Genomic DNA, 72,089 nt, shown 5'->3' on the forward strand with positions numbered 1-72,089 from the left:
GCATTCATCTCTCCAAGAAGATGCGCCCTAGCACACCTGAGGAGATTGAATGCATGAGCAAGATCCCTTATGCTTCGGCAATAGGGAGCCTCATGTATGCCATGCTATGTATACGACCTGATATAGCCCATGCTGTGAGTGTCACAAGCAGATATCAGTCGAATCCAGGCGAAGAGCACTGGACTTCTGTGAAATGTATCCGTAAGTACTTGAGAAGGACTAAGGATATGTTTCTAGTCTTTGGGAATGGAGAACTCCAGATTCGGGGATATACAGACTCAGACTTTATGTTTGATATAGATGATCGAAAGTCGACATCTGGGCATCTATTCATTTGCAATGGTGGTGCAGTCAGCTAGAAGAGTTCCAAGCAGATGGTGATTGCTGATTCCACCATGGAGGCAGAGTACATTGCCGCATCGAAAGTTGAGAAGGAGGTATTTTGGTACAAAAAATTTGCCGTAGAGCTTGGAGTGATGTCATCAGATGCCATACCTCTTTACTGTGACAATAATGATGCCATAGCCCTAGCTAAGGAGCCAAGGTCTCACCAAAAATCTTAGCACATCGAGCGGCGATTCCATCTGATCCATGATTACCTCGAAAAGGGTTATGTCGAGGTCAAGAGAGTCGACTCCACAGATAATATGGCAGACCCGCTGACTAAGCCATTGGGCCAATAGAAGATCGAAGCCCACCTTGAAAAGATGGGACTTAGATATGTAGCCAATTGGTATTAGGTCAAGTGGGAGTTTGTTAGATGTGTGCCCTAGATGCTAGATCGGCTGACACATTCCTGTATAGATCTAAGGATAAAATTATAATTTTAACTATAAATGAATAAAAGGGTTATTCTTCTATCACATTGTGTACATTGTGTCTGTGATACATCCTTTGAGTTAGTAGGAATGTAAATTCATATTTTCAAGAGTTGAAAATTTAATGCATGAATTTACATAACTAACTCATAAACAGCTCCTGACCATAGGATCATCGCGAGGATGGTGATCGATCTGGAAGGTTGGTGTACGATCGCTTCCTTAGGGTAGATGTGTCTTGAGTCTATGGTGTGGAGACACCAGAGCGAAAGTACAGATATTCGTTGAGAACGAGAGTACTGAGCGTGACCACCTCGAGCAGTCATAAGGAAGTCTACCTTCTCGTCAATGACTAGCTCGATACTGCAGTTGTGTGTCTAGTTCTTTGACCTTAGGTGCATCGACAGTTTACCTTGAGTGTGTTATAGTTTGACTACACCATAACTTGGTCACCTAGCCATTCGGAACCCTGAGGTGTATGTTGGCTGTAGCATATTCATTGTAGGAACTAGATCGCACCAAGATGGGATCTATCAACCTCGGTAGATGAGAGGAGTAGTCCTATGATGATCGAAAGATCGAGTCCTTAAACCTATAGCTATGGCAGAGTGAAATAATGAAAAAGGATTTTTTCATTAAGGTTTCACATCGGACTCGAATCGATCGATTAATTCATATGACTGATGTTGGGTTTGACGAGTTCACCTTAATCCTAATTCAGTCAGGACTCATGATAGAGGAACTCAATCACACAGGTAGCTGCACCAAGAGGTTCATCTTCAGTTCTAATGGGTTGCCACCACATACTGCTAGGTGTCACTGGTGGATTTTGGGAGCAATTAGAATGATATTGATGATCGATCATTCTAATTGTCTGAATCAGAAGAGTTCTGGTCCATCGAAAGAAGTTTCGATGATGTCGATGATGAGATCACGACATGTCTCATTACCATATAGAATTGAACCTAACTGGGTCACACAAACAAGGGTTAGGGTCTGGATGTCATCAATTAGGTTAACCCAATTGATTTGGATTAGATCCAATTAGGTTCAAGAAAATCATGCTAGCACTCGATTGAGCCTAACTTTCTCCTGGTGTAATCTTTTCTGTCTCTACTGAGCCAAATATGATTTGACTCATTTAGAGAACCTTAAGAAGATTTTTCTCAATCTAAATGAAGCTTGTCCAGCTCAGAAAAGGCTTGTCTTAATTCATGAGATGAATTTAAGACAATACCTGCTAATTCCTAGCACTTGCCAATTTCATTTTAGGACATTTATCAAAAGTTGACATATGGGTCTTAAACTGAAGAGGGCTTATTGGAGGATTTTTGTGGAGTGTCCACATACCAAAAACACAATTGAATTGGATGCCATAATCAGATTATGGCATGAGCCCAATTGGATTTAAGTGGGCGCCCCAAATAGATAAGAACCAAAGAGTCCTGGTAAACATGGACTCTTTGGTGCCACCTTGTTTGAGCTTATCCATTGTTGGTGCCAACTTAAGAGAGAGGGTGGAGGTTCTTATTTGATGTGATCAGATAACATCACTCCACCAATCAAAATTTTTCCAAAATTTATTGGAATTTTTTGATTGGTTGAATGATATGGCACTGCGCAGCATACAGGGTCTATTTAAACCCTGCTGCACCTAGGATTTCATGGATGAAATTGTTTTATGTACAAAACCCAATAGCTGCTGCCCCCTACTCTCTTCTTCATATCCTCCCTTCTCTCCTTTTTCCCCTCTTCATGTCCAAAATGTTGGACGTCCATCTGGCAGAGATCTAAGGCGTGGTGACGTCTGGAACAGAAGGCTGCAGGACATCTTCGACAGGCTACTGCTCCAACTTCAGAAGGAGTTCTGAAGTACTTCCTAATCAGATTTAGATCTGATTTTTGGAGCGTACATTCATGAGGAGAAGATGTTCTAGATCCTACCTGAGTGGATACCAGTAGAGGCCAGGTGCTTGCATGGCTACATCAGAACCTCGAGCTGTGCAAAGATCATCTACAGGGTAATCAGATTATCCTTGAGGTATTTTTTCTTTTATCATAGTTTTAGATTTAATTTTAGATTTTAAATATCAAATAATAAAATTAGATCTAGAGAATTAGATCTAAAATATGTAAGATAATTTTTTTTTAAATTATTCCACCCCAAATTTGATGAAATCTGGAAGATCCTACGTGGAGAAAAAGTTTCTCCTCCTTCAACTGTACCACCATTTAAAATGAACAGACTTGCAGATGTCGACTTTTGATCATCAATATCAGACATAAAATCTGAGTCTGTATATCTCTGAATCTGGAGTTCTCCATTTCCAAAGACTAGAAACATATCCTTAGTCTTTCTCAAGTACTTAAGGATATATTTCACAGAAGTCCAGTGCTCTTCGCATGGATTTGACTGATATCTGCTTGTGACACTCACAGCATGGGCTATATCAGGTTGTGTACATAGCATGGTATACATGAGGCTCCTTATTACCGAAGCATAAGGGATTTTTCTCATGCATTCAATCTCCTCAGATGTGCTAGGGCACATCTTCTTGGAGAGATGAATGCCATGTCTAAAAGGTACTAAACCTCTTTTGGAGTTTTTCATGCTAAACCTTTTTAGCACCTCCTCTATGTACATCTTCTGTGAAAGTCCCAGCATCCTATTTGGTCTATCTCTATAGACCTTAATACCCAGTATAAAGGATACCTCTCCTAGATCTTTCATAGAAAACTCCTTAGACAACCATTCTTTGACTGAGGTCAACATGGGAATGTCATTCCCAATTAGGAGGATGTCATCTACATACAATACAAGGAAGACAACCGCGCTCTCACTGACCTTTTTGAACACACATGGTTCCTCCTTGTTCTTGATGAAACCAAACATTTTGATCACATCATTGAAACGAGTATTCCAACTCCGAGATGCTTGCTTAAGTCCATAAATGGACCTTTGCAGCTTGCAGATCCTGTGATCATCATCACTGGATGTAAAACCAAGTGGCTGTTCCATATAGATATCTTCCTCAAGATGTCTATTTAAGAACACCGTTTTCACATCCATCTGCTATATTTCATAATCAAAATAGGCTGCAATAACAAGCAATGTGCGGATGGATTTTAGCATGGCTACGGGCGACAAGGTATCCTGATAGTCAATGCCTTCGCGCTGACTATAACCTTTCGCTACGAGCCTAGCCTTGAATGTCTCCATATTCCCATCTGTACCTATCTTTCTCTTGAAGATCTATTTACACCCAATAGGTACAATACCTTCAGGTGGATCTACCAAGGCCCAGACTTGGTTTGAGTGCATCGAGTCAATTTCTGATCTCATTGTCTCTAACCATTTCTCGGAGTCGATATCTGATATGGCCTCATCATAGATCTTGGGATCATCACCATGAACCCCATTTCTTGTGAGGAACATTTTCTCTACATCCTCTTGTATGGTACCTTAGTACCTTTCAGGAGGACAAAAAATCCTAGTCGATCTACGACGTGGAAGAGGTTGTGTTAAGACTGGTTCTGATTGATTAGGTTCCTCAGGTTCTTTAACTCGTTGCTCTTGGGAGACATTCTTCTTGAGCTTAATTATTCTTCCGATGCCACCATCTTGAATAAACTATTTTTCAAGAAAAATAATATTTTGACTCATAATCACATTATGGTCTTCTGGAATATAAAAATAGTATCCTAATGACTCTTTAGGATATCCTATGAATCAAGCTCTAAAAGACCTGAACTCTAACTTGTCTGTCTGCTGTCTCTTGACATGAGCCGGACAACCCCAAATTCTGAGATGATTCAGACTTGGCTTCTTACCATGCCATATCTCATACGGTGTGGTAGGAACGGTTTTAGAGGAAACCCTATTCAATATATAAATTGCTGTCATGAGACAATGTCCCCAAAAAAATTCTGGGAGGTCCGTGAAGCTCATCATGGAATGGACCATATCTAATAGGGTTCGATTTCTCCATTCTGAAACCCCGTTGAGTTGAGACGTTCCAGGTAGAGTCCATTGAGAAACTATATCATTGTCCTTAAGATAGTCTAGGAACTCCCGACTAAGGCATTCACCTCTTCGATCTGATCGAAGAACCTTAATGGGCTTTTCTGTTTGTTTTTCTACCTCATGTCTGAATTTTTTGAACTTTTTAAAAGCTTCAGACTTATGTTTCATTAGAAATACATATCCGTACCTAGATATATCATCGATAAAGGTAATGAAGTAGATGTAGTTGCCTCTAGCCGGCACATCAAATGGGCCGCACACATCCGTATGTACTAGGGCAAGTAGGTCTATGACCCTTTTCCCATGTCCCATAAAAGGAAGCTTGGTCATTTTGTCTTGAAGACATGATTCACAAACTGGATATAACTTAAAAGTCAACGGACTCAATAGCCTGAATTTCTCTAATTTGTTAACCCTATCTTCCGCTATATGACCTAGCCTTAAGTGCCACAGATACCTATTATTTAGACTATCTCTAGGCCTTTTAATTCCTGTGGCATTCATATTTTGCTCGATATTAAATACAGATACATCTACATGTAACTGATAGAGACCGTTAATAAGAAAACCATCTGCAACTTTATTATTTTTATAAAAAATATTACAATAGTCCTTATGAAAGCTAATCACATAGCCTTCTTATGCTAAACATGAAACAGAAATCAAATTCCTGCTTGCTGCAGGCACATAATAACAATCTCTAAGAAATAAATGTAATCCTAATGTTAATCGCAGAGGGTAAGTTCTCATAGCCACAGCAGCAACTCTTGCTCCATTCTCGACATGTAGGATCATCTCTCCATCCCTCAGCCTCCTGCTCTCCTTAAGACCCTGCATAGAAGTGCACAAATGAGCACTAGAACCAGAGTCAAGCACCCAACTGGATGCAGAAGAAACCGTAAGATTAGATTCTAAAATGAGCATACCTCCAGAAGGACCATCCTTCTTGTTCTTCAGGGTGGCCAGGTACTGAGGACAGTTTCGCTTCCAATGGCCGTCTGATTGGCAGTGGAAATATTTTTTCTTATCAGCAGCCTTTTTCTTCGGTTCTGTCTTCTTCTTCTTGCCATCCACCTTTTGCTTCTTCGCAGACTTCTTTTTCTTTCCAAAAGACTTTCTCTTGGAAGAAGTCCGCTCCACCGTAAAAACTAAGCCTTTTGAACCCTTCATAGAAAGCTCAGCCGTAACCAGCATGTTCATTAACTCGACCAAGGTACACTGCATCTTATGCATATGGAAGTTCATGATGAACTGACCATATGCATCGGACAAGGACTGAAGGATCACATCAATCTAAAATTCTTTGTCTAAGATGATATCGAGCTTCTCAAGCTTTTCAAGATCCTTGATCATTGTCAAACAATGATCTTGGACTGATTGCCCATCATGCATCTTAGCCTTAAAAAGTCTTTGACAGACTTGATACTTGGCTGCGCGACTCTGTTCACTAAACAACTCTTGTAGGAAGCCAACATTCGGCGGGTAGTCAAAATATTCTCATGTTGGCACTGCAAGTCATCAGACATTGCACCCAACATGTAGTACCTTGCTTTGTTATCATCATCCGTCCACTTTTTCAGAGATGCTCTCTATTCAGCAGTCGGACGTGCTGGCATGGCAGGTGGGTCCTGGTTCAAGACATGAGTCAATTTTTTAGAACCCAGAATAATTCTATAGTTCCTCAACCAGTCTTTGAAATTGGGTCCAGTCAATCTATGGGTGTCTAGTATTTTGGTCAGGGGGTTGGAGGTAGACATGTTTCTTGTAGAGAGTCGAAAGTTTCTAGTTAGATTTTGTAATCAGACTTAACCAATTTATTTAGGAGTTTCATTTTTAAACAAACTAGGCTCCCAGTATTTTCTTAGATCCCTACACTCCCTTGGTAGAGATGTGAAAATCTCTGTGATCAGTGATTTTTAGTGGGTGATGCGGTCTCATCGACTGGCTCACCACCTCACCTAACAGTTATTGGTGATGGGTCAACCGATGAGTGGACAACTCTTGTCCAATGATTCCCTAATCATGGTGCACCTGAAACTTGGTCTCTAATTCATGAAGCTTATCATGCCCGATAGTTTGCTCCAATCCTTAGTTAAGTCAAACCCACCATTTGCATGAATTAGATTCCTGATTGGGTCTCTCACCATATCCGAAATATTGAGCCCAACCCATCCTCTAATTCGTAGCATCCAATGCCTAATGGACATGGTTGCATCTTTTTGGTGCAACTGAGCCACTGTAACCAGTCAAGAACAATCAACCCCGGGAAGGGCCCGCACATCCACAATGGTGGAAGACCTAGACTTAAAATTTTCTTAGAAAGATTTGATTTAGGTCTCATTAAACTTGACTTCACATAGTCATAACAATTATGACTAACCTATTGGTATGGATTAGCTCAAATTGTTAGCCACCTCTAATCAGAACTGAGTCGACACAAATGGCCAGGTAAGTGAGACTGGTGGGAGGGATATGCCATTAACTCGACAAGAATGCATTCGAGTTGAGTAGCTCCCAATTAAAAACCAGTCGGTCGTATCTACCTAACTTACCTTAGACACCAAATTATCGAACCAGAACTGTTGGGTATAAAATACCCCCAGTCGAAGTTTGCAAAAGGCCAACCCTTCCAGGGCTTTACCGGCTTCCGACCTTGTGTGAAGTCTTTCTAAACTCCCTCGACCATCCGAACTTCTCCGACAATGAGCTTCTCCATCCATCTATCGGGCCACTCCAAAGGCTCTCTGGGCTTCACTATCAGCCGATCTTCTATAGTGATCAACTATTCTCTGAATCCCTTCCAAACTTCTTCTGGCCATGGATGACCCTACTCCGAACTTCTTTCAGACTTCGTCAATATCCGAGCTTCTCCGAAAATGAGATTTTTATAGTAACCAGACTCCATCCAAGTTTCTACGACGGTCGACCGCCTTCCAGATTCCACCTGAGCTCCTGCGAGAGCTGAACTTCTATAGCAAGCAGTCTACTCTAAACTCCTACTGCAGGCGGACTACTCTGAATATCTACTCCAGATCTCAGACGAGCTTCTACAACGGGATAGGCTCCACCGGCTAGGTCACTACTCCGAGCTTTCATGACAACTGATCTTTGACTGAGCTTCTACAATAAGCGGCCTCCTTTCAGCCTTCTGCAAGAATCGGACTCTGTCCGAACTTCCATAGCGGATGGATTTCGGACAAGCTTCTACAACAGACGGGCTCCAACAGCTAGATTTCTACAATAGTCGATCGCCTCCGGTGTCTATCGAACCTCTCCAATGCCATACAAAGTCCATCACTGTTCGACCCTCTGCCAGATTCTTCATGAAACCAAACTTCTCCAACAGAAAGTCCCCGTCTGATCTTCTACAGCAGATGGTTCCCGCCTGCAGCATCAATGCTCCAGGCACCCAACAACAGTAGACCTGTCACAACCTTAAAAACATCCGAGCTTCTCCTAGATCGATGAGATAGAGAGCTATTCCGCTCCATCAGACATCTCAATCAAGCTTCAGTCGATAGATCTGAACTCTCTGGCAAGTCACGACAATGGCCACTACCCTACTCTACTCTCTGCAACAGGTTCCACATGGCTCCACCACTCTCTGGCAAGTCGCGACAACGGACACCATTCCACTCTCCATAACAAACTCCACGTGGTCCTGAACGGCCCCTGACGCCACTACTCTCTGTAACAAACTCCGCATGGCTCTGAACGGTTCACTACCAGGTGGTTACAGATATCGCTGTCAATTAGTTACACTCTCCATCTACAAAAAGGGACCCCCAGATACGTTCTTCTCTAAGCTCAAAACTCTATCTCGAAACTCTGCTAAAATTTCCACTCGAGCACTCCATTTTTGTTGAAACAGAGTACTGACTTGAGCATCGGAGGGTCTTGCCGGAGCACCCCCAACTCTGGTTTAGACTTCCCTTGCAGGTCCCAACAGCGACCGTGGTCATCTCAACTCCAGCTTCTCCAGCTTCAATAAAATTCTGCACCAACAGAACCCCTTTCTACCGAACTGGGGGGAGAAGTACCACCAGTCCTTTGCCAAAGGGTGACGCTTGAAGGTATAGAAATTTTTGAACAGAGAAAGGGTCCGCTGGACTTCGGCTAGACGACAGAGGGAAAGAAATCCTATAAGAAATCTAAAGGAGTTTGATACTACAGAAACTAAAGAAATGTTTAGAAAGTGGAAGAGAGCGATGACAAAAGGCAAAAGCGGAAGTCAAAGTCCGACACAGAAAGCCTCTTGGTATAAACAAAAGCAGCCAGGGGGAGGAGCGCTGGCCCGGCCAGTTGGCTCGAGAAGCTCCAGCTCGTACTCTGGAGGAACTCCATACTGAATCTTAATCAGTGAGAGTTCCTCCAGAGTCAGAGAGCAGAGGATGGTGTCTGGTATAAAGATCGGATGAGATTCATCTACAGAACTGAGATTTTCGAAAGCTAGGACGGACGAACTCCTAGAACCACTAGAGGAAGAAGTGCTGGAAGATATTATGGATCGAGCAAAAATCCTAAAAATTCTGAAAAAATTAAGAAAAATAAGAGATGGGGCGCTTGTGAAAAATTGAACAGGCGAAATGTAACAGAAGAAAAATGGAAGAAGAACAGCAAAAGAAAAAGCAAAGAGGGGAGTTCTGGAACTAACCTAGACTGGTCTGAGAAGTGCAGAGATGCAGAGAAGGAAATCGACTCAAAGAATGCCTAAGGTCGAAAGGGATGGAGCTCTCGGAGAAGAAGAAGAAGGGCACCAACAAGAGGCAAAGTGAAATTCCTGAAAGGGGGGAGCGGGTTTAAATAGGCAACAGGGCCCGATGCAGTAATGATTGCGGATATCCTCTGGCCGACCTACACTCGCCGCATGTCCCACTCACCATGACAGACTGCTGAAAATGACTGACAGCTGATAAAATCATTATTGTACCATACCTAGAGCCACGCTCCAGTGGAAATTTTGAAAAAAATTTTTCGGATCACCTTGATTTGAAAAGTCTCCAGCACCAGCACACCAAACACCAAAATATCTGGAAACCATCGAGTGCGAAAATCAAGGGAGGCAACTTCGGCTGTGAGAATTTCTCTGTACTTCATTCGAATCCTAAACTCAAAAGTAGGGGGACTGGTGTTGGGGATAAAATACCCCCAGCCGAAGTTTGCAAAAGGCCGACCCTTCCAGGGCTTTACCGGCTTCCGACCTTGTGTGAAGTCTTTCTGAACTCCCTCGACCATCCGAACTTCTCTGATAATAAACTTCTCCATTCATCTACCGGGTCGCTTCAAAGGCTCTCTGGGCTTCACTATCAGCCGATCTTCTACAGTGAACAACTATTCTCTGAATCCCTTCCAGACTTCTTCTAGCCATGGATGACCCTACTCCGAACTTCTTTCGGACTTCGTCAATATTCGAGCTTCTCCGACAACGAGATTTCTACAGTAACCAGACTCCATCCAAGTTTCTACGACGATCGACTGCCTTTCAGATTCCACCCGAGCTCCTACGAGAGCCGAACTTCTATAGCAAGCAGTCTCCTCCGAACTCCTACTGCAGATGGTCTACTTCGAATATCTACTCCAGATCTCAGACAAGCTTCTACAACAGGACAAGCTCCACCGGCCAGGTCAGTACTCCGAGCTTCCATGATAACTGATCTTCGATCGAGCTTCTACAATAAGCGGCCTCCTTTCAGCCTTCTGCAAGAACCGGACTCCGTCCGAACTTCCATAGCAGATAGATTTTGGACTAGCTTCTACAATAGATGAGCTCCAATAGCTGGATTTCTACAATGATCGATCACCTCCGATGTCTGTCGAACCTCCCCAATGCCATCCGAAGTCCACCGCCGGCCGACCCTCTGCCAGACTCTTCATGAAATCAGACTTTTCCAACAGAAAGTCCCCATCCGAGCTTCTAGAGTAGATGGTTCCTACCTCAGCATCAGTGCTCCATGCACCCAACAATAGTAGACCTATCATAACCTCAAAAATATTCGAGCTTCTCCTAGATCGATGAGATAGAGAGCCATTCTGCTCCATCAGACATCCCAGCCGAGCTTCAGCCGACAGATCCGAACTCTCTGGCAAATCACAACAATGGCCACTATCCTACTCCACTCTCTGCAACAGATTCCATGTGGCTCCACCACTCTCTGGTAAGTCACGACAACGAACACCACTCCACTCTCCGTAACAAACTTCACGTGACCCTGAACGGCCCCTGACGCCACTACTCTCCGTAACAAACTCCGTGTGGCTCTGAACGGCCCACTATCAGGTGGTTACAGATGTCACTGTCAATCAGTTACGCTCTTCATCTATAAAAAGGGACCCCAGATATGTTCTTCTCTAAGTTCAAAACTCTATCTCGAAACTCTGCTAAAATTTCCACTCGAGCACTCCATTTCTGTTGAAGCAGAGTACTAACTTGAGTGTCAGAGGGTCTTGCCGGAGCACCCCCAACTTTGGTTTAGACTTTTCTTGCAGGTCTCGGTGGTGGCCGCGGTCATCTCAACTCCAGCTTCTCCAGCTTCGGCAGAATTCTGCACCAACAAAAACTAATTGGGTTAGCCTACAATCCAGGCTCTAACCACTGAGCCAAATTAGGTCTTAACTTGATCGAGTCACATCTAAATATGATTTGACCTTGACCCAGACTTAATCTTATTAGGCTGGTCAATTATTAGCTTTCATGATCCCACCTAATCAACTCTTGATTCAGTTTGATCAACCGCTAGACCTAATTGAGCTACCCAAGCCTGAACCCAATTTTATGAAAATATCTTAGATCTGAAATTCTCAATTTTAGACCTAACTTAATTTCATAAGCTTAATTTATTAATTAAGTCTTGGGTTCATAAACAAAATATGTAAAATAAATCCTAAGGTTTCAGGATCTAGGGTTTTGCAGAAAAGTAAGTTTTGATTTCTGATTAAGGATGAACACATAGCACCCCTACACGTCATAAGAACACCCCATTGAATGGAAGGAGAGGGCCTTTAAACCCTACTTTGTTCTTATGACCGGACGGCCATAAGGAACACCTTAATCAGAAATATAAATTTTACTACAAAACTAGTTAGATCTAAATTTACATATCTCATATACAATTTAAGATCCAACTAATACATGCTTTGCATACATCTCATGTATCAAAAATTGATCTAATTAATATGCTTTCAGATTTGATACATCACATGTAATATCTAAAAAATAAGATTTAAATTAAACTATTCAAAATTAAATCTATTCTAGACAAGTTACTAGAATAATTCTACAATTAGTCTAGGCATGCAACAGATCAATTTTATGAAAAAATTAAAATTTTATTTTTTATTTTCTAATCTAATTATAACAATTATAATATAAAAAAATAAAAAATAAATTATATTTAATTCATATTTTAATCTCATTAAAATATAAAACTTAAGACTGTTTATGGATTCAACTAATCCTAGTCTAGTTATGCATCTCATGCATGTTAGATCTTCTTAGATTTAATTTGAAATATTTTGATTTTAGATGTTATCATATCTGATATGATATTTAAATTTTTTTAAATATCAAATAAATAAATATAAAAATTAGATCTAAATTAGATCTAAAATAAAGCCAAAAACCTAGCTCTGATACTAGTTGAAGGAAAAACTACCTTTTTTTTGTAGGATCTTTCAGATTTCATCAAATCTGGGGTGGAATAATTTAAAAATTTTATCCTACACTATTTTAGATCTAATATTTATTAGATTTAATTTTATTATCTGATATTTAAAATCTAAAATTAAATCTAAAAGTATGAGAAGTATAGACATACCTCAAGGGTAATCTGATTACCCTGTAGATGATCTTAGCACAGCCCGAGGTTCTGATGTAGCCACGCAAGTGCCTAACCTCTACTGGTATCTACTCAGGCAGGACCTGAAATATCTTCTCCTCATAAATCTACACTCCAAAAATCAGATCTCTATCTGATTTGGAAGTACTTCAGAACTCCTTCTGAAGTTGGAGCAGCAGCCTGTCGAAGATGTCCTGCAGCCTTCCTGTTCTAGGCATCACCATGCCTTTTCTTTGCACCAAATGAATGTCCAACTTCTAGGATCTGAAGAGGAGAGATAGGAGAGTGGGGAGGATGTGGAGATGAAGGGAGGGGGTGGCATCTATGATGGTTTTTCATAAAAGCTTAAAACCCTAGGCGCAGACAGGGTTTATATAGACCCTGCTGCGCTGCGCAGTGCCACATCATTCGACCAATCAAAAAATTTTAATAAATTTTGAAAAAATTTTGATTGGTGGAGTGATGTCATCTGATCATATCAGATAAAAACCCCCACCCTCTCTCCTATGTTGGTGCTAACTTTGGATAAGCACAAGCAAGGTGGCGCCCAAGAGTCCATGTCGATCAAGACACCTTCCATCCTTATCCACTTGGGGCACCCACTTTAATCCAATTGGGCTCACACCATAATCTGATTATGGTGCCCAATTCAATGTAGATTTGGCATGTGGACACTCCACAAAAATCCTCCAATGAGCTCTCTTTAGTTGAAGACCCGTATGTCAACATTTGACAGATGTCCTAAAATGAAATTGGTAGGTGACAGGAATTAGCAGGTGCTTGTCTTAAATTCATCTCATGAATTAAGACAAGCCTTTTCTAAGCTGGACAAGCTTTATTTAGACTGAGAGAAACCTTCTCAAGGTTCTCTGGATGAGTCAAATCATATTTGGCTCAGTAGAGACAGAAAAGATTACACGAGGAGAAAGTTAAGCACAATCGTGTGCTAGCACGATTTCCTTGAACTTAATTGGATTTTATCCAAATCAATTGGGTTAGCCCAATTGATGACATCCAAACCCTAATCTTTGTTTGTGTAACCCAGTTAGATTTAATTTTATATGGTAATGAGACATGTCATGATTTCATCATCGATATCATCGAAACTCCTTTCAATGGACTAGAACTCTTCTAATTCAGACAATTAGAATGATTGATCATCAATATCATTCTACTTGCTCCTAAAATCCATCAGTGACACCTAGCAGTATGTGGTGGCAATCCATCAGAACTGAAGATGAACTTCTCGATGCAGCTACCTGTGTGATTGAGTTCCTCTATCATGAGTCCCGACTAAATTAGGGTTAAGGTGAACTCGTCAAACCCAACATCAGTCATATGAATTAATCGATCGATCCGAGTCCGATGTGAAACTCCAATGGAAATTTTTTTCTATTATTTCACTCTGTCATGGCCATGGGCTTAAGGACTCGATCTTTCGATCATCATAGGACTACTCCTCTCATCTACCGAGGTTGATAGATCCCATCTTGGTGCGACCTAGTTCCTACAATGAATATGCTACAGCCAACATGCACCTCAGGGTTTTGAATGGTTAGGAGATTGAGTTATGGTGTAGTCAAACTATAACACACTCAAGGTGAACTGTCGATGCACCTCAGGTCAAAGAACTAGATACACAACTTCAGCATCGAGCTAGTCGTCGACGAGAAGGTAGACTTTCTTATGACTGCTCGATATGATCAAGCTCAGTACTCTTATTTTCAATGAATATCTATACTCTCACTCTAATATCTCCACATCATAGACTCAAGATACATCTATCCTAAGAAAGCGATCGTACACCAACCTTCTGGATCGATCACCATCCTCGTGATGATCCTTTGGTCAGGAGCTGTTTATGAGTTAGTTATGTAAATTCATGCCTTAAATTTTCAACTCTTGAAAATATGAATTGACATTTCTACTAACTCAAAGGATGTATCACAGGCACAATGTATATAATGTGATAGAAGAATAACCCATTTATAGATTTATAGTCAAAATTATAAATTTGCCCTTAGATTTGTATAGGAATGTGTCAGCTAATCTGGCATCTAGGGCACACATCTAACACGTGAGACTTCTCTTTTGGAGTATTGGGTTGCTGGTTTGGATGCTCTAGAGATCTTAGGGGAGGACTCTTTAAATAGGCACAAGGATTAAATCCTATTCAATCTCATAATATAAGTCCTACTCGCATTGGGTTTTCTATTAACTTAAGTTATCCAACTTACTTTAGGAGACCCTTTAGGTACCAACAATTGGAGCCCTTGCACCCATAATTAGATACCCTAAAATACATCCAAAAGAAACCCCATAGGAGAACTACAAGCCCTCTAGTCAATGGACACATCCAACTTGATCAAATCAAGATGGTGCCCAAGAATAGGTATCAAGCAAATTAATTAGGGACTTGCACCCCTAATTTATGTGACTATAACCTTGGACACTCAACAATTAGAGTCTCATGAATCTTATTCATATAGATTATTAGTAGGTAATTAAGTTAGAATGATCTTATCAAATAAGTAATTCCAATAGAAAGAGAAATTGGGTCCAACCATAACGTAAGGTTACTATGAACCCAATGAATTTCTCTAAATCTAATTGATACTTCATAAGCTCAATTACTAATTTCAGGCCTAATCTTTTTGTTGTGTGACCCCATAGGTTTAATTTTATCTGGTAGTGAGACATACAATGATCTCTATCATCGTATCATTAAAATTTTTTTCAATAGGTCGGAACAATTCTACTCTAACTCAGCAAGGATTATCGATTCTGAATAATCCTAGTGAGCTCTCACAATCCACCAGTGATACCTAGCAATATGTAGTGGCAACTCAATAGAACAAAAATAAACCATTAGGTGTAGTTAACATATGATTCAGTCTCTTTATCATGAGTCTCGACTAGATGGTAGGTCATGGATAAATCGTCAAACCTCTCATCATCAGTCATATGATAGATTCGATTAGTTCAAGTCCAGTTATGACTTCTATGAAAACTCTTTTCCATCACTCACACTACTGTGGCCATAGACTCTTAGACTTAGCTTCTCAAATCTCATAGAACTACTCCTCTCTATCAAGATCGATAAATCTTATCTTGATGCGCACCCCACTCTTATAGTGGACCAACTATTGCCAACATCCATTATAAGGGCTCATTGAGACCCATATTTATGTGTTAGTCAAACTCCAATAGCCTCACTGCGAGTAGCAGCACCATCTTAAGTCAAAGGATCAGTCACACTACTACAGCATCGAGATAATCACTGACGATCGAATAGAAATCCAAGTGATCTCTCGTATGGTCATGCTCAATACAAGTTATTCTCTAACAATCATCTGCACTCATCGCCCTATGTCTCTACGCAGTAGATCAGAGACTCATCTATCTCGAAGGAAGTAATTTATGTGCCAGTCTATCTGGATCTATCACTGTCCTCATGATGATACTATTACCAAGAGCATTTAAAAATTAAATACATGTCTCTAATTCTCAACACCTTGAGAATATGTATCGAAACTAATTCCATGAATGATTCAAGGACACATCACACTTGAATGAAAAAAAACTTATCCTTTTATTGATCATATCAATATATTAAGTACAAAATTATGTCCTAGATTTATTATAATGTGTCAGCCATATTGGCTTCTAGGATATATATCTAACATACATGTCATAGCATACATAATAGATCCCACTGCCGAAGCATATGGAATTCTACTCATATGGTCTCTGTCTTCCGGAGTTGTCAGACAATCACACTTCGAGAGAAAAATTTCTTGACCTATCAAAAAATAGTCTTTCTTAAAATTCTCCATACTGAACCTTTTCAGCACAATATCAATGTACGTCGACTGGGATAATCCAAGCAATCTTTTAGATCTATCTCTATAGATCTTCATCCCAAGAATGAAGGATGCTTCTCCCAAGTCCTTCATTAAGAACTGTGATGATAACCAAACTTTTATTTTTCGTAATGCAGGGATGTCATTCCCAATTAAGAGAATATCTTCGATAAACAAAATAGAAAATACTATAACAGAGTTATTAACCCACTTGTATATCCAAGGTTCCTATCCATTCTTAATGAAGCCATACGTTTTGATCACTTTATTAAAACGTATGTTCTAACTCCAAGATGCCTACTTAAGTCCATTGATGGACCTCTGAAGCTTGCACACGTTAGACTCATCTGTGGATATGAAATATTTAGGTTGTATCATATATACCTCTTCTTCTAGCTCTCCATTTAGGAAGGCTGTTTTCACATCCATTTGTCAGATTTCATAGTCCAGATATGCTACTATCGCAAGCATGATCTGAATGGACTTGAGAATTGCCATAGAAAAAAATATCTCATCATAGTCAATACCATAACGCTGACGGAAACTCCTGGCAACCAGATGGGCTTTATAGGTCGCCACGTTCCCATCTGCGCCCCTCTTCCTTTTGAAGATCTACTTACACTCTATGAATTTTACTCCTTCAGGTGGGTCAACCAATGTCCATACATTGTTGACTTTCATGAATTTTATTTCGGATTTTATGGCTTCCAGCCACTTATTGGAATCAGACCTCTGCATTGCATCCATATAGGTGATCGGATCCTTATTGTTCTCATCGAGTTCAACTGGATCTCCATCCCAGACTAAGAAATCATAGTATCTATCTGGTTGATATAGTAATCTACCAGATCTTCTTAAAGATGTTTCGACAATAGATTTTGGATTTGATCTAATCAAGTCTGACTCTATGGGTTTACTAGATTGTGTCGGTTCTTCTACCGATTGAACTTTATCAAGTTAAATCTTTAAGGCATTAGTTCCTTCACTAAGAAACTTCTTTTCTAAAAAGACCGTCCTATTGCTGATGAACACCTTCTGTTCGTCAGTAAGGTAGAAGTAATATCTCTTGGTCACTTTTGGGTACCCAACAAATAAAGTTTTGTTAGACCTAGGTCCAAGCTTGTCAGTTTTTAAATATTTGACATAAGTCGGACATCTCCAAATCCTAATGTGAGAGAGTATTGGCTTATGCCCTATCCACATCTCATGTGGTGTTTTACTTATAGATTTACTCAAAATTTTATTTAAAATATAACAAGCTGACTCAAGTGTATATCTCCAAAAAGACATCGACAAACTTGTAAAGCCCATCTGGATCAAATCATGTCTAATAGGATTTGATTCTTCCTTTTCGATACACCATTATCCTGTGGTGTTCCAGGAGAGATTCATTATGAGAGAATTTCATTCTCTTCTAAGTATGTCAAAAATTCACTGGAGAGGTATTCTCCTTATCGATCAGACTGAAGAGTTTTAATACTCTTTCTAGTTTATTTTCCTATTTCATTATAGAATCATTTGAACATTTCAAATGATTCTGACTTATTTATCATTAAATAGATGTGCTCATACCTCGATAGGTCATTTATACATATAATGAAATAATAATATCCACCTCTGGTACTAGTATTCATCGATCCACATACATCAGTATGTATCAGACCTAGAACTTCACTGGCTCGCTTACCTTTTTCAGTAAAAGGTGACTTGATCATTTTTTCAAGAAGACAGAATTTATAGGTTAGGAGTGATTCACAATCACTGACTTCAAAGATTTTCTCATGTCAACCTGTTTATTCTGTTCTTGTTAACATGACCTAACCTACAATACCAAAGGTAGATATCGGAGACATCACTAATTCTAGGATATTTTTTGGATTATACATTACACTAACAGGTTGTGACAATAAATATCATTGTTCAGCTGTCCATTCATCACATTAACACTATTCATATGATATTAAAATTAATTTTTTTATTAAAATTTCATAATCGTACATGGCCAAAAGGCCTATAAAAATAATATTCAATAAAAAAGACAAAAGTGATATTCACTTAGAACAATTATATTAGACTTGAATACAAGCTTAATAGTCCCTCACGCTAGAACTGAAACTGATCTTCCATCTCCAATATTAAGAAATCTTTCACCTTCTTCAAATCTCCTACTGACCTGTAGACCTTGTAACAAATTATAAATATTAAAAAAGCTTTCGATATTTAATATTCAGGTAGTAGAATCATAAATTGAGAAATTACAAGGTATTATCATATAATTACCTTGTCCAACAACAATTTGCTTCTTTTTCGGCCTGTTCGGATCCAGGGAGATAATGTATTGAGGATAATTCCTCTTTCAGTGCCCTTATTTCTTGTAGTAGAAGCATTCTACCTGACTCTAGTCGAACTTGAGTTTTTTGGTCTGACAGGGCTTGGGTGCCCTAGCACTTTGCACTCTTTTCTTGTTCTTCTTTCCTTTCTTAAAGGGTCGATATCCAGAAGAAGACCCTCCAATAACATTCACCGACTCCTTGTTGAGCTGGTGATCCTTCTCAAAGTTCTGCAGCAACCCCAGCAAATTGTGGTAGTTGACTGTAAGTTTTGTTATTCAAAATTGAGTAAGAAAAGGAAGGTAGGACTTGGGTAGAGAGTTCATAATAGCATCTTTCCCCAATTGCTTATGCAGGAGAAAGCCAAATTTGCTTAGGTGCTCAATCATCTTGATCATGTACAATACATGATCAGTGACTGATGCTCCTTCTCTTATTCGAGTGTTGAAGATGGCACAACTAGTCTTGTGCCTCTCAATATCATCGAATGTGCCAAAAGACTCGTTCAAAATTTACAACATGTCCTATGGCAGAACATTCTCAAAATGATGGCTGAATTCATCATTCATTGCCGCCAGTACGATACAACGAATCGTAATTCGATCGTTGAGCCACTTCTGATAAGTGTCTTGACCGTGCAATGTGTGTTCGGAGCTAGCTCCTCGAGTGTCGGATCTGTCAACACATATAAGATCCATTCGTGTTCTAGGATAGTTTTGAGCTTTCGATACCAGCTATCGAAATTTGGTCCCATCAGTTTATCACTATCTAATAGTGATTAGAGCAACAAGATGGTGGCCATAACTGCAAAAAAAAAATCAGAACCCAATTAGTATATGAATTGATTAAGCTTAAAGATATGGATTTTAGTCAAAAGGTTCTTCCACTATTTTATTCGAATTGATAGCCTCTACCTTTAATTTGAAGAATTACACTAATTCCTCAGTAGGTACTAGAATCCACATGGACTGCACATGGGCTCGAGTGTGGCTCGACCAACTCTTGTGCACCCATGGATAGGTTCTTAACCAATTATTTCACCAAATAATTTCTAGTATTCAATTTTACCCCAGACACCTTTTCAGCAAGCATGTGATGCCTCCACTGAAAGTTCTGGTTAGGTCCAACCATTAACATGTCAGAATTTAGTACATCTAACAAACAAGTGTCCAGGTTCGAGTGTGGCTCGGGCAACCTGACCATTATCAGAAAGACACAACTAAATCAACATATTACGAATGATAATTCTGACAGCCAAATGAGCACCAGGCATGTGGCACCTCCAATGATCATCTAAATTATTGGTCTCATTATCACCTAACTTAATGGGAGGCTATGATCTAGTTATCACCATAACTATTTCATTTTTAGGGACCTAATAATTTTAGAAAATTTAATTAGTTGAATTGAGAGAAGAGAAAAGACTTGACCAATTAATCTTAATCCTCCAACTGACATCTCCAAGTCAGATTAAAAAAGATAAGGTGAAAGCTAGTCTAGCCAACCAGTCATAAATTCTCCCACTAACTGTAGTGAATTTTAGTGCAGGGGTAAAATGGTAATTTTAAAATTTTTTCAAAATTATTATTTTACAGTAAAAATTATTAATTAATCTAATTAATTAATATGTATTAATCCTACACAAGGATCTAAATATGATATATATAGCATACATTTAAATTTGAAATTTTAAATTCTCTACAGTAAATATTTTACTGTTATGTGTTCAGAATACATTACCTTCGTGCAGGTAGTCGATCGCTGCAGTCTGATCGCCGTCGAAAAAGTCTGATTATTGCAATACAACAACACAATGTGTCTGACCTCTAGGATCATCCACATGAAGCTCCCGATCTGATCAGCTCCTCATGAATGCTAGTTCGTTGTAAAACCCTTTCGACAGCCGATGTTGATCGAACTCCTTCGATCTTGATCTGCCGACTCCTCGGATGCTTTGGATTGTCAGTAGATGTACTTGAGAGGTTGATGAAGCTCTCTCTAAAATTTGGTGGGCTCACAACACTCGTAGCTCATCTTCTTACTTTTCGAACTCTAGGTAGAAACCCTAAGGTACTCACCGAAGAAACTTGCACCCACTATGTTTCTTTTCTTTTCTCTCCTTTTCATTTCTTTTCTCATGCAGAAAAGCTTTCTCACACCACCCTATCTCTCTAGGATCGGATATGCGCATGCTCTATCTTCTCTTCTTTTTAAAATGATGCAAGACACATCTTTTCAGCATTTTCACTGCGTGAGAGGATAAAGATAGGTAGTTGCTCACTTGAATTCAAATCGAATTTGAATTCAAATGCCAACCAACCCATCCTTATCCACTCTACGCATGAGAAGAGAAGGGCGTGGGCTTCTTTGTGCATGGAGAGTTTACACAAGAAATCTTTTCTCGTGTGGAGGAAGTGGCGCACAAATGAAAGGGGTGGCGCAGGGATTTGTTAACCATTCAAATTCAAACATTCTTTGAATTTGAATAGCCAACCAACCTTATCATTATCCATTCAAAATGGTGCACAAAGAAGGGGCATGGGAAGGCTTCTACATGGGAGAAAATTCATGAGAACTCATTTCTCGTGAATTCAGATGGGCACAGGTGAAGTGAGGTGGCGCAGGGAGATAAGTCAAGGTGGTTTGAAATTTTAAAGCAATCTAATTGAACCAACCATATTAAAATAGGTTAGACACAATTAGACTAAATTAAACCTAATATAATTAGGATTAATTAGACTCAATATAATCCTAATCAAATCAGGAATTGACTAAGCCCAACCCCTGATCAAATCAGGGACCAAAATACTTCAGCAATTAGGTCAACTCTTAACCTAATCGGGTCAAACCCAACTGAATCCAATTCAATTGGACTTGATCCAAAAATAATTACTCAATTAAATTGAGTTAATTAATGATCAAATTATTAATTAAATCTCTCATAAATATTGAGTCCAAATCCGATGGGCAATCGGGCATCAAAGTCCATCGATATGAAACCTTGATCGAAGAGTCCCAAACCAGTGGGACTCTTGACTCCGGTACCCAAAATGTGTGGAACTCATGATCAGAGAATCCTGATTCTCAATCACAGAGTCTCTGAGCATTAGGACTCTTGGTCAAAGAGTCCCAGTTCAGTGGGACTCTTCACCGGCCATCAGATCAGATAGGACCTCTAATGTGTGTGACCTCGCAGGTTCGAACTTAAGCCAGTAGCATAGGAACCAATTCCTGTACTAACCGAAGTGACCATCTAGCAATGGTACCCGATAGCCAGATAGGTCGAATAGTCATAATCGCAACATTCAAAACCTATGCGAATATGGTTACTGTATAATTCATTCCTTTTGACCCCTGTATTTAGGATGACTCAGGGTTAAACTGTCAACCCTGATTAGATTATCCGAATCGTGCTCAACTCAAATAGTCCTATGACTCCTCACTAAGACTATCCTGGCCAAGATTTTGCTAAATTGAAACACGATTGTACATAGCTCCTGAACTGGAGTAGTCAATCTTATCTTGACACACGCACCGACAAGTCAAGTACTTGACTACACCCAGCAGCCTTCCGTCACTGAATTAAAAATTCAGGTAGTCCAGTGCCTAAGTGCAGTGAGTTGCTTGCAAGTCACCATGGCGGTCTCAGGTCGGAGGGACAGTTATACCTATATCCCATCGGAGCAAATCTTGACAGCAGAAAAAGCTTCGGAGTCGGTCACGTTCAGTGCAGATGTACCCTTACATCTCACCTGTATGCCATACCAGTGTCTCTACACTCCTTGGTTAAGAGGATAACCAACCCATATGGCACACAATTACCTATACTTGATAAATGTTGTTGTCCTTGGTAACAATGTATCATTTGGTCGCGAACAGGTTTAAGGACTAAACGACAAATCCTCCTTTGTCGAGTCTAAATAGTCCTAAGGACTTCACCACAACACAGGAGTTCATTAGAAGATGAAATAATTTGTGATGAAAAATATTAAAATAACTTTTATTTATTTATAATTCATATACTAATACAGAAAAGAGCACAACCATCAACAGGCTGACGATTGGCTTTGGGACACTATTCCCAACAATCTCCCACTTGGCTTAAAGCCAATCGGTGTAGTATCTAATACCCATCTTCGATTTGAAGTCATCGAACTCCTTCATCACAATGGCTTTAGTGAATGGGTCAGCTAGGTTCTTTTTCTCATCGATCTTCTGAAGGTTGACGTCACCTCGATCCATGATTTTTCGGATGAGATGGTAGCGGCACAGAATATGCTTCATCCGCTAGTGTGCCTTCGGTTCCTTCGCCTGAGCAATGGCTCTAGAGCTATCACAATAGAGCAGAACTGGACCAACAAGGGAGGGTGCTACTCTGAGCTTGGTGATGAATTTCCTCAGCCACAATCGCTTCTTTGGCAGCATCTGATGCAGCGACATACTCTGCCTCGCAAACTGAATCAACCACAGTGTGCTGCTTGGAACTCTTCCAGCAGACAGCCCCACCATTAAGGGTAAAAATAAATCCCGACACACTCTTGCTGTCATCATGATCAGACTGAAAATTAGAGTCTGTAAACCCTATAAATCTCAAGTCTGATTCACCATAAACAAGCCACTAGTCCTTAGTATTTCTTAAATACTTCAGGATTATTTTAACAACCTTCTAGTGATTCTCCCCTGGATCAGATTGGTATCTACTCGCTACCCCTAGTGAGTATACCACATCTGGTCATGTATATATCATGGCGTATATGATAGATCCCACTACCAAAGCATATGAAATTCTACCCATACGCTCTCTCTCTTGAGGTGTTGTCAGACAATCCCTTTTCGAGAGAAAAATTTCATGGCCTATCGGTAGATAGCCTTTCTTGAAATTCTCCATGCTGAACCTCTTCAGTATAGTATCAATGTACGTGGACTGGAATAAGTCAAGCAACCTTTTAGATCCATCCCTATAGATCCTCATCCCTAGGATGTAGGAAGCTTCTCCCAGATCCTTCATGGAGAATTGTGACGACGGCCAAATTTTTATTCCTTGTAATGCAGGGACATCATTTCCGATTAAGAGAATGTCATCCACATACAATACAAGAAATACTACTACTGGACCATTAGCCCACTTATAAATGCAGGACTCTTCTTCGTTCTTAACAAAGCCATACATCTTGATCGTCCTATCAAAATGTATGTTCCAACTCTGGGATGCCTGCTTAAGTCCATAAATGGACCTATGTAGCCTGCACACCTTAGACTCATCTGTGGATGTGAACCCTTCAGGTTGTATCATATACACCTCTTCGTCCAGCTCTCCATTTAGGAAAGCTGTCTTCACATCCATCTGCCAGATTTTATAGTCCAGATGGGCAGCTATCGCAAGCATAATCCAAATGGATTTGAGCATTGCCACAGGAGAAAATGTCTCGTCATAGTCTATACCATAATGTTGACAATATCCTTTGGCAACCAGACGGACTTTATAGATTTTCACCTTTCCGTCTGTGCCTCTCTTCCTCTTGAAGACCCACTTACACCCTATGGGTTTTACTCCTTTGGGTGGGTCAACCAATGTCCACACATCGTTGACCTTCATGGACTCCATTTCGGATTTCATGGTCTCTAGCCATTTCTCAGAGTTAGGTCTCTGCATTGCATCCATGTAGGTGATCGGATCCTCATCGTTTTCATCATGTTCGACAGGATCATCGTCTCGGACCAAGAAACCATAGTATCTGTCTGGTTGATGTGGTACTCTACCAGATCGCCTTAAGGGTACAAAAACAATGGGCTCTGAATCTGATCTAACCAAATCCGGTTCAGGTTCAGCAACTTATGTCGGTTTTTCCACCTACCGAACTTCCTCAAGTTCGATCTTATAGGCAACAGTCCCTTCACCAAGGAACTCCTTTTCCAAAAAGATTGCCTTAAGGCTGACAAACACCTTATGCTCATCAGCTAGGTAGAAATAATACCCTTTGATCTCTTTTGGGTACCCTATGAAATAACACTTGTCAGACCTAGGTCCAAGCTTATCCGTAATTAAACGTTTAACATAAGTCGGACACCCCCCAACCCTAAGGTACGATAGTACCAGCTTACGTCCTATCCATATCTCATATGGCGTTTTGGTTACAGACTTACTTAGAACCCTATTTAGAAGGTAACAAGTCGATTCGAGTGCATATCCCAAGAGGAAGATCGATAGACCAGCAAACCCCATCATGGATCGAACCATGTCCAACAAGGTCCGATTCCTCCTTTCAGACACACCATTATGCTGTGGTGTTCCAAGAGGAGTCCACTGAGAGAGAATCCCATTCTCTCCAAGATATGTCAGAAACTCATTGGAAAGGTATTCACCTCCTCAATCAGATCGAAGAATTTTAATACACTTTTCAATTTATTTTTCTACCTCATTTCGAAATAGTTTGAACATTTCAAATGACTCTGACTTATGCTTCATTAGGTAGACATACCCATACCTCGATAGGTCATTTATGAAGGTTATGAAGTAGAAATATCCACCTCTTGCACTTGAGCTCATGGGTCCACATACATCAGAATGTATCAGACCCAAGAGTTCACTGGCTCGCTCACCTTTCCCAGTAAAAGGTGATTTGGTCATCTTCCCAAGAAGACAGGACTCACAGCTTAGAAGTGATTCACAATCACCAACTTCAAAAATTTCTTCTTGAGCCAACCTGTTTATCCTGTTCTTATTGATATGACCTAGCCTACAGTGTCAAAGATAGACTTCTGACACATTATCTATTCTAGGGCATTTACCGGAGGTTTGAACCATATTAACAGGCTGTGATAGTAAGTAAATTCTATTATTTAGTTGTCCAACAAACATTATAATATCATTCAAAATGATATTGCAAATATTTTTTTTTATTAAAAATTTATAACTGTACATGGCCAAAAGGCCTACAAAAATAATATTTAATATAAAATTTGGACAATAGAGACATTCACTCAGAATTATATTACGAGAGTTGATTACAAGGTTCATAATTCCTAAAGCTAGAACTGGAACTTTGCTTCCATCTCCAACGTTCAGGAACCTCTCGCCTTCATCAAATCTCCTACTGACCTGCAGACCCTGCATCGAATTACAGATATGATAAGGGCTTTCGGTATCTAATACCCAGATAGTAGTATCACAAATGAAAAAATTGCAGGTGTTATCATATAATTACCTTGCTTCTTCTTCGGCCTGTTCGGGTCTAGGGAGGCAATGTATAGAGGACATTTCCTCTTCCAATGCCTCTGCTTCTTACAGAAGAAGCACTCTGCCTGGCTCTGGTCGGGCTTGTGCTTCTTGGTCTGACCCTGTGCAGACGTCCCAGCATGCGGCTGTACCTTCTTGTTCTTCTTCTTCTTGTTCTTCTTCCCTTTCTTAAAAAGTTGACAACCAAAAGAAGATCCTTCCACAACATTCACCGACTCCTAATGGAGCTGGTGGTCCTTCTCAAAATTCTGCAACAACCCCAACAAGCCGTTGTAGTTCACTGCAGGCTTTGTTATCCAAAAATGAGTAAGGAAGGAGAGGAAGGATTTGGGCAAAGAATTAAGGATCGCATCCTTAGCGAGCTGCTCGTGAAAGGGAAAGCCCAGTTTACTTAGGTGCTCAATCATTTCGATCATGTACAGTATATGATCGGTGACTGAGGCCCCATCCCTCATCCGAGCATTGAAAATGGGACAACTAGTTTTGTGCCTTTCAACATCGTCAGGCATGCCAAAGGAGTCGTTCAACATTTGAAGCATCTCCTGCGGCTGGGCATTCTCGAACCTGTGGCTGAACTCATCATTCATTGCCACCAGCATTATGCACCGAACGGTGGTGCGGTCGTTGAGCCACTTCTGGTAAGTGTCTCGGACCACCCCTCTAGCGTTTGGGGCTGGCTCCTCAAGTGCTGGATCCGTTACTACATAAAGGATCCATTCATGCTCAAGGATGATTTTCAATTTTTGATACCAGCTATCGAAATTAGGTCCCATGAGCTTGTCATTATCTAATAATGATCGAAGGGACAAGGTAGTGGCCATAGCTGCATAAAGAAAAATCAGACCTTTATTAGTACATAAATTATTAATACTAAAGACTTGGACTTTAGTCTAAAGTTTCTCCCAGTATTTTTATGAACTAGTAGCCTCAACCTCCAATTCGAGGAATTACTTTAATTCCTTAGTGGGTACTAGAATCCACACAGACCACACACAAGCCCAATTTTGGTTCGTCAACCCATGTGTATCTATGGGTAGGTTCTTAACCAGTTGTTTCTCTAAACAATATCTAGTAATTAATTTTATCCTAGAACCTAATCAGTAGTTTTTGGCCTCCACTGAAAAGATCTGGTTAGGTCCAACCATTAACATGACTTGATTTGGTGAATCAGACTAATAAATGATCAGGCCCGACTTTGGCTGGCCAACCTGACCACCATCAGAAAGACTCAACCAAATTATCATATTATGAATGATAATTCCATTAGTCAATAAGCACCAGGCCTTTGGGCCTCCAGTGATTATTAAACTAATGGACTCATTATCACTCACTTAATGGGAGGCTATGACTTAATTATCACTATAACTTAATCATTTTTAGGGACCTAATAATTTTTGAGGATTTTATTAAAGGATAGAAGAGAAGAAATTAATCAGCCAATTTCAATCCTCCCACTGACTTCACCAAGTCAGATTAAAAAAGGATTTAATTAAAGCCAGTATTAGGAGCACCTAAATCAGTCACACTAATTTATCGAATGACATAGGTGAGCCCTAATCACCAAGTGATCTAATCAAATCCTAACTCACCAGGTTGGCGAGGTAAGTGAGATCAGTGGTGAGGATATGCCATTAACTCGTCAGAGATCGAATCAATGCGAGTAGCTCCCACTTAAAAATCACTGGTCAGACTGTCGAACTTACCTTAGACACCAACCGGTTCATTAGTTTTAATTTGATCAACTTAGTAAATAGGGTTCCATCATGTAGCTATGAATTAAGTCCATCTTGGTCTAGTTAAAGACATGGACCCATTCAACTACAACTATTGGAGTTGAGTCTAGAGTGTCCTTGACCTAATCTAATTTAATTTTTGATTAGATTTGACCAATTATTCTAATTTAGTACATTTCTTTAAGCTAACCTTAGGTCTAACCCAATTATGGACCTAATCTATCTAACTCATTGACCCATAAGTTTATGCAATTGTCTTAGGTCTTAATTCACAATTCTAGACCAACTAGACAACACTTAATTCTTTTAATTAAGTATTAGGGCTGATGGGTCAGGGTTTGGTATTTCAAAAATAATTTTTAAATTTGAAAGGTTTTATTTTCTATTCACCAAATTGTTGACTTATTTCACAAACGGATCAGCACATTTCATAAACAGCAATCCTATTACTAATTACATAACAGAAAATAACTCAATCAAAATAAATCATGAATATTCTTTTAGATCTAATCTAACACATTCATGATAAATTTTACAATTAAATCTTTTCGCTGCTTCATCTGCATGGGATATAATCGCATCGACACCCCTACCGCCATAGGAGAATCCCATCGAATGGGAGGAGAGGACCTTTAAACCCTACTTTTCTCCTATGACCGGACGACCATGGCAACCAACCCAATTAAACTACTTGCTACTTGGATCAAGTATATCTAAATATACCAATTTCAAAATTTAAATTTCAAATTTTAAATTTTAAACAAATTTCAAATTTCAAATTTTTGAATTTCAAATTTTTAATTTCAAATTTGAAATTTCAAACAAATTTTAAATTTCAAATTTTAAATTTCAAATTTTTGAATTTTAAATTTCAAATTTCAAATTTCAAAATTCAAATTTTGAATTTTGAATTTTAAATTTAAATTTTAAATTTAAATTTTTAGATTACTATTTAATCTATGCATGCAAATATATATCATATTTTAGAACCTACTCTGATACCATTTCTAGTGAATTTCAATGCAGGGGTAAAACAATAATTTTAAAACTTTTTCAAAATTATTATTTTACAATGAAAATTATTAATTAATCTAATTAATTAACATGTATTAATCCTATACAAAGATCTAAATATGATATATATAGCATATATTTAAATTTGAAATTTTGAATTCTCTATAGTAAATATTTTACTGTTATGTGTTCAGAACACATTACCTTCATGCAGGTAGTTGATTGCTGCAGTCTGATCATCATCGAAAAGGTCTGATCATTGCAATGTAGCCACACAGTGTGTCTAGATTCTACAGATCATCCACACGAAGCTCCCGGTCTGATCGGGTCCTCACGAATGCTAGTTCGTTGCAGAACCCTTTTGACGCCCGATGTTGATCGAACTCCTTCGATCTTGATCTGCCCACTCTTCAGATGCTTCGGATCGTCAGCAGATATACTTAAGGGATTGATGAAGCTCTACCTAAAATTTGGTGGGCTCACGATACTCGTAGCTCATCTTCTCACTTTCCGAACCCTAGGCAGAAACCCTAGGGTACTCACTGAAGAAACTTGCACCCACTAAGTTTCTTTTCTTTTCTCTCCTTTTCTTTTCTTTTTTCATGCAGAAAAGCTTTCTCACGCCACCCTATCTCTTTAGGATCAGATATGCGCATGCTCTATCTTCTCTTCTTTTTAAAATGATGCAAGATGCATCTTTTCAGCATTTTCATCGCATGAGAGGATAAAGATAGGTGGTTGCTCACTTGAATTCAAATCGAATTTGAATTCAAATGCCAACCAACCCATCCTTATCCACTCTACGCGTGAGAAGAGAAGGGTGTAGGCTTCTTTGTGTGTGGAGAGTTTACACGAGAAATCATTTCTCGTGTGGAGGAAGTGGCGCACAAATGAAAGGAGTGGCGCAGGGATTTGTTAACCATTCAAATTCAAACATTCTTTGAATTTGAATAGCCAACCAACCTTATCATTATCCATTCAAAATGGTGCACAAAGAAGGGGCATGGGAAGGCTTCTGCATGGGAGAAAATTCATGAGAACTTGTTTCTCGTGAATTCAAATGGGCGCAAGTGAAGTGAGGTGGCGCAGGGAGATAAGTCAAGGTGGTTTGAAATTTTAAAGCAATCTACTTGAACCAACCATATTAAACTAGGTTAGACATAATTAGACTAAATTAAATCTAACATAATTAGGCTTAAATAAACTCAATAAAATCCTAATCAAATCAGGAATTGACTAAGTCCAACCCCTGATCAAATCAGGGACCAAACCACTTCGGCGATTAGGTCAACTCTTAACCTAATTGGGTCAAACCCAGCTGAATCCAATTCAATTAGACTTGATCCAAAAATAATTACTCAATCAAATTGAGTTAATTGGTGATCAAATCACTAATTAAACCTCTCAAAAATATTGAGTTCAAATCTGATGGGCAATCGGGCATCAAAGTCCATCGATATGAAACCTTGATCAAAGAGTCCCAAACTAGTGGGACTCTTGACCCCGGTATCCAAAATGTGTGGAACTCATGATCAGAGAATCTTGATTCTCAATCACAGAGTCCCCGAGCATTAGGACTCTTGGTCAAAGATGCCCAGTCCAGTGGGACTCTTCACCAGCCATCAGATCAGATAGGAACCTCTAATGTGTGTGACCCCACAGGTTCGAACCTAAGCTGGTAGCACAGGAATCAATTTCTGTACTAATCGAAGTGACCATCTAGCAATGATACCCAACGTCCGGATAGGTCGAATAGTCACAATTGCAACATTCAGAACCTGCGTGAATATGGTTACTGTATAATTCATCCCTTTTGACCCCTGTGTTTAGGACGACTCAGGGTTAAACTGTCAACCCTGATTAGATCATCCGAATTGTGCCCAACTCAAATAGTCCTGTGACTCCTCACTAGGACTACCTTGGCCAAGGTTATGCTAAATTGAAACACGATTGTACACAGCTCCTGAACTAGAGTGGTCAATCCCATCTTGACACATGCACCGACAAGTCAAGTACTAGACTACACCTAGCAGCCTTCCGTCACTGAATTAGAAATTCAGGTAGTCTAGTGCCTAAGTGCAGTGAGTTGCTTGCAAGTCACCGTGGTAGTCTCAGGTCAGAGGGACAGTTATACCCATATCCCATCGGAGCAAATTTTGACAGCAGAAAAAACTTCAGAGTCGGTCACATTCAGTGCAGATGTATCCTTATATCTCACCTGTATGCCATACCAATGTCTCCACACTCCTTGGTTAAGAGGACAACCAACCCATATGGCACACAACGACCTATGCTTGATAAACGTTGTTGTCCTTAGTAACAACATATCATTTGGTCGTAAACAGGTTTAAGGACTAAATGATAAATCCTCCTTTGTCGAGTCTAAATAGTCCTAAGGACTTCACCACAACATAGGAGTTCATTAGAAGATGAAACAATTTATGATGAAAAATATCAAAATAATTTTTATTTATTTATAATTTATATATTAATATAGAAAAGAACACAACCATCAACAGGCTGACGATTGACTTTGGGATACTATTCCCAACACTAACTTCATCAAGTTATGAAGAGGACTCAAGACAAGTTGAACTAGGGGCACCTAAATCAGTCATATTGATTTCCTAGTTAGCATGGATCAACTCCAAACATTAAGTGATCTAACCAAAACATGATTTACCATGTTGGCCAGATAAGTGAGATCAGTGGAAGGGATATGCCATTAACCCAACATAGACTCAATCTATGCGAGTAGCTCCCAATTAATGATCATCGATTAAAGCTGCCATACTTATCTTAGACACCAACTGGTTAGTCATTTTCAATTTGATCAACTTATAGACTTAGATTCGACCACGGAGCTACGATCAAAGTCTATATTGATCTAATCAAAGATATGAACTTGACCAACTACAACTATTGAAATTGATCAAGGGAAGAAATTGACCCAATTAGAATTAACTTTTAATTAGATTTGATCAATTACTAATATGATCCATTATCAATGATTTCTAACCCTAGGTCTAATCCAGTTAAATAGACTTGACTCGAGCTAACCCATTAACCCATGAATTATGAAATTAATGCCTTAGATCTTTGATTTTCATATCTAAATTGCTTAATTCTCAATTAAATTTTGGGCTGACATGGGTTCGGATTCGATATTTGAAAATAATTTTTAATTTTATAAAATATTTTTTACAATCAATCATCTAATGATCAAGACTCTAATTTCAGATCTAATATATATTATTTCAAATTTAAAATAAAATTTTAAAAATTTTCATTATTCATCATCATGGAAAAGATCGTGCAGCACCCCTACATACCATAGGAGATCCCATCGAATTGGTAAATAAGATTATGAAATCTTGATTTCTTCTAGGATCGGATATCTACGAGGATCTATCCAATCAGATTACTATACTACTTATACTCAAAATTAATTATTCAGATCTAATCTAAATAATTAAAATTAGATTATATACAAAAAGTTTATGTCATAAGAAACTTGGCTCTGGTACCATCTAAAGGAAAATGTATCGTTCAAAGCATATATTTTTAAAATTTTATAGTAGAATAATAAAAGATTTAAATATTTTAATCTTCTAAACATACCTTAGATCAGATCTAAACTACCATTAAGGATCTATGATATAAAAAATTTATATATAAAATATGATATAAAATAGAAAACTGTATCGATCACATCGATGCCCTGAATCTTATCTAACCTTTAGATCATATTGGTTGAGCTCAGAACTCATCACCTTTTCACAAATCGATGATCTTCACTGTTGGTAGGTATGGTACGAAGCTCTTGTTGATACCGAACAGTTACACAGATTGTCCGACCTCTACAGATCGTCTACTCGAAGCCCTGATTGGATCTTTCTTCATAAGAGTGCTAGCCCACATCAAAGGCTCTGGATGGCTGATCCAAGCTCCTTTCTTCGAATCTCCTGAATTCTTCTAGAACAGAAGATGAAGCTTTACGAGGAGGTGGTGGTGTGAAAGTTTGGACAGGACTCACTTTTGTATTTTATTTTTATAAAATCTAGAGTTGAAATCCTAGAACCCACAGCTCACACTCGAGAGGAAGAACACTTTCTCTATTTCTCATACAAAAATACTTTATGCATAAAGAAAGGTGGTGGCATGAAAAGGAGAGTCCAACTCAATTTGGACTCTAGATTATCATTGAAATTCAAACTCATTTGAACTTAAATTTAAACTAACCAATTTTTAATTCAAAAAGAATTGGATGAGGATGTGAAAAAGGCTTTTGGGTATGAGAAAAATTATATAAAAATATTTTTCATATGAAGAATAAGAGGGTGCAAAGAAAGGAGGTGCAATAGATTTGAATTCAAATTATTTTCTCATCCAATTAGATTCTTAACCCAACCAAATTAGGTTAAATAAACCTAATTGGACCACTAAATCTAATCTAATTAGGTAGTAAATAGTTTTGATTAAATCTTAATCAAATAAAAAATTAATCAAGCTCAAGTTCTGATCATATCAGTAATCAAACACCTTTAGTGATTAAGTCATCTCATAACCTAATCGGGTCAAACCAAATTGAATTCAATTCAATTAGATCTGATCCAAAACTCAATGCTCAATCAAATTAAGTTAATTAGTAATCTAATTACTAATCAATCCTTCTATAATTCATCAATAATTAGAAAATTAATTTATTGCAACTTTTACATAAGGTTAATCATCAATTGAATTAACTATTTTATTCTAGAATGATTCTTAATTGTCGATCAGCCATATGATCAGTCAGAAACTTTTTTTGAGTGTGACTTCATAGGTTCGAATCTAAGTTGATAGTATAAGAATAATCTTCTTATACCAATCAAAGTGACCATCTAGCAATGATACCCGACGTCCGAATAGGTCAAAAGATTGCAAAGCATCATTCAAGAACCTATTGGCATATGGTTATCGTATAATTCATCCCTTTGACCCAAATACTCAAAGTGACCAGGGTTTAACTGTCAACCCTAGTATGGTCATCCACATTATATTTTAATTTTCAAAATCTATCACATGGATTACTCCAGTCAAGGTTTTACTGAATTGAAACACACTGATATATTAACACCTACTTATTCAGAGAAATCAATTCCATCTTGACTCACACACCGACTTCATGAGTACTTGACTGTACCCAAAAATTTTTCATCACTGAATTAAAAATTTAGGTAGTTCGGCACCAGAGCATAATGAGTTGCTTGCAAGTCACCGTGATGATCTCAGGTCGGAGGGACACTTATACCCATATCCTCTGTGAGCTACTCTTAACAACAGAGTACTCAGCAATTGATCACGTTCAGTGAGATGTACTCCTATATCTCACTTGCATGCCATGCCAGCATCTCCGCACTCTTTGATTAAGAGTGATTAAGAGAACAACCAACGTACATGGCATACAATGATCTATACTTGATATAGCTATCATTCTAATAATAGTATATTATTTGATCATGAACTTAAGGTTTAAGAACTAAACGATATATCCTCCTATATCAAATTAAATAGTCTTAAGGACTTCATTACATAATAGGAGTTCAAAATAAGATGTACATAGTGATGAGAAAACTAAATAATATTTATTAATTTAATAGTTCATATACAATTATAATAATAAGCTCAACTATCAACAGACTGATGATTGACTTTGAGACATAATTTTCAACAAGTTTATTATGAACTACTATATAAATAAGATTGATGCTACTGTGTCAAAGTTATTAAAAGTACTGGTGACTGCAAAGGACACCTTGAAGAGTTCAAAAGGCACAGCTCAAGCTATAGAACAGACTTTCTCCAAAAGGAAGTCTTCTTTTAATAAGAAGGAAAAGCCTGCAAAGAAGAAAAAGATTAAAGCCAAGCCTAAGAAACAGATTCTTAAGAAGGATGACGATAAAGAAAAATATTTTCTTTGCAACGTCGAAGGCCACTAGAGGAAGAACTGTCTGACCTACCTGGTGACTGTCAAGAGCAGAAAGAAGGATGGACCTTCTGAAGATACAACTGAATTGCTCATTATCGAAATAAATCTCATGATTTTTTTTCCTCTAGTTGGGTTCTAGATTCTGGTTCAAGTACTCATTTGTGCACTTCAATGTAAGATCTTGAAGAAATAAGGGGGTTGAGGGAACGTGAGATCACTCTTCGAGTCAGCAATAGAGCAAGGGTTGCTGCTGTGGCCGTCAGAACCTATCCTCTACGACTACCATTAGGATTTAGTTTAGTTTTGAAAGACTATTATTATGTACCTATAGCCAGTAGAAATTTGATTTCTAGCTCCGTGCTGGCACAGAATAACTATAATTTTTATTTCAATAAAGATGTGTTCTATTTATTTTGAAAATAAACTTGTAGCATGTGCTTTCTTGATTCACAATCTTTACTATTTGCATACTGATGCAAGTGTAAATATTAACGAGCAAATAGTGAATGCCATAGGGTCTAAGAGACCTAGAGATAGGATCAATCAAAAGTATCTGTGGCACCTTAGGCTAGGCCATATTGGAGAGAACAGACTCAACAAATTAAAGAAAGATGGTCTTCTCGGACCATTGACTTTTGAGTCTTATCCAGTCTGTAAATCGTGTCTTCAAGAAAAAATGGTCAAGCTGCTCTTTATGGGATAAGTGGAAAGGACCACTGAGATATTAGCCCTGATACACACAGACGTGTGAAGACATTCGATGTACAAGCCAGGGGTGGCTATATCAACTTCATAACTTTTATCAATGATTTTTCACGGTATGGGTTTGTGTATTTGATGCATCAAAAGTCTGAAATCTTTGAAAAGTTTATAGAATTCGGACATAAAATAGAAAAATAAACCAAAAAATTCATAAAGATTTTTCGATCAGATCAAGAAGGAGAATACTTTAGTGGTGAATTTCAGACCTATCTTGATAATGGCATAGTCTCACAATGGATACCTCCAAGGATACCTCAGCTCAATGAGATATCTAAAAGGAGGAATCAGACCTTATTAGATATCGTTCGGTCCATGATGAGCTTTACAACTCTTCCTGACTTTCTTTGGATACATGCATTGCTTTTTGCAATTCATCTCTTGAATCAGATTCTCTCTAAATCTGTTTCTACCATACTATATGAGTTATGGCATGGTAAGAAGCCAACTCTTGGGTATCTCAAGATTTGGAGATGTCCGAACCATGTCAAGCGACAATAGGTGGACAAGTTAGAGGCTAGGTCCTTTAGGGCTTATTTTATAGGGTATCCTCAAAAAATCATGGGATACTACTTTTATCTTCCTGACGATCACAATATGATTGTGAGCCATCATGCCGTATTCTTGAAAAAAGAGTTTATTCAAGATGGAGGCAGAGGGAGAAAGATTGAGCTCGAAGAAAAAGTCTCTGAAGAGCATTGAATCAAAGAACCTGAACCTAGTAATAAGCCAGTAGATGTGATAACTTTTCTATTGGGAAAAGGGTCCCAAAGCCAATCGTCAGCCTGTTGACGGTTGTGCTCTTTGCTGTATTAGTATATAAATTATAAATAAATAAAAGTTATTTTGGTATTTTTTATCACAAATTGTTTCATCTTCTAATGAACTCCTGTGTTGTGGTGAAGTCCTTAGGACTATTTAGACTCGACGAAGGAGGATTTGTCGTTTAGTCCTTAAATTTGTTCGCGACCAAATGATACATTGTTACCAAGGACAACAATATTTATTGAGCATAGGTCGTTGTGTGCCATATAGGTTGGTTGTCCTCTTAACCAAGAAGTGTGGAGATACTGGTATGGCATACAGGTGAGATGTAAGGGTACATCTGCACTGAACGTGACCGACTCTGGAGCTATTTCTGCTATCAAGATTTGCTCCGATGGGATATGGGTATAAATGTCCCTCTGACCTGAGATCGCCACGGTGACTTGCAAGTAACTCACTGCACTTAGGCACTGGACTACCTGAATTTCTAATTCAGTAACGGAAGGTTGCTGGGTGTAGTCAAGTACTTGACTTATCAGTGCGTGTGTCAAGATGGGATTGACCACTCCAGTTCAGGAGCTGTATACAGTCATGTCTCAATTTAGTAAAATCTTGGCCAGGGTAGTCCTAGTGAGGAGTCACAGGACTGTTTGAGTTGAGCACGATTCGGATGATCTACTCAGGGTTGACAGTTTAACCCTGAGTCATCCTAAACACAGGGGTCAAAAGAGATGAATTATACAGTAACCATATTCACGTAGGTTTTGAGTATTGTGATTGTGACTATTCGACCTATCTAGACATCAGGTACCATTGCTAGATATTCACTTCGATTAGTACAGGAATTGGTTTCTGTGCTACCGGCTTAGGTTCGAACCTGCAGGGTCACACACATTAGAGGTTCCTATCTGATCTGATGGCTGATGAAGAGTCCTAATATTTGTGGACAATGAGTCCAATGTGTCTGAAACTTTATGATCGAGAATCAAGATTCTCTGATCATGAGTCCCACACATTTTGGGTACCGGGGTCAAGAGTCCCACTGGTTTGGGACTTTTCGATCAGAATTTCATATCGATGAATTCTGATGCCCGATTGTCCATCAAATTTGGACTCAATATTTATGAGAGATTTAATTAGTAATTTGATCACTAATTAACTCAATTTGATTGAGTAATTATTTTTGGATCAAGTCCAATTGAATTGGATTCAGTTGGGTTTGACCCAATTATGTTAAGAGTTGACCTAATCATCGAGATGGTTTGGTCCCTGATTTGATCAGGGGTTGGGCTTAGTCAATTCCTAGTTTAATTAAGATTTTACTGAGTCTAATTAAGCCTAATTAAATTGGGTTTAATTTAGTCTAATTATGCTTAACCTATTTTTATTAGGTTGGTTCAATTAAGATTAAACCACCATTTGAATTTGAATCCCTACGCCACTTCATATCTCTGCGCCCATTTGAATTCATTAGAAGAAAGTTCTCATGAATTTTTTCTCATGCAAAGCCCTTCCCACGCCCACATTTGTGCACCACATAGGTGGATAAGGATGGTTGGTTGGCCATTCAAATTCAAAACAAAGTTTGAATTTGAATGAGCAACCAATCCATGCGCCATGTCCTTATCCTCTTTAGCGCCCCATATCTTACACGAGAAAGAGTTTCTCATGAAACCTTTCCATGCACAAAGCAGCCACGCACCTTCTCTTCTCACACCCAAGTGGATAGGGATGAGTTGGTTTGCATTTGAATTCAAATTTAATTTGAATTCAAATGTGCAACCACTTATCTTTATTTTCTCATGCGGATAAGACATGTTTTGAACTATTTTAAAAGAGACAGGGAGGTGGGGCATGCGTAGAAATTTTTTGAGAGAGAAAGTGGGGCATGAGGAACCCTTGTACATGTTTAGGAAGTCTAAAACTTCCGAGAGAAAAAGAAAGAAAAGAAAGAAAATTGGGTGTAGGGTTTTCAGTGTGTTCCCTAGGGTTTCAGCTTGGGGTTCGGGAAGTGAGAAGGTGAGCTACGAGTGTGTGAGCCCACCAAATTTTAGGAAGAGATTCATCAACCTCTCAAGCATACTTGCTGATAATCTGGAGCATCCAAAGAGTCAGCAGACATCGATTGAAGGAGTTTGATCAGCATCGGCCTTTGAAAGGGCTCTACAACGAGCTAGCACTCGTGAGGAGATGATCATATCAGGAGCTTTGTGTGGATGATCCGTAGAGACCAGATATATTGTGTGGCTGTATTGTGATGATCAAATCCTCCCGACGATGATCAGATTGTGGAGATTGACTACCCGCATAAAGGTATTGTGTTCTGAACACAGAACAGTAAATTATTTACTGTTCAAATTTGAATTTCAAATTTAAATGCATGCATTCTATATATTACATTTAGATCTTAGTGTAGAGTAAACACATGTTAATTAATTAGATTAATTAATTATTTTCACTAAAATAATGATTTTAAAAAAATTTTAAAATTATCATTTTACCCCTACACTCAAATTTCGCTTCAAATGGTATCAGAGCAGGTTCTAAGATATGATATATGAATTTGCATACATAGATTAAGTTGTAATCTAAAAGTTTAAATTTAAAATTTAAAATTCAAAATTTAAAATTTGAATTTTGAAAGTTGTTCGAAATTCAAAATTCAAACATTTGAAATTCAAAATTTAAAATTTAAATTTTGAAATTTGAAATTCAAAATTTAAAATTCAAAAATTTGAAATTCAAAATTTGAAATTTAAAATTTAAAATTTGGTTGAAATTTCAAATTTAAAATTCAAAATTTAAAATTCAAAATTTAAAATTCAAAAATTTGAAATTTGAAATTTAAAATTTGTTTGAAATTTGAAATTTAAATTTTGAAATTGGTATATTTAGATATACTTGATCTAAGTTGCAAGTAATCTAATTGGGTTGGTTGCCATGGCCGTCTAGTCATAGGAGAAAAGTAGGGTTTAAAGGCCCTCTCCTCCCATTCGATGAGATCTCCTATGGCGGTAGGGGTACCGCTGTAATTATATCCCATGCAGATGAAGTAGCGAAATGACTTAATTGTAAAGGTTCAATTATAAAATTTATCATGAATGTGTTAGATTAGATCTAAAGGAATATTCATGATTTATTTTGATTGAGTTATTTTCTGTTATGTAATTAGCAATAGGATTGCTATTTATGAAATATGCTGATCTATTTGTGAAATGAGTCAACATATTTGGTGAACAAAAAATAAAATCTTTCAAATTTGAAAATTATTTTTGAAAAGCCAAACCCTGACCCATTAGCCCAAATCTTAATTAAAAGAATTAAGTGTTGTCAAGTTGGTCTAGAATTATGAATTAAGACCTAAGACAATTACATAAACTTGTGGGTCAATGGGTTAGATGGATTAGGTCTATAATTGGGTTAGACCTAAGGTTAGCTTAAAGAAATAGACTAAATTAGAGTAATTGGTCAAATCTAATCAAAAGTTGAATTAGATTAGGTCAAGGACACTCTAGACTCAACTCCAATAGTTGTAGTTGAATGGGTCCATGTCTTTAACTAGATCAAGATGGACTTAATTCATGGCTACGTGGTGGAACCCTATTTACTAAGTTGATCAAATTAAAACTAATGAACCGGTTGGTGTCTAAGGTAAGTTCGACAGTTTGACCAGTGGTTCTTAAGTGGGAGCTACTCGCATTGATTCGATCTCTGATGAGTTAATGGCATATCCCCACCACTGATCTCACTTACCTAGCCAACCTGGTGAGTTAGGTTTTGATTAGATCACTTGATGATTTGGGCTCATCCATGTCATTAGGTAAATCAGTGTGACTGATTTAGGTGCTCCTAATGTCGGCTTTAATTAAATTCTTTTTAATCTGACCTGGTGAAGTCAGTGGGAGGATTGAAATTGGCTGGTTAATTTCTTCTCTTCTATCCTTTAAGAAATTCTCAAAAATTATTAGGTCCCTAAAATGATTAAGTTATAGTGATAACTAAGTCATAGCCTCCCATTAAGTGAGTGATAATGAGTCCATTAGTTTAATAATCATTGGAGGCCCAAAGGCCTGGTGCTTATTGACTAATGGAATTATCATTCATAGTATGATAATTTGGTTGAGTCTTTCTGATAGTGGTCAGGTTGGCCGGCCAAAGTCGGGCCTGATCATTTATTGGTCCAATTCACCAAATCAAGTCATGTTAATGGTTGGACCTAACCAGATCTTTTCAGCGGAGGCCAAAGCCTGCTGATTAGGTTCTGAGATAAAATTGATTACTAGAAGTTGTTTAGAGAAACAACTGGTTATGAACCTACCCATAGATGCACATGAGTTGACCAACCAAAGTTGGGCTCGTGTGTAGTCTGTGTGGATTCTATACCCACTAAGGAATTAAAGTAATTCTTCGAATTGAAGGTTGAGGCTATCAGTTCATAAAAATATTGGAAGAAACTTTAGACTAAAGTCCAAGTCTTTAGTATTAATAATTTATGTACTAATAGAGGTCTGATTTTCCTTTATGCAGCTATAGCCACTACCCTGTCGCTCCGGTCATTATTAGATAATGACAAGCTCATGGGACCTAATTTCGATAGCTGGTATCGAAAATTAAAAATCATCTTTGAGCATGAGCGGATCCTTTATGTTGTAACGGATCCGGCACCCGAGGAGCCAGCCCTGAACGATAGAGGGATGGTTCGAAACACTTACCAGAAGTGGCTCAACGATCGGACCACCATTCGATGCATAATGCTGGCGACAATGAATGATGAGTTTAGCTATAGGTTTGAGAATGCCCAGCCACAGGAGATGCTTCAAATGTTGAGCGACTCCTTTGGCATGCCTGACAATATTGAAAGGCACAAAACTAGTTGTGCCATTTTCAATGCTCGGATGAGGGATGGGGTCTCAGTCATCGATCATGTACTATACATGATCAAAATGATTGAGCGTCTAAATAAACTGGATTTTTTCCTGCACGAGTAGCTCGGTAAGGATGCGATCCTTAATTCATTGCCCAAGTCCTTCCTCCCCTTCCTTACTCATTTTTGAATGACAAAGCCTGTAGTGAACTACCATGGCTTGTTGGGATTGCTGCAGAACTTTGAGAAGAACCACCAGCTCCATAAGGAGTCAGTGAATGTTGTGGGAGGGTCTTCTTCTAGTTGTCGACCCTTTAAAAAAGGGAAGAAGAACAAGAAGAAGAAGAACAAGAAGGTGCAACCGCATGCTGGGACGTCTGCACAAGGTCAGACCAAGAAGCACAAGCCCGACCAGAGCCAGGCGGAGTGCTTCTTTTGCAAGAAGCAAGGGCACTGGAAGAGGAACTGTCCTCTATACATTGCCTCCTTAGACCCAAACAGGCCGAAGAAGAAGCAAGATAATTATATTGTGGGGAAAATTCAGTGTAGGGGTAAAATGGTAATTTTAAAATTTTTTCAAAATTATGATTTTACAGTGGAAAAATATTAATTAATCTAATTAATTAACATGAATTTATCCTACATTAGGATCTAAATATGATGTATAGCATGCATTCATTTAAATTTGAAATTCAAATTCGATCAGTAAACACTTTACTGTAATGTGTTCAGAACACAATACCTTTGTGCGGGTAGTAGATCACCGTAATTTGATCACCGTCGAAAGAGTCTGATCATTATGAAGCAGTCACACAGTATGTCTGACCTTTGCGGATCATCCACATGAAGCTTTCGATCTGATCGACTCCTTACGAGTGCTAGCTCGTTGTAGAGCCCTTTTGACGGCGGATGCTGATCGAACTCATTCGATCGATGTTTGTCGATTCTTTGGATGCTCCAGATTGTCAATAGATGTTCTTGAGAGGATGTTGAAGATCTTTCTGAGATTTTGTGAGCTCACGACACTCGTAACTTACTTTCTCATTTCCCGAACCCCAGGTTAAAACTCTAAAGAATTCACCAAAAACCTTGCACCTACTTTTCTTTCTTTTTTTTTTTTTCTCTTGGAAGGATATGGACTTTCTTCTCATGCACAAGACGTCTCATGCCCCAAAATTTTTCTCCAAAAAACTTCTTCTTACACGCCCCACTCTTCTCCTCCTTTTATAACAACGTCAAACGTCTTATCCAAAAGAAAGGATAAAGATGAGTAATTGCACGTTTGAATTCAAATCAAATTTTGAATTCAAATGGACACCAACTCATCCCTTATCCACTAAAGGTGTGAGGCATGGCATAAATTATGCATGAAGTGATTTCATGAGAAACCTTTTCTCATGTAATAAATAGGACGTAAAAAAAAAGAATAAGGTGCAAAGATTGATTGCCCATTCAAATTCAAACTTTATTTTGAATTTGAATGGCCAACCAATCATCCTTATTCATCCATTTGGCACATTAAAGTGGGGCATGGAGAGGGCTTGGCGTGAGAAAAAAATTCATGAGAAGTTCCTTCTCAAGAATCCAAATGGGTGCAATGGAAGTGAGGTGGCGCATGGAGATTGGGTCAAGGTGGTTTAATTATTTAAACCAACCTAATTGAACCAAATAAGTTAGGTCCAATTAGACTAATTAAAATCTAACTTAATTAGGCTTAATTAGGCTCAATAAAATCCTAATCAAATCAGGAATTGACTAAGCCCAACCCCTGATCAAATCAGGGACCAAACCATCTCGACGATTAGGTCAACTCTTAACCTAATCGGGTCAAACCCAATTGAATCCAATTCAATTAGACTTGATCCAAAAATAATTACTAAATCAAATTGAGTTAATTAGCGATCAAATCACTAATTAAACCTCTCATAAATACTGAGTCTAAATCCGATAGGCAATCAGGCATCAGAATTCATCGATATGTAAACCTGATCGAAAAATCCCAACCAGTGGGACTCTTGACCCCGGTACCCATAATGTGTGGAACTCATGATCAGAGAGTCCTGATTCTCGATCACTGAGTCCCAAACATGTAGGATTCTACATCAGCCATTAGATCAGATAGGAACCTCTAATGTGTGTGACCCCATAGGTTCGAACCTAAGCCGGTAGCACAGGAACCAATTTCTGTACTAATCGAAGTGACCATCTAGCAATGGTACCCGACATCCAGATAGGTCGAAGAGTCAGAATCGTAACACTCAGAACCTACATGAATATGGTTACTGTATAATTCATCCTTTTGACCCCTGTATTTAGGACGACTCAGGGTTAAACTGTCAACCCTGATCAGATCATCCGAATCGTGCTCAACTCAAACAGTCCTGTGACTCCTCACAAGGACTACCCTGGTCAAGGTTTTGCTAAATTGAAATACGACTGTACACAGCTCCTAAACTGGAGTGGTCAATCCCATCTTGACACACGCACCGACAAGTCAAGTACTTGACTACACCCAGTAGCCTTCCATCACTGAATTAAAAATTCAGATAGTCTAGTGCCTAAGTGCGGTGAGTTGCTTGCAAGTCACCGTGGCGGTCTCAAGTTGGAGGGATATTTATACCCATATTCCATCGGAGAAAATCTTGACAGCAGAAATAGCTCCGGAGTCGGTCATGTTCAGTGCAGATGTACCCTTACATCTCACCTGTATGCCATACCAGTGTCTCCACACTCATTGGTTAAGAGGACAACCAACCTATATGGCACACAACAACCTATGCTTGATAAACATTGTCGTCCTTGGTAACAACGTATCATTTGGTCGCTAACAGATTTAAGGACTAAATGACAAATCCTCCTTTATCGAGTCTAAATAGTCCTAAGGACTTCACCACAACATAGAAGTTCATTAGAAGATGAAACATTTTGTGATGAAAAATACTAAAATAATTTTATTAATTCATAATTCATGTACAAATACAAAAATAAGCACAACCGTCAACAGGCTGACGATTGACTTTGGGACACTATTTCCAACAATCTCCCACTTGGCCTAAAGCTAATCGGTGCAGTATCTAATACCCATCTTCGACTTGTAGTTGTCGAACTCCTTCACTGTAATGGCTTTAGTGAATGGGTCAGCCAGGTTATCCTTTCCGTCGATCATCTGAAGGTCAACGTCACCTCGATCCACAATTTCCTAGATGAAAAGTTAGCAGCGTTGAATATGCCTCGTCCGTTGGTGTGCTTTGGGTTCCTTCACCTGAGAAATGGCTCCAGAGCTGTCACAGTAGAGCAGAACTGGACCAACAAGGGAGGGTGCTACTCCGAGCTCAGTGATGAATTTTCTCAGCCACACCGCTTCTTTGGTAGCATCTGATGCAGCGACATACTCCGCCTCGCAAACTGAATCAGCCACTGTGTGCTGCTTGAAACTTTTCCAGCAGATAGCCCTACCATTAAGGGTAAAAATAAATCCCGACATACTTTTACTGTCATCATGATCAGATTGGAAATTAGAGTCTGTAAACCCTATAAGTCTCAAGTCTGATTCACCATAAACAAGCTACTGGTCCTTAGTATTTCTTAAATACTTCAGGATGGTTTTAACAACCTTCCAATGATTCTCTCCTGGATCAGATTGGTATCTACTCACTACCCCTAGTGAGTATGCCACATATGATCGTGTACATATCATGACGTACATGATAGATCTCACTATCGAAGCATATGAAATCCTACCCATACGCTCTCTCTCTTGAGGTATTGTCGGACAATCCCTCTTTGAAAGAGAAATTCAATGGCCTATCGGAAGATAGCCTTTCTTGAAATTCTCCATGCTGAACCTCTTCAGCATAGTATCAATGTATGTGGACTGAGATAAACCAAGCAATCTTTTAGATCTATCCCTATAGATCTTCATCTCTAGGATGTAGGAAGCTTCTCCCAGATCCTTCATGGAGAACTGTGATGATAGCCAAATCTTTATTCCCTGTAATGTAGGGACATCATTCCCGATTAAGAAAATATCATCCACATACAATACAAAAAATACTACTACTGGACCATTAGCCCACTTATAAATGCATGGCTCTTCTCCATTCTTAACGAAGCCATACGTCTTGATCGTCTTATCAAAACGTATGTTCCAACTCCGTGATGCCTGCTTAAGTCCATAAATGAACCTCTGTAGCCTGCACACCTTAGACTCATCTGTGGATGTGAATCCTTCAGGTTGTATCATATACACCTCTTCATCCAGCTCTCCATTTAGGAAAGCTGTCTTCACATCTATCTGTCAGATTTCATAGTCCAGATGGGCAGCTATCGCAAGCATAATTCGAATGGATTTGAGCATTGCCATAGGAGAAAATGTCTCATCATAGTCTATACCATAATGTTGATGATATCCCTTGGCAACCAGACGGGCTTTATAGGTTTCCACCTTTCCATCTGTGCCTCTCTTCCTCTTGAAGACCCACTTACACCCTATGGGTTTTACTCCTTCTGGTGGGTCAACCAATGTCCACACATCGTTGACCTTCATAGACTCCATTTTGGATTTCATGGCCTCCAGCCATTTCTCAGAGTCAGGTCTCTGCATTGCATCCATGTAGGTGATCGGATCCTCATCATTTTCATCAAGTTCGATAGGATCGCCATTTCGGACCAAGAAACCATTGTATCTGTCCGGTTGACGTGGTACTCTACCAGATCGCCTTAAGGGTGCTTGAACAATGGGCTCCAGATCTAATCTAACCAAATTCGATTCAGGTTCAGCAACTTGTGTCGATTTTTTCACCTACCGAACTTCGTCAAGTTCGATCTTAGAGGCAACAGTCTCTTCACCAAGGAACTCCTTTTCCAAAAAGATTGCCTTAAGACTGACAAACACTTTTTGCTCATCAGCTAGGTAGAAGTAATATCCTTTGGTCTTTTTTGGGTACCCTATAAAATTATACTTGTCAGACCTAGGTCCAAGCTTGTCCGTAATTAAACGTTTAACATAAGTCAGACACCCCCAAACCCTAAGGTGTGAGAGTACTAGCTTATATCCTATCCATTTCTCATATGGCATTTTGGTTACAGACTTACTCAAAATTCTATTTAGAAGGTAACAAGCTGATTCGAGTGCATATCCCCAGAGAGAGATCGACAGACCAGCAAACCCCATCATGGATCGAACCATGTCCAACAAGGTCCGATTCCTCCTTTCAGATACACCATTATGTTGTGGTGTTTCAGGAGAAGTCCACTGAGAGAGAATCCCATTCTCCTCAAGATATGTCAGAAAATCATTGAAAAGGTATTCACCTCCTCGATCAGATCGAAGAGTTTTAATACACTTTCCAGTTTGTTTTTCTACCTCATTTCGGAATAGTTTGAACATTTCAAACGACTCCGATTTATGCTTCATTAAATAGACATACCCTTATCTCGATAGGTCGTCTGTGAAGGTTATGAAGTAGAAATATCCACCTCTTGCACTTGAGCTCATGGGTCCACATACATCAGAATGTACCAAACCCAAGAGTTCATTGGCTCGCTCATCTTTTTTAGTAAAAGGTGATTTGGTCATTTTACCAAGAAGACAGGACTCATAGGTTGGAAGTGATTCACAATCACCTACTTTAAGAATTCCTTCTTGGGCCAACCTGTTTATCCTGTTCTTATTGATATGACCTAGCCTACAGTGCCAAAGGTAGACTTCTGACATATTATCTATTCTAGGATATTTATCGGAGGTTTGAACCACATTAACAGGTTGTGATAGAAAGTAAATTCCATTATTAAGTTGTCCAACAAACATTGTAACACCATTCAAAATGATATTGCAAACATTTTTTTTTACTAAAAATTAATAATCATTCATGGCCAAAAGGCCTATAGAAATAATATTTAATAAAAAGCTTGGACAATAGTGACATTCACTCAGAATTATATTTCGAGAATTGATTACAAGGTTCATGATTCCTAATGCTAGAACTGGAACTTTGTTCCATCTCCAATGTTCAGGAATCTATCACCTTTATCAAATCTCCTACTGACCTGCAGACCCTGCATCGAATTGCAAATATGATAAGGGCTTCCGGTATCCAATACCCAGGCAGTAGTATCACAAATGGAAAAATTGCAAGGTGTTATCATATAAGTACCTTGCTTCTTCTTCGGTCTGTTCGGGTCCAGGGAAGTAATGTATAGAGGATAGTTCCTCTTCCAGTGCCCCTGCTTCTTGCAAAAGAAGCACTCCGCCTGGCTCTGGTTGGGCTTGCGCTTCTTGGTCTGACCCTGTGCAGATGTCCCAGCATGCAGCTGCACCTTCTTATTCTTCTTCTTCTTGTTCGTCTTCTTCGCTTTCTTAAAGGGTCGACGACCAGAAGAAGACCCTCCCACAATATTCACCGAATCTTTATGGAGCTGGTGATCCTTCTCAAAGTTCTGCAGCAACCCCAACAAACCGTGGTAGTTCACTGCAGGCTTTGTCATCCAAAAATGAGTAAGGAAAGGGAGGAAGGACTTGGACAATGAATTAAGGATTGCATCCTTACCGAGCTGCTCGTGCAGGGGAAAGCCCAGTTTAGTTAGGCACTCAATCATTTCGATCATGTACAGTACATGATCAGTGACTGAGGCTCCATCCCTCATTCGAGCATTGAAAATGACACAACTAGTTTTGTACCTTTCAATATCGTCAGATGTGCCAAAGGAGTCGTTCAACATTTGAAGCATCTCCTGTGGCTGGGCGTTCTCGAACCTGCAGCTGAACTCATCATTCATTGCCGCCAGCATAATGCACCGAACGGTGGTGCTGTCATTGAGCCACTTCTGATAAGTATCTTGGACCATCCCTCTAACGTTCGGGGCTGGCTCCTCAGGTGCCGGATCTGTTACTACATAAAGGATCCGCTCATGCTCAAGGATGATTTTTAATTTTCGATACCAGCTATCGAAATTAGGTCCCATGAGCTTGTCATTATCTAATAATGATCGGAGCGACAGGGTAGAGGCCATAGCTACATAAAGGAAAACCAGACCTCTATTAGTACATAAATTATTAATACTAAAGACTTGGACTTTAGTCTAAAGTTTCTTCCAATATTTTTACGAACCGGTAGCCTCAACCTCCAATTCGAGGAATTGCTTTAATTCCTTAGTGGGTACTAGAATCCACACAGACTACACATGAGTCCAACTTTGGTTGGTCAACCCATGTGCATCTATGGGTAGGTTCATAATCAGTTATTTTTCTAAATAAATTCTAGTAATTGATTTTGCCCCAGAACCTAATCAGTAGGCTTTGGCCTCCACTGAAAAGATCTGGTTAGGTCCAACCATTAACATAACTTGATTTGATGAATCAGACCAATAAATGATCAAGCCCGACTTTTGCCGACCAACCTAACCACCATCAGAAAGACTCAAACCAAATTATCATACTATGAATGATAATTCCATTAGTCAATAAGCGCCAGGCCTTTGGGCCTCCAATGATTATTAAACTAATGGACTCATTATCACTCACTTAATGGGAGGCTATGACTTAGTTATCAATATAACTTAATTATTTTTAGGACCTAATAATTTTTGAAGATTTTATTAAAGAATTGATGAGAAGATAAATTACCAGCCAATTTCAATCCTCTCACTGACTTCACCAAGTCAGATTAAAAAAGATTTAATTAAAGCTGGCATTAGGAGCACCTAAATCAGTCAAACTGATTTACCTAATGACATGGGTGAGCCCTAATCATCAAGTGATTTAATCAAAACCTAATTCATCAGGTTGGCCAGGTAAGTGAGATCAGTGGTGGGGATAAGCCATTAACTCGTCAGAGATCGAATCACTGCGAGTAGCTTCCGCTTAAAAGCCACTGGTCAAACTGCCAAACTTACCTTAGACACCAACCGGTTCATTAGTTTTAATTTGATCAACTTAGTAAATAGAGTTCCACCACGTAGCCATGAATTAAGTCCATCTTGGTCTAGTTAAAGACATGGACCCATTCAACTACAACTATTGGAGTTGAGTCTAGAGTGTCCTTAACCTAATCTAATTTAGTTTTTGATTAGATTTGACCAATTACTCTAATTTAGTCCATTTCTTTAAGCTAACCTTAGGTCTAACCCAATTATGGACCTAATCCATCTAATCCATTGACCCACAAGTTTATGCAATTGTCTTAGGTCTTAATTCACAATTCTAGACCAACTTGACAACACTTAATTCTTTTAATTAAGTATTTGGACTGATGGGTCAGGATTTGACATTTCGAAAATAATTTTCAAATTTGAAAGGTTTTATTTTTTGTTCACCAAATATGTTGACTCATTACACAAATAGATCAGCACATTTCATAAATAGCAATCCTATTGCTAATTACATAATAGAAAATAACTCAATCAAAATAAATCATGAATATTTTTTTAGATCTAATCTAACATATTCATGATAAATTTCACAATTGAACCTTTACAATTAATTCCTTTTGCTGCTTCATCTGTATGGGATATAATTACAGTGGCACCCTTACCGCCATAGGAGACCCCATCGAATGGGAGGAGAGGACTTTTAAACCCTACTTTTCTCCTATGACCGGACGGCCATGGCAACTAACCCAATTCGATTACTTGCTACTTAGATCAAGTATATCTAAATATACCAATTTCAAAATTTAAATTTCAAATTTCAAATTTTAAATTTTAAAATTTTGAATTTCAAATTTTAAATAAATTTCAAATTTCAAATTTTTAAATTTTAAATTTTGAATTTTAAATTTTGAATTTTGAATTTGAAATTTCAACCAAATTTCAAATTTTAAATTTCAAATTTTAAATTTCGAATTTTAAATTTCAAAATTCAAAATTCAAAATTTGAATTTCGAACAACTTTCAAAATTCAAAATTCAAATTTTAAATTTCAAATTTTAAATTTAAACTTTCAGATTATAACTTAATCTACACATGCAAATTCATATATCATATCTGAGAACCTGCTCTGATACCATTTATGGGGAAAATTCAGTGTAGGGGTAAAATGGTAATTTTAAAACTTTTTCAAAATTATGATTTTATAGCAAAAAAATATTAATTAATCTAATTAATTAATATGAATTTACCCTACACTAGGATCTAAATATGATATATAGTATGCATTCATTTAAATTTAAAATTCAAATTCGAACAGTAAACACTTTACAGTAATGTGTTCAGAACACAATACCTTTGTGCGGATAGGAGATCACCGTAATCTGATCACCGTCAGGAGAGTCTGATCATCACGATGAAGCCACACAGTATGTCTGACCTCTGTGGATCATCCACATGAAGCTTCCGATCTGATCGACTCCTCACGAGTGTTAGCTCGTTGTAGACCCCTTTTGACGGTGGATATGATCGAACTCCTTCGATCGATGTCTGTCGATTCTTCAAACACTCTAGATTATCAACAGACATGCTTGAGAGGATGTTGAAGATCTTCTTGAGATTTTGTGAGCTCACGACACTCGTAGCTCACTTTCTCATTTTCCGAACCCCAGGTTAAAAATCTAAGGAATTCATCGGAAACCTTGCACCCACTTTTCTTTCTTTTTTTTTTCTTTTTCTCTTGGAAGGATATGGACTTCCTTCTCACGCACAAGACTTCTCACGTCCCAAAATTTTTCTCCAAAAAACTTCTTCTTGCATGCCCCACTCTTCTCCTCCTTTTATAACAACGTCAAACATCTTATCCAAAAGAAAGGATAAAGATGAGTAATTGCACATTTGAATTCAAATCAAATTTTGAATTCAAATAGACACCAACTCATCCCTTATCCACTAAAGGTGTGAGGCATGGCTTAAATTGTGCATGAAGTGATTTCATGAGAAACCTTTTCTAATGTAATAAATAGGGCGTAAAAAAAGGGATAAGGTGCAAAGATTGATTGCCCATTCAAATTCAAACTTTATTTTGAATTTGAATGGCCAACCAATCATCCTTATCCATCCATTTGGCACATTAAAGTGGGGCATGAAGAGGGCTTGGCATGAGGAAAAAATTTATAAGAAGTTCCTTCTCATGAATCCAAATGGGTGCAATGGAAGTGAGGTGGCGCATGGAGATTGGGTCAAGGTGGTTTAATTATTTAAACCAACCTAATTGAACCAAATAAGTTAGGTCCAATTAGACTAATTTAAACTTAACTTAATTAGGCTTAATTAGGCTTAATAAAATCCTAATCAAATCAAGAATTGACTAAGCCCAACCCCTGATCAAATCAGGGACCAAACCATCTCGACGATCAGGTCAACTCTTAACCTAATCGGGTCAAACCCAACTGAATCCAATTCAATTGGACTTGATCCAAAAATAATTACTCAATCAAATTGAGTTAATTAGTGATCAAATCACTAATTAAATCTCTCATAAATACTGAGTCCAAATCTGATGGGCAATTAGGCATCAGAATTCATCGATATGTAAACCTGATCGAAAAATTCTAACCAGTGGGGCTCTTGACCTTGGTACCCATAATGTGTGAAACTCATGATCAGAGAATCCTGATTCTCGATCACTGAGTCCCAAACATGTAAGATTCTACATCAGCCATCAGATCAGATAGAAACCTCTAATGTGTGTGACCCCACAGGTTCGAACCTAAGCCGGTAGCACAGGAACCAATTCCTGTACTAATCGAAGTGACCATCTAGCAATGGTACCCGACATTCGGATAGGTCGAAGAGTCACAATTGTAACACTCAAAACCTACATGAATATGGTTACTATATAATTCATCCTTTTGACCCCTGTGTTTAGGATGACTCAGGGTTAAACTGTCAACCCTAATCAGATCATCCGAATCGTGCTCAACTCAAACAATCCTGTGACTCCTCACAAGGACTACCTTGGCCAAGATTTTGCTAAATTGAAACACGACTGTACACAGCTCCTAAACTGGAGTGGTCAATCCCATCTTGACACACGCACTGACAAGTCAAGTACTTGACTACACCCAGTAGCCTTCCATCATTGAATTAAAAATTCAGGTAGTCCAGTGCCTAAGTGCAGTGAGTTGCTTGCAAGTCACGGTGGCGGTCTCAGGTTGGAGGGATATTTATATCCATATTCCATCGGAGTAAATCTTGATAGCAGAAATAGCTCCAGAGTCGGTCACATTCAGTGTAGATATACCCTTACATCTCACCTGTATGCTATAGCAGTGTCTCCACACTCATTGGTTAAGAGGACAACCAACCTATATGGCACACGACCTATGCTTGATAAACGTTGTCGTCCTTGGTAACAACATATCATTTGGTCGCGAACAGATTTAAGGACTAAAGGACAAATCCTCCTTTGTCGAGTCTAAATAGTCCTAAGGAGTTCACCACAACATAGGAGTTCATTAGAAGATAAAACATTTTGTGATGAAAAATATCAAAATAATTTTTATTAATTCATAATTAATGTACAAATACAAAATTGAGCACAACCATCAACAGGCTGATGATTGGCTTTGGGATACTATTCCCAACAATAAATTTGAAATTTCAACCAAATTTCAAATTTATTATTGGGAATAGTGTCCCAAAGCCATTCGTCAGCCTATTGAGTAGATACCAATCTGATAGGCCATGGAATTTCTCTCTCGAAGAGGGATTGTTCGACAATACCTCAAGAGAGAGAGCGTATGGGTAGGATTCCATATGCTTCGGCAGTGGGATCTATCATGTACATCATGATATGTACACGCCAGATGTGGCATACTCACTAGGGGTGGTGAGTAGATACCAATCTGATCCAGGAGAGAATCACTGGAAGGTTGTTAAAACCATCCTGAAGTATTTAAGAAATACTAAAGATCAGTGACTTGTTTATGGTGAATCAGACTTGAGACTTATAGGGTTTACAGACTCTAGTTTTCAGTCTGATCACGATGACAGCAAAAGTATGTCGGGATTTATTTTTACCCTTAATGGTGGGGCTATTTGCTGGAAAAGTTCCAAGCAGTACACAGTGGCTGATTCAGTTTGTGAGGCGAAGTATGTCGCCGCATCAGATGCTGCCAAAGAAGCGGTGTGGCTGAGAAAATTCATCACCAAGCTCGGAGTAGCACCCTCCTTTGTTGGTCCAGTTCTGCTCTACTGTGACAGCTCTGGAGCCATTGCTCAGGCGAAGGAACCAAAGGTACATTAGCGGACGAAGCATATTCTACGCTCAAAATTCAAATTTCAAATTTTGAATTTCAAATTTTTCAAATTTAAAATTTAAAATTTGGTTAAAATTTTAAATTTAAAATTCAAAATTTAAAATTTAAAATTTAAAATTCAAAAATTGAAATTTAAAAATTTAAAATTTAAAAATTTAAAATTTGTTTAAAATTCAAAATTTAAAATTTAAAATTTAAAATTTAAAATTTAAAATTTAAAATTGGTATATTTAGATATACTTGATCCAAGTAGCAAGTAATCGAATTGGGTTGGCTGCCATGGCCATCCGGTCATAGGAGAAAAGTAGGGTTTAAAGGCCCTCTCCTCCCATTCGATGGGGTCTCCTATGGCGGTAGGGGTGCCGCTGCAATTATATCCCATGTAGATGAAGCAATGAAAGGAATTAATTGTAAAAGTTCAATTATAAAATTTATCATGAATGTGTTAGATTAGATCTAAAGGAATATTCATGATTTATTTTGATTGAGTTATTTTCTGTTATGTAATTAGCAATAGGATTGCTATTTATGAAATGTGCTGATCTATTTGTAAAATGAGTCAACATATTTGATGAACAAAAAATAAAATCTTTCAAATTTAAAAATTATTTTCGAAATGCCAAACCCTAACCCATCAGCCCAAATACTTAATTAAAAGAATTAAGTGTTGTCTAGTAGGTCTAGAATTGTGAATTAAGACCTAAGACAATTGCATAAACTTGTGGGTCAATGGGTTAGATGGATTAGGTCCATAATTGGGTTAGACCTAAGGTTAGCTTAAAGAAATAGAGTAAATTAGAGTAATTGATCAAATCTAATCAAAAATTGAATTAGATTAGGTCAAGAATACTCTAGACTCAACTCCAATAGTTGTAGTTGAATGGGTCCATATCTTTAACTAAACCAAGATGGACTTAATTCATGGCTATGCAGTGGAACCCTATTTACTATGTTGATCAAATTAAAACTAATGAATCGGTTGGTGTCTAAGGTAAGTTTGGCAATTTGACCAGTGATTTTTAAGCGGGAGCTACTCGCAGTGATTTGATCTCTGACGAGTTAATGGCTAATCCCCACCACTGATCTCACTTACCTGGCCAACCTGATGAATTAGATTTTGATTAGATCACTTGGTGATTAGGGCTCACCCATGTCATTAGGTAAATCAGTTTGATTGATTTAGGTGCTCCTAATGCCAGCTTTAATTAAATCCTTTTTAATCTGACTTGGTGAAGTCAGTGGGAGGATTGAAATTGACTGGATATTTTCTTCTCATCTATCCTTTAATAAAATCTTCAAAAAAAAATTTATTAGGTTCCTAAAAATGATTAAGTTATATTGATAACTAAGTCATAGCCTCCCATTAAGTGAGTGATAATGAGTCCATTAGTTTAATAATCATTGGAGGTCCAAAGGCCTGGTGCTTATTTACTAATGAAATTATCATTCATAATATGATAATTTGGTTTGAGTCTTTCTGATGGTGATCAGGTTGGCTAGCCAAAGTCGGGCCTGATCATTTATTGGTTCGATTCACCAAATCAAATCATGTTAATGGTTGGACCTAACTAGATCTTTTCAGTGGAGGCCAAAGCCTACTGATTAGGTTCTGGGGCAAAATCAATTACTAGAAGTTGTTTAGAGAAATAACTGGTTATGAACCTACCCATAAATGCACATGGGTTCACCAACCAAAGTTGGGCTCGTGTGTAGTCTGTGTGGATTCTAGTATCCACTAAGGAATTAAAGTAATTCCTCGAATTGGAGGTTGAGGCTATTAGTTCATAAAAATACTGGGAGAAACTTTAGACTAAAGTCCAAGTCTTTAGTATTTATAATTTATATACTAATAGAGGTCTGGTTTTTCTTTATGCAGCTATGGCCACTACCCTATCCCTTCGGTCATTATTAGATAATGACAAGCTCATGGGATCTAATTTTGATAGCTGGTATCGAAAATTAAAAATCATCCTTGAGCATGAGCGGATCCTTTATACAGTAACGGATCCGGCACCTGAGGAGCCAACCCCGAACGTTAGAGGGACGGTCCGAGATACTTACCAGAAGTGGTTCAATGATCGCACCATCGTTCAGTGCATTATATTGGCGGCAATGAATGATGAGTTCAGTCGCAGGTTTGAGAACGCCCAGCCATAGGAGATGCTTCAAATGTTGAACGACTCCTTTTGCACGCCTGACGATATTGAAAGGCACAAAACTAGTTGTGCCATTTTCAATGCTCGGATGAGGGATGGAGCCTCAGTCACTGATCATGTACTGTACATGATCGAAATGATTGAGTGCCTAAGTAAACTGGGCTTTTCCCTGCACGAGCAGCTCAGTAAGGATGCGATCCTTAATTCATTGCCCAAGTCCTTCCTCCCCTTCCTTACTCATTTTCGAATAACAAAGCCTGCAGTGAACTACCATGACTTGTTGGGGTTGCTGCAGAACTTTGAGAAGGATCACCAGCTCCATAAGGAGTCGGTGAATGTTGTGGAAGGGTCTTCTTCTAGTCGTCGACCCTTTAAAAAAGGGAAGAAGAAGAACAAGAAGAAGAAGAATAACAAGGTGCAGTTGCATGCTGGAATGTCTACACAGGGTCAGACCAAGAAATGCAAGCCCGACCAGAGCCAGGCAGAGTGCTTCTTTTGTAAGAAGTAGAGGCACTAGAAGAGGAACTGTCCTCTATACATTTCCTCCCTGGACTCGAACAGGCCAAAGAAGAAGCAAGGTACTTATATGATAACACCTTGTAATTTTTCCATTTGTGATACTACTGCCTGGGTATTGGATACCGGAAGCCCTTATAATATTTGCAATTCGATGCAGGGTCTGCAGGTCATAGGAGATTTGATGAAGGCGATAGATTCCTGAATGTTGGAGATGGAAGCAAAGTTCCAGTTCTAGCATTAGGAATCATGAACCTTGTAATCAATTCGCGAAATATAATTCTGAGTGAATGTCACTATTGTCCAAGCTTTTTATTAAATATTATTTCTGTAGGCCTTTTGGCCATGAACGGTTATCAATTTTTAATAAAAAAAAATATTTGTAATATCATTTTGAATGGTGTTACAATGTTTGTTGGATAACTTAATAATGAAATTTACTTTCTATCACAACCTGTTAATGTGGTTCAAACCTTCGGTAAACACCCTAGAATAGATAATATGTCAGAAGTCTACCTTTGGCACTGTCGGCTAGGTCATATCAATAAGAACAGGATAAACAGGTTGGCTCAAGAAGGAATTCTTGAAGTAGGTGATTGTGAATCACTTCTAACTTGTGAGTCCTGTCTTCTTGGTAAAATGACCAAATCACCTTTTACTGGAAAAGGTGAGTGAGCCAGTGAACTCAAGTGCAAGAGGTGGATATTTCTACTTCATAACCTTCACAGATGACTTATCGAGGTATGGGTATGTCTATTTAATGAAGCATAAATCGGAGTCATTTGAAATGTTCAAACTATTCCGAAATGAGGTAGAAAAACAAACTGGAAAGTGTATTAAAACTCTTCGATCTGATCGAGGAGGTGAATACCTTTCCAATAATTTTCTGACATATCTTAGAGAGAATGGGATTCTCTCTCAGTGGACTCCTCTTGGAACATCACAACATAATGGTGTATCTGAAAGGAAGAATCGGACCTTGTTGGACATGGTTCGATCCATGATGGGGTTTGCTGGTCTGCCGATCTTCCTCTGGGGATATACGCTCGAATCGGCTTGTTACCTTCTAAATAGAGTTTCGAGTAAGTCTGTAACCAAAACATCATATGAGATATGGATAGGACGTAAGTCAGTACTATCGCACCTTAGGATTTGATGGTGTCTGGCTTATATTAGACGTTTAATTACGGACAAGTTTGGACCTAGGTCTGACAAGTGTAATTTTATAGGGTACCCAAAAGAGACCAAAGGGTATTACTTCTACTTAACTGATGAGCAAAAAGTGTTTGTCAGCCTTAAGACAATCTTTTTGGAAAAAGAGTTCCTTGGTGAAGGGACTGTTGCCTCTAAGATCGAACTTGATGAAGTTCGACAGGTGGAAAAACCAACATAAGTTGCTAAACCTGAACCAGATTTGGTTAGATCAGATCTGGAGCCCATTGTTCAAGCACCCTTAAGGCAATCTGGTAGAGTACCACGTCAACCAGACAGATACTATGGTTTCTTGGTCCGGGACGGCGATCCTATCGAACTTGATGAAAACGATGAGGATCCGATCACCTACATGGATGCAATGCAGAGATCTGACTCTGAGAAATGACTGGAGGCCATGAAATTCAAAATGGAGTCCATGAAGTTCAATGATGTGTAGACATTGGTTGACCCACCCGAAGGAGTAAAACCCATAGGGTGTAAGTGGGTCTTCAAGAGGAAGAGAGGCGTAGACGGAAAGGTGGAAACCTACAAAGCCCGTCTGGTTGCCAAGGGATATCGTCAACATTATGGTATAGACTATGATGAGACATTTTCTCCTGTGGCAATGCTCAAATTCATTCGGATTATGCTTGCGATAGCTGCCCATCTGGACTATAAAATCTGACAGATGGATGTGAAGACAGCTTTCCTAAACGGAGAGCTGGATGAAGAGATGTATATGACACAACCTGAAGGGTTCACATCTACAGATGAGTCTAATGTGTATAGGCTACAGAGGTCTATTTATGGACTTAAGCAGGCATCACGGAGTTGGAACATACATTTTGATAAGATGATCAAGATGTATGGCTTCATTAAGAACGGAGAAGAGCCATTCATTTATAAGTGGGCTAATGGTCTAGTAGTAGTACTTCTTGTATTGTATGTGGATGACATTCTCTTAATCGAGAATGATGTCCTTGCATTATAGGGAATAAAGATTTGACTGTCGTCATAATTCTCCATGAAGGATCTGGGAGAAGCTTCCTACATCTTAGGGATGAGGATCTATAGGGATAGATCTAAAAGGTTGCTTGATTTATCTCAGTCCATGTACATTGATACTATGCTGAAGAAGTTCAGCATGGAGAATTTCAAGAAAGGCTATCTTCTGATAGGCCATGGAATTTCTCTTTCAAAGAGGGATTGTCCGAGAATACCTCAAGAGAGAGAGCGTATGGGTAGGATTCCATATGCTTCGGTAGTGGGATCTATCATGTACGCCATGATATGTACACGACCAGATGTGGCATACTCACTAGGGGTAGTGAGTAGATACCAATCTGATCCAGGGGAGAATCACTGGAAGGTTGTTAAAACCATCCTGAAGTATTTAAGAAATACTAAAGACCAGTGGCTTGTTTATGGTGAATCGAACTTGAGACTTATAGGGTTTACAAACTCTAGTTTCCAGTCTGATCACGATGACAGCAAAAGTATGTCGAGATTTATTTTTACCCTTAATGGTGGGGCTATCTGCTGAAAAAGTTCCAAGCAGCACACAGTGGCTGATTAAGTTTGCAAGGTGGAGTATGTCGCCGCATCAGATGCTGCCAAAGAAACAGTGTGGCTGAGGAAATTCATCACCGAGCTCGGAGTAGCACCCTTCCTTGTTGGTCCAGTTCTGCTCTACTGTGACAGCTCTGGAGCCATTGCTCAGGTGAAGAAACCAAAGGCACACCAGCGGACGAATCATATTCTACGTCGCTACCATCTCATCCGAAAAATTATGGATCGAGGTGATGTCGATCTTAAGAAGATCAACGGGAAGGAGAACCTGGCTGACCCATTCACTAAAGCCATTGCAGTGAAGGAGTTCGACAACTACAAGTCGAAGATGGGTATTAGATACTGCACCGATTGGCTTTAGGCCAAGTGGGAGATTGTTGGGAATAGTATCCTAAAGCCAATCGTCAGCCTGTTGACAGTTGTGCTCATTTTTATATTTATACATGAATTATGAATTAATAAAAATTATTTTGATATTTTTCATCATAAAATATTTCATTTTCTAATGAACTCGTATGTTGTGGTGAAGTCCTTAGGACTTTTTAGAATCGACAAAGGAGGATTTGTCATTTAGTCCTTAAATCTGTTCGTGACCAAATGATATATTGTTACCAAGGACGACAATATTTATCAAGCATAGGTCGTTGTGTGCCATATAGGTTGGTTGTCCTCTTAACCAATGAGTGTGGAGACACTGCTATGGCATACAGGTGAGATATAAGGGTACATCTACACTGAACATGACCAACTCCGAAGCTATTTCTGCTGTCAAGATTTACTCCGATGGAATATGGGTATAATTATCCCTCCGACCTGAGACCGCCACGGTGACTTGCAAGCAACTCACTGTACTTAGGCACTGGACTATCTGAATTTTTAATTCAGTGAGGAAGGCTGCTGGGTGTAGTTAGGTACTTGACTTGTCGGTGCGTGTGTCAAGATGGGATTGACCACTCCAGTTTAGGAGCTGTGTACAGTCATATTTTAATTTAGCAAAACCTTGGCCAGGGTAGTCCTTATGAGGAGTCACAGGACTGTTTGAGTTGAGCACGATTCGGATGATCTGATCAGGGTTGACAGTTTAACCCTGAGTCGTCCTAAACACAGGGGTCAAAAGGATGAATTATACAGTAACCATATTTATGTAGGTTTTGAGTGTTGCGATTGTGACTCTTCGACCTATCCGGACGTCGGGTACCATTGCTAGATGGTCACTTCGATTAGTACAGAAATTGGTTCCTGTGCTACCGGCTTAGGTTCGAACCTGCGGGGTCACACACATTAGAGGTTCCTATCTGATTTGATGGCTGATGTAGAATTCTACATGTTTGGGACTCGATGATCGAGAATCAGGATTCTCTGATCACGAGTTCCACACATTATGGGTATCGAGGTCAAGAGTCCCACTGGTTGGGATTTTTCGATCAGGGTTACATATCGATGAATTCTGATGCCCGATTGCCCATCAAATTTGGACTCAGTATTTATGAGAGGTTTAATTAGTGATTTAATCGCTAATTAACTTAATTTGATTGAGTAATTATTTTTGGATCAAGTCCAATTGAATTGGATTCAGTTGGGTTTGATCCGATTAGGGTAAGAGTTGACCTAATCGTCAAGATGGTTTGGTCCCTGATTTGATCAGGGGTTGGGCTTAGTCAATTCCTGATTTGATTAAAATTTTATTGAGCCTAATTAAGTTGGGTTTAAATTAGTCTAATTAGACCTAACTTATTTGGTTCAGTTAGGTTGGTTTAAATAATTAAACCACCTTGACCCAATCTCCATGCGCCACCTCACTTCCATTGCACCCATTTGAATTCATGAGAAGGAACTTCTCATGAATTTTTTTCTCACGCCAAGCCCTCTCCACGCCCCACTTTAATGTGCCATATGAATGGATAAGGTTGATTGGTTGGCCATTCAAATTCAAAATAAAATTTGAATTTGAATGGGCAATCAATCTTTGCGCCTTATCCCTTTTTTTACGCCCCATTTATTACATGAGAAAAGGTTTCTCATGAAATAACTCTATGCATAATTTAAGCCATGCCTCACACCTTTAGTGGATAAGGGATGAGTTGGTGTCCATTTGAATTCAAAATTTGATTTGAATTCAAATGTGCAATTACTCATCTTTATCCTTTCTTTTGGATAAGACGTTTGATGTTGTTATAAAAGGAGGAGAAGAGTGGGGTGTGCAAGAAGAAGATTTTTGGAGAAAAATTTTGGGGCATGAGAAGTCTTGTGCGTGAGAAGGAAGTCCATATCCTTCCAAGAGAAAAAGAAAGAAAAAAAAGAAAAGTGGGTGCAAGATTTTTGATGAGTTTCCTAGAGTTTTAGCCTGGGGTTCGGGAAGTGAGAAAGTGAGCTACGAGTATCGTGAGCCCACAAAATCTCAAAAAGATCTTCAACATCCTCTCAATCATATCTGTTGATGATCCAGAATATTCGAAGAATCGACAGACATCGATCGAAGGAGTTCGATCAGCATCGGCCGTCAAAAGGGCTCTACAACGAGCTAGCACTCGTGAGGAGTCGATCAGATCGGGAGCTTCGTGTGGATGATCTACAAAGGCCAGACATGCTGTGTGGCTGCATCATGATGATCAGACTCTCCCGATGGTGATCAGATTACGGTGATCTACTACCCGCACAAAGGTATTGCGTTCTGAACACATTACAATAAAGTGTTTATTGTTCAAATTCGAATTTCAAATTTAAATGCATGCATGCTATATATCATATTTAGATCCTAGTATAGAATAAATTTATGTTAATTAATTAGATTAATTAATATTTTTTCACTGTAAAATCATGATTTTAAAAAAGTTTTAAAATTACCATTTTACCCCTGCATTGAATTTTTTCATAATTTCTACTTCATAACCTTCACAGACGATCTATCAAGGTATGGGTATGTCTATTTAATGAAGCATAAGTCAGAGTCATTTGAAATGTTCAAACTATTCTGAAATGAGGTAGAAAAATAAACTGAAAAGTATATTAAAACTCTTCGATCTGATCGAGGAGGTGAATACTTTTCCAATGAGTTTTTGACATATTTAGGGAAGAATGGGATTCTCTCTCAGTGGACTCCTCCTGGAACACCACAGCATAATGGTGTGTCTGAAAGGAGGAATTGGACCTTGTTAGACATGGTCCGATCCATGATGGGGTTTGCTGGTCTGCCGATCTTCCTCTGGGGATATGCGCTCGAATCGGCTTGTTACCTTTTAAATAGGATTCTGAGTAAGTCTGTAACCAAAATGCCATATGAGTAATGTGTTATGATCCAGGTGGTGTACCCAAGGCCCAGGGGACCAAGGCTAAGGCCGAGGTCCATCATTCATGAGGGCTTCATGGAGGCTCTAGGGCTAGTTGGGCCCTAGGTTGAAAGGCTGTGGGCCTTTCGGGTTCTTGAGGTCTAGGTTATGTGGGCCTCAAGGGACCAACTCATTACAGGCCAGGTTTGGGCCCAGGATAGGTGAGATTAGGTCGAGTCATGGGTGTACATGGGCTTGGATTAACCTAATCTCCCATAGAGTTGGTCAAGGGAGTTTTGGGTTTGGGTCACTTGACCCGGTGTTTATATATACATATACTTGTATAGGTTTGATCAAGCCAAGTAATAGATGACTCTTTCTCCCAAGTCTCTCTCTCTCTTCTCCCTCTCTCTCCAGCAATTCTCCATGCCCCAGGAGCAAGAAACCCTAGGGTTTCTTGCCGCCAGGTCCTGAAAAGAAAAGAAAAGCAAGGAGGCGCTAGCCCCTTCCCCCTTGCAGCCGCCAGCCATTTTCTACTCTCCCTCTCTTGCAGCCACCCAAGCATTAGGTCCAAGACCTGAAATATCTTAAGAAGAGGTTAATATAAGTTCCTCTCAGATCTGGAGTTGATTTGAGGTCGTTTGAGGCACTGCTGAGATCTCCATCAACAGATCTACAGGAAAGGCTGTAGCAGGACAGATCTGCGAGGTCTGTCTCCATCTACCTTCTTCCCTATTTAGAATTTCTCGATTTAAGATCTATAAATTGGAAGACCTCAGTGCAGGCCTGATCTAGTTGGGTACAAGATCTTGGATTTTTTAGAGGTGATTTCAGAGGCATTCTTCATCTGGAATGAAAGGCTGACGAAGAAGACAGCAACCAGGCTGATTTTGTCAAGGGCCTTAGATCGAGTCCAGAAGTCTCCAGATCTATTCGTTGCTGGTTTTGCTGCACCCAAGGTCCATGGGAGGAGTCGAGATCATGATCCAATAGTTGGTATCAGAGCCATGGTGTTGAGGAAGCAGTTCCAAGCATGAAAAGTTGAAGATCCCAAGTGCTGAAAATTTTCAGCAAGGTACCATCAAGGTATATTCTACACTTCTTGATTTTATATTGCTTGTTTGGCTTGGATCCAGTCATGGGCAGCAATATGAAGGTTGATGTCGAGAAGTTTGTTGGCAAGAGAAATTTTTTTATATGGAAAATCTGGGTGGAGGATCTTCTGGTACAAGCAGATCTGGATCAGGCTTTGGATGAGAAGCCTGAGGGAATGACAGATAGACAGTGGGCATCGTTGGAGAAGAAAGCATGCTCGGTGATCAGAGGATATTTGGCGGATGCGGCATTATATTTGGTGCTGGAAGAAAAGACCCCGAAGGGCCTTTGGTCAAAGTTGCACACCATGTATATGGGAAAGAATATGTGCAACAAGCTGATACTGAAGAAGAGGTTGTACAGTCTTCGGATGTAGGAGGGATCTGATGTGATTGGCCACATTCAGAGGTTCGACCAGCTGTGCATGGAGTTGATGAATATCAGGGTGAAGCTGGATGAGGAGGACAAGTCCTTGTTGCTTTTGTGTTCGCTGCCAGGATCATATGATTCTTTGGTGACTACACTGCTCTGCGGGAAGGAGACTCTGGAATATGAGGACATGGTCTCGGTGCTGAGGTCTAATAAACAGAGGAAAAAGTTGACCAGAGATCGGGCTCCCCAGAAGGGTTTGGCAGTAGGGGAGAGGACAGGCAGAGGCAGAGGTAGAAGCAAGTCCAGGGGGCAGTCCAAATCCAGGAAGGGAAAGAAAGAGGTGAAATGCTTCAAGTACAATGAGTTCGGGCACTTAAAGCGAGAATGTCCACTGTGGAAGAGCAAGAAGGGAGAAAGAAGTGGCTCAGAATCAGTGAGTGCAGTTGCTGGACAGCAGGTGGAGGATGATCTACTTGTGGTATCAGATGGTCACAGGCATTACACAGAGGAGTGGATACTAGACTCTGCGTGCTCACATCACTACACACCACACAGGTCTTGGTTTGCGACATACACCAAGACAGATGAGGGATCAGTGACTCTAGGAGACAATCATCCTTGCAAGGTGGCTGTGATAGGGACAGTCAGGGGGAGGATGTTTGATGAGATTGTGAGGATATTGACAAATGTAAAGCACATCCCAGAGCTGGAAAAGAATCTGGTGTCACTAGGCTACTTGGAGTGCAGTGGATACAGCTTCAGCAGTAGGGCTAGAAGCAGAGTACTGAACATCTCCAATGGAGCTATGGTAGTGATGAGAGGCAGGAGGTTGGACAATAACCTCTATCGCATGGAGGGATCTATGGTGACTGGAGAGTCTGATGCAGCAGCTACAGCACAGGACCAGCAGGGGACTTACAGGATCTGACATTACTGCCTAGGCCACATGGGTGACAGGGGGCTGAGGGAGTCGAGCAGGAGAGGACTCATCTCTGATCTGGAGGATGGTGCTATAGGGGAGATCTGTGAGCCTTGCCAGATGGGAAAGCAGAGGAGAGTTCAATTCAACATCAGTACAGCCTGCAGTGCAGCCCCTCTAGAGTTAGTAGACACGGATGTGTGGGGACCAGCCCTCGTTTTACCTAGGAATGGAGCCAGATACTTCATGACCCTGATTGATGATTTCTCAAGGAAACTCTGGATTTACTTCATGAGAGAGAAGTCAGAGGTCTTCACCAAGTTCAAGATCTGGAGAGCTGAGGTGGAGAAGGAGAAGGGGAGGAGCGTGAAGTGTCTGAGGTCAGACAATGGTGGGGAGTACACCAATAGAGAGTTTCAGGATTACTGTGAGGAGTGTGGGATCAGGAGACACTTCTCAGTTAAGGGAACTCCACAGCAGAATGGGGTGGCCGAGAGGATGAACAGAACACTTCTGGAAAAGGCACGATGCATGAGGCTGCAGGCAGGGCTTCCAAAAGAGTTCTGGGTTGACACAGTTGACGCAGTGGGTTACTTGGTCAATCGGTCACCCCACACTAGGTTGGATGGTAGGCTTCCAAAGGAGGTGTGGTCTGGGAGGACAGTTGGGCTGGGCCATCTATGGGTATTTGGGTGCACGGCCTATGTGCACATTGGAGCTGGTGAGCGGAGCAAGCTAGACGCCAGATTACGCAAGGCGGTGTTTCTAGGCTATCTGCGAGGAGTCGAGGGATACAGACTATGGGATCCCTTGGAAAAGAAGGTCATCATTAGTCAGGATGTGACTTTTAATGTGGAATCAGTCCTACGGATGCGAGCAGGCATGGAGGAGCAGCAGGAGCAGGAGGAGGTCCAGCAGGGCACTGCTGGACAGCTTACCTCTTTGATTTTGCTTCTTGCAGGTACTACAGGAGGACATGACAGTTGTTATGATCTAGGTGGTGTGCCCAAGGCCCAGGAGACCAAGGCTAAGGCCAAGGTCCATCATTCATGAGGGCTTCATGGAGACTCTAGGGCTAGTTGGGCCCTAGGTTGAAAGGCTGTGGGCCTTTTGGGTTCTTGAGGTCTAGGTTATGTGGGCCTCAAGGGACTAACTCTTTATGGACCAGGTCTGGGTCCAGCATAGGTGAGATTAGGTCGAGTCATGGGTGTACATGGGCTTGGGTTAACTTAATCTCCCATAGAGTTGGTCAAGGGAGTTTTGGGTTTGGGTCACTTGATCCGGTGTTTATATATACATGTACTTGTATAGGTTTGATGGAGCCAAGTAATAGAAGAACTCTTTCTCCCAAGTCTCTCTCTCTCTTCTCCCTCTCTCTCCAGCAATCTTCCATGCACCAAGAGCAAGAAACCCTAGGGTTTCTTGCAGCCAGTCCATAAAAGGAAAGAAAGGAAGGGGGGCGCTAGCCCCTTCCCCCTTGCAGCCGCCTACCAGATATGCTCTCTCCCTCTTGAAGGTGCCCAAACACCAGGTCTAGGATCTGGAATCTCTTGAAAAGAGGTTGGTAGAAGTCCCTCTCAGATCTGGAGTTGATCTGAGGTCGTTTGAGGCATGGGTGAGATCTCCATCAACAGATCTATAAGAAAGGCTGCAGCAGGATAGATCTACGAGGTCTGTCTCCATTTATCTTTTTTCTGATCTATAATGCTCCAATTTGAGATCTACAAATTGGAGGACCTCGATCCATATCTGATCTAGTTGGGTACTAGATCTTGGATTTTTTAGAGGTAGTTTCAAAGGCATTCTTCATCTGGAACGAAAGGCTGACGAAGAAGACAGCAACTAGGCTGATTTCATCAAGGGCCTTGGATCATGTCCAGACGACTCCAGATCTATTCGTTGCTAGTTCTGCTATACCAAAGGTCCATGGGATGAGCCGGTATCGTGCTCCAATAGTTGGTATCAGAGCCACGGTGGTGAGAAAGCAGTTCCAAGTGCGAGAAGTTGAAGATCCTGAGTGCTGAAAATTTTTAGCAAGGTACCATCAAGGTATATTCTACACTTTTCAATTTTATATTGCTTGTTTGGCTTAGATCCAGTCATGGGTAGTAAAATGAAGGTCGAGTTTGAGAAGTTTGATGGCAAGGAGAATTTTTTTATGTGAAAAATCCGGATGGAGGATCTTCTGGTGCAAGCAGATCTGGATCAGGCTTTGGATGAGAAGCCTGAGGGAATGACAGATAGACAGTGGGCATCGTTGGAGAAGAAAGCATGCTCGGTGATCAGAGGATGTTTGGCAGATGCGGTGTTGTATTTAGTGCTGGAAGAAAAGACCCCGAAGGACCTTTGGTCATAGTTGCACACCATGTACATAGGGAAGAATATGTGCAACAAGCGGATGCTGAAGAAGAGGTTGTACAGTCTTCGGATGCAGGAGGGATCTGATGTGATTGGCCACATTCAGAGGTTCGACCAATTGTGCACGGAGTTGATGAATATCGGGGTGAAGCTGGATGAGGAGGACAAGTCCCTGTTGCTTCTATGTTCGCTGCCCGGATCATATGATTCTTTGGTGACTACACTGCTCTACGGCAAGGAGACTCTGGAATATGAGGACATGGTCTCGGTGCTGAGGTCTTATGAGCAAAGGAAAAAGTTGACCAAAGATCGGGCTCCCCAGGAGGGTTTGGCAGTAGGGGAGAGGACAGGTAGAGGCAGAGGCAGAAGTAAGTCCAGGGGGTGGTCCAAATCTAGGAAGGGAAAGAAAGAGGTGAAATGCTTCAAGTGCAACGAGTTTGGGCACTTCAAGCGAGAATGTCCTCTATGGAAGAGCAAGAAGGGAGAAAGAAGTGGCTCAGAATCAGTGAGTGCAGTTGCTGGGCAGCAGGTGGAGGATGATCTACTTGTGGTATCAGATGGTCACAGGCATTACACAGAGGAGTGGACACTAGACTCTGCATGCTCACATCACTACACACCACACAGGTCTTGGTTTGCGACATACACCAAGACAGATAAGGGATCAGTGACTCTAAGCGACAATCATTCTTGCAAGGTGGCTGGAATAGGGACAGTCAGGGTGAGGATGTTTGATGGGATTGTGAAGATATTGACAAATGTAAAGTACATCCCGGAGCTGGAAAAGAATCTGGTGTCACTAGGCTACTTGGAGCGCAGTGGATACAGCTTCAGTAGTAGGGCTAGAAGCGGAGTACTGAACATCTCCAATAGAGCTATGGTGGTGATGAGAGGTAGGAGGTTGGACAATAACCTCTATCGCATGGAGGGATCTGTGGTGACCGGAGAGTCTGATGCAGCAGCTGCAGCACAGGACCAGTAGGGGGCTTACAGGATGTGGCACTACCGCCTAGGCCACATGGGTGACGGAGGGCTGAGGGAGTTGAGTAGGAGAGGACTCATCTCTGATCTGGAGGATGGTGCTATAGGGGAGATCTATGAGCCTTGCCAGATGGAAAAGCAGGGAAGAGTTCAGTTCACCATCAGTACAGCCCGAAGTGCAGCCCCTCTGGAGTTAGTACACACGGATGTGTGGGGACCAGCCCCAGTTTTAGCTAGGAATGGGGCCAGATACTTCATGACCCTGATGGATGACTTCTCAAGGAAACTCTGGATTTACTTCATGAGAGAGAAATCAGAGGTCTTCACCAAGTTCAAGATCTGGAGAGCTGAGGTGGAGAAGGAGCAGGGGAGGAGGCCCATTGGCTGCAAATGGGTCTATAGTAGCAAGGACAGAGTGGAGCTGGTTGAGGCCTTGGGACACCAAGGTGGAGATTGTTATGATCTAGGTGGTGTACCCAAGGCCCAGGGGACCAAGGCTAAGGCCAAGGTCCATCATTCATGAGGGCTTCATGGAGGCTCTAAGGCTAGTTGGGCCCTAGGTTGAAAGGCTGTGGGCCTTTCGGGTTCTTGAGGTCTAGGTTATGTGGGCCTCAAGGGACCAACTCATTATGGGCTAGGTCTGGGCTTAGGATATGTGAGATTAGGTCGAGTCATGGGTGTACATGGGCTTGGGTTAACCTAATCTCCCATAGAGTTGGTCAAGAGAGTTTTGGGTTTGGCTCACTTGACCCGGTGTTTATATATACATGTACTTGTATAGGTTTGATCAAGCCAAGTAATAGACGACACTTTCTCCCAAGTTTCTCTCTCTCTTCTCCCTCTCTCTCCAGCAATTCTCCATGCCCCAGGAGCAAGAAACCCTAGGGTTTCTTGCCACCAGGTCCTAAAAAGGAAAGAAAAGCAAGGAGGTGCTAGCCCCTTCCCCCTTGCAGCTGCCAGCCATTTTCTTCTCTCCCTCTCTTGCAGCTACCCAAGCATTAGGTTCAGGACCTAAAATCTCTTGAGAAGAGGTTAATACAAGTCCCTCTCAGATTTGGAGTTGATCTGAGGTCGTTTGAGGCATGGGTGAGATCTCCATCAACAGATCTACAGGAAAGGCTGTAGCAGGATAGATCTGTGAGGTCTCTCTCCATCTACCTTCTTTCCTATCTAGAATACCCTGATTTGAGATCTATGAATTGAAAGACCTCGGTTCAGGCCTGATCTAGATGGGTACCAGATCTTGGATTTTTTAGAGGTGATTTCAGAGGCGTTCTTCATCTGGAACGAAAGGCTGACGAAGAAGACAGCAACCAGGCTGATTTCATCAAGGTCCTTAGATCGAGTCCAGAAGTCTCCAGATCTATTCGTTGCTGGTTCCGCTGCACCCAAGGTCTATGGGAGGAGCCGGGATCATGCTCCAACATTATGGATAGGATGTAAGCCAGTACTCTCGTACCTTAGAGTTTGGGGGTGTCCGACTTATGTTAAATGTTTAATTACAGATAAGCTTGGACCTAGGTCTGACAAGTGTAATTTCATAGGGTACCCAAAAGAGACCAAAGAATATTATTTCTACTTAGCTGATGAGCAAAAGGTGTTTGTCAGCCTGAAGGTAATTTTTTTAGAAAAGGAGTTCCTTGGTGAAGGGACTATTGCCTCTAAGGTCAAACTTGAGGAAGTTCGGCAGGTGGAAAAACTGACACAAGTAGCTGAACCTAAACCGGATTTGGTTAGACCAAATTTGAAGCCCATTGTTGATGCACCCTTAAGGCGATCTGGTAGAGTACCACGTCAACCGAACAGATACTATGGTTTCTTGGTCTGGGATGGAGATCCTATCGAACGTGATGAAAATGATGAGGATCCGATCACCTACATGGATGCAATGCAGAGACCTGACTCTGAGAAATGGCTAGAGGCCATGAAATCCGAAATGGAGTCCATGAAGGTCAACGATGTGTGGACATTGGTTGACCCACCCAGAGGAGTAAAACCCATAGGGTGTAAATGGGTCTTCAAGAGGAAGAGGGGCATAGACGGAAAGATGGAAACCTATAAAGCCTATCTGGTTGCCAAGGGATATCATCAACGTTATGGTATAGACTATGATGAGATATTTTCTCCTGTAGCAATGCTCAAATCCATTCGGATTATGCTTGCGATAGCTGCCCATCTGGACTATGAAATCTGGCAGATGGATGTGAAGACAGCTTTCCTAAACAGAGAGCTGGACGAAGAGGTGTATATGATACAACCTGAAGGATTTACATCCACAGATGAGTCTAAGGTGTGCAGGCTACAGAGGTCCATTTATGGACTTAAGCAGGCATCCCGGAGTTGGAACATACGTTTTGATAGGACGATCAAGATGTATGGCTTCGTTAAGAATGGAGAAGAGCCCTACATTTATAAGTGGGCTAATGGTCCAATAGTAGTATTACTTGTATTGTATGTGGATGATATTCTCTTAATCGGGAATGATGTCCCTGCATTACAGGGAATAAAGATTTGGCTGTCGTCATAGTTCTCCATGAAGGATTTGGGAGAAGCTTCCTACATCTTAGGGATGAGAATCTATAGGGATAGATCTAAAAGGTTGCTTGGCTTATCCCAGTCTACATACATTGATACTATGCTAAAGAGGTTCAGCATGTAGAATTCCAAGAAAGGCTATCTACGGATAGGCCATAGAATTTCTCTCTCGAAGAGGGATTGTCTGACAACACCTTAAGAGAGAGAGCGTATGGATAGAATTTCATATGCTTCGACAGTGGGATCTATCATGTACGCCATGACATGTACACGATCAGATGTGGCATACTCACTAGGGGTAGTGAGTAGATACCAATCTAATCCAGGAGAGAATCATTGGAAGGTTGTTAAAACCATCCTGAAGTATTTAAGAAATACTAAGGATCAGTGGCTTGTTTATGGTGAATCGGACTTGAGACTTATAGGATTTACAGACTCTAATTTTCAGTCTGATCACGATGACAGCAAGAGTGTGTCGGGATTTATTTTTATCTTTATGGTGGGGCTGTCTGCTGGAAAAGTTTCAAGCAGCACACAGTGGCTGATTCAGTTTGCAAGGCAGAGTATGTCGCTACATCAGATGCTGTCAAAGAAGCGGTGTGGCTGAGAAAATTCATCACCGAGCTCGGAGTAGCACCCTCCCTTGTTGGTCCAGTTCTGCTCTACTGTGACAGCTCTGGAGCCATTGCTCAGGCGAAGGAACCAAAGGCACACCAGCGGACGAAGCATATTCTGCGCTGCTACCATCTCATTCGAAAAATCATGGATCGAGGAGACGTCGACCTTCAGAAGATCGACGGGAAGGAGAACCTGGCCGACCCATTCACTAAAGCCATTGCGGTGAAGGAGTTCGACGACTTCAAGTCGAAGATGGGTATTAGATACTGCACTGATTGGTTTTAGGCCAAGTGGGAGATTGTTGGGAATAGTATCCCAAAGCCAATCGTCAGCTTGTTGACGGTTGTGCTCTTTGTTGTATTAGTACATAAATTATAAATAAATAAAAATTATTTTGGTATTTTTCATCACAAATTATTTCATCTTCTAATGAACTCCTGTGTTGTGGTGAAGTACTTAGGACTATTTAGACTCGACAAAGGAGGATTTGTCGTTTAGTCCTTAAACCTATTCGCGATCAAATGATAGGTTGTTACCAAGGACAATAATATTTATCGAGCATAGGTCGTTGTGTGCCATATAGATTGGTTGTCCTCTTAACCAAGGAGTGTGGAGACACTGGTATGACATATAGGTGAGATATAAGGGTACATCTGCACTAAATGTGGCCAACTCCGGAGCTATTTTTGCTGTTAAAATTTGCTCCGATGGGATATGGATATAAATGTCCCTCCGACCTGAGACCACCATGGTGACTTGTAAGCAACTCACTGCACTTAGGCACTGGACTACCTGAATTTCTAATTCAATGAAGGAAGGTTGCTGGGTGTAGTCAAGTACTTGACTTATCGGTGCATGTGTCAAGATGGGATTGACCACTCCAGTTCAGGAGCTGTGTACAGTCTTGTTTCAATTTAGCAAAACCTTGACCAGGGTAGTCCTAGTGAGGAGTCACAGGACTATTTGAGTTGAGCACGATTCGGATGATCTACTTAGGGTTGACAGTTTAACCCTGAATCATCCTAAACACACGGGTCAAAAGGGATGAATTATACAGTAACCATATTCACGTAGGTTCTGAGTGTTGCGATTGTGACTACTCGACCTAT

This window comes from Elaeis guineensis, chromosome 5 (genome assembly GCF_000442705.2).
Source record: "Elaeis guineensis isolate ETL-2024a chromosome 5, EG11, whole genome shotgun sequence".
NCBI classification, from domain to species: domain Eukaryota; kingdom Viridiplantae; phylum Streptophyta; class Magnoliopsida; order Arecales; family Arecaceae; genus Elaeis; species Elaeis guineensis.